This window comes from Apteryx mantelli, chromosome 33, assembly GCF_036417845.1.
Source record: "Apteryx mantelli isolate bAptMan1 chromosome 33, bAptMan1.hap1, whole genome shotgun sequence".
Lineage (NCBI taxonomy): Eukaryota > Metazoa > Chordata > Aves > Apterygiformes > Apterygidae > Apteryx > Apteryx mantelli.
Window position 1 is genome coordinate 1,421,767 of NC_090010.1, and position 69,381 is coordinate 1,491,147.

The 69,381-nt window shown below is 48.9% G+C and overlaps 4 protein-coding genes and 1 long non-coding RNA gene across 10 annotated transcripts in view; 1 reads left to right on the forward strand and 4 right to left on the reverse strand.

Moving 5' to 3' along the window:
* Positions 1-17,129: 17,129 nt before the first annotated feature.
* On the reverse strand, positions 17,130-18,537 carry HOXC4 (homeobox C4). Its single transcript, XM_013948202.2, has 2 exons — positions 18,093-18,537; positions 17,130-17,557 (listed from the first exon to the last, which is right to left on the reverse strand). Exons 1-2 carry the CDS (start codon positions 18,535-18,537, stop codon positions 17,214-17,216), a joined length of 789 nt encoding a protein of 262 aa, XP_013803656.2. The 3' UTR covers positions 17,130-17,213.
* A 1,420-nt stretch (positions 18,538-19,957) lies between these two features.
* On the reverse strand, positions 19,958-57,347 carry HOXC6 (homeobox C6). Of its 6 annotated transcripts, XR_010886684.1 has the most exons (3): positions 56,747-57,333; positions 36,848-36,946; positions 19,958-20,132 (listed from the first exon to the last, which is right to left on the reverse strand). XR_010886684.1 is itself a non-coding variant. In XM_067314117.1 (2 exons), the coding sequence occupies exons 1-2, from the start codon at positions 45,030-45,032 to the stop codon at positions 43,501-43,503; spliced, it is 753 nt and encodes a 250-aa protein (XP_067170218.1). In that variant the 5' UTR covers positions 45,033-45,450; the 3' UTR covers positions 43,308-43,500. The 6 variants fall into 6 exon arrangements, 2 of the variants coding, with proteins under 2 accessions (XP_067170218.1, XP_067170219.1); XR_010886683.1 differs by lacking the exon at positions 36,848-36,946 and having other exon boundaries at positions 56,747-57,347; XR_001293334.2 differs by lacking the exons at positions 36,848-36,946; positions 56,747-57,333 and adding an exon at positions 34,367-34,670.
* On the reverse strand, positions 38,635-40,551 carry HOXC5 (homeobox C5). The gene is made up of 2 exons (XM_013945350.2): positions 39,679-40,551; positions 38,635-38,898 (listed from the first exon to the last, which is right to left on the reverse strand). The coding sequence occupies exons 1-2, from the start codon at positions 40,145-40,147 to the stop codon at positions 38,684-38,686; spliced, it is 684 nt and encodes a 227-aa protein (XP_013800804.2). The 5' UTR covers positions 40,148-40,551; the 3' UTR covers positions 38,635-38,683.
* Positions 57,348-62,373: 5,026 nt separating the features above from the next.
* The window catches only part of HOXC8 (homeobox C8), a 10,605-nt gene continuing 3,597 nt past the window's right edge, over positions 62,374-69,381 (reverse strand). The window contains exons 2-3 of the mRNA XM_067314113.1: positions 66,005-66,444; positions 62,374-64,121 (exon numbers count right to left, since the gene is read on the reverse strand). Of these exons, the coding sequence (XP_067170214.1) occupies positions 63,829-64,121; positions 66,005-66,440 (729 nt within the window). The 5' untranslated portion in view covers positions 66,441-66,444 and the 3' untranslated portion in view covers positions 62,374-63,828. The remainder of the gene's footprint in view (positions 64,122-66,004; positions 66,445-69,381) is intronic.
* On the forward strand, positions 66,692-68,098 carry LOC106486710 (uncharacterized). Its single transcript, XR_001292942.2, has 3 exons — positions 66,692-66,724; positions 67,160-67,219; positions 67,739-68,098. It is a non-coding gene; the product is annotated as an uncharacterized lncRNA (long non-coding RNA).

A 69,381-nucleotide genomic window follows, 5' to 3' on the forward strand; every position in this document is an offset into this window, starting at 1 on the left:
CTGGTTCTAACGATGCATACAAATGTACTTGTCTCTGTAGGCTGCCCCAAGATTTATGGCTCTTTTGCCTTCTGTAGCTGTAAACAAGGAAGGGGGGAAAAAAAAAACAGTCTATGCACCACTTACTACCTGAAGGAGCCTTTCAAAAAAAAATAAAAGAAAAAGGACAGGTTGTAGGAGGGCGATCGCCGAGCAGGCAACTTTAATTTTTCTTGTTATTCTTTTAAGCTTAAAAATGCGTGGGGGGGTGGGGGGTTTTTTGTTTGTTTGGGGTTTTGTTTTTTTTGCTTTTGTTTTTGTTTTTGTTTTTGTTGTTGTTGTTGCATCCCCGGCGCCGAGCAGGGCTGGAGCCGCCGCGAACCTCCCGTGGGCAGAGCGGGGGGCTCAGCGCTGCTCGGCGGCCGGGGGAGGCCCAGAGAGGGGAGTTTCCTCCAGGGACGGGGGCGGGGGGGGGGCAGAGGCCTTGGGTCCCCCCCCACTCACCCACCCACCCACCCACCCTCCACCCCCCGGGATGGGGAGGGAGGGAGGGATTGGGGGGGGGGGATCGCGGCGGAGCGCAGCGCCCGCGGCCGCGGAGCCCGGCAGCTCCGCGGAGCCGAGCCGGCCCCGCTCCGGCCCCGCCGCGGCGGGGGGGGGGGGGGGGGGAAGAGGGGGGGGTCGGATCCTCCGGGGGAAACTCCCCCCCTCCTTGCACCGGGGGGGGTAATTTGGGGGTCGGGGCGGGGGGCAAATAAGAGGAGCCGCCCGGGGTGGCTGCGCGGCTGCGGGCGGGTGGGCGCCGGCGGGTTTAGCGCAGCTCGGTGCGGTGCTGTGATTTCTTTTTTTTTTTTTCCTGTCTTTTTTCTTTTTTTAATCTATATTTACGGAGCGAAAAGCAAAAGCTCTCCGCGCGGCTCTGTCACTCTTTTCGCTTCTGCAGGCGTTGCCCCCGGAAGAGATTACTGCTCAAAAAAAAAAAAGAAAAAAGAAAGAAAGAAAGAAGGAAAAAATAAATAAATAAAACCCCAAAACGCAGCGAAAAGGAGCGATTTCAGGGAAATATTCGCCTCTCGGCGCCTTTCACCCCGTCGCCGGCGGAGGAAGAGGAGCTCCGGGCAGCGACGCCGTGAAGATATTTGCAGCCGACGCCGGATTTGGGCGAAGACGCCGGAGTTTGGGTGCAAATCCGAAAGCTCGGGGAAGAGTTTGCTAGCTAGAATTGCGTTGCTTGCGCTCGGCGGGCCGGTAGGTGAACGCTGCTTTCGTGTCCTGAGGCTCGGGGCAATTTTACTAACGTGGCCGTTGGGTTCGTTCGTATCCTGGAAAAGGCAGCCCGGTTATAATTTCGGACTCCAGGAAGGCCCTAAATATGCATCGCAGTGGAAAGAGCCGGAGGATCGATGTAGGCGAAGCGGAATTTAAGCACCGTTTAAGTTTTCTACTTACTTTTATTGTGCTGGTTATTGGCTCTTTAGGAAATGAACTTAGCCGTTTTGGCAGAGTTATGATTCTCGGGGTATTTCTGCAAGCGCGTTTCATCAGCCGGGCTCTTCGCCATCACAGCGTACATTATATATATATATATATATATATACACACACGCCGTTTTATAGATATATATAAAATCAGATAGCTGCTCGCATTGCATGGAGGAAAAAAAAAAAAACAACTCACCAAAATACTCCGAGGAGAGGTGGTGACTTGCAATTTTTTAACTCGCTTTGGAAACAGCTTTCTGTTTGAGCCGGGATTTTAGAGCAAAGCGCAAGAAACCCTCTTCTCTCCTCCCTCTCTTCGTGGCCAATGTGTTTGGGGGGTTTTTTTGTTTGGTTTTTTTTTGTTTGTTTTTTTGGAGAAGCCACCTAAAAAGCCGAAATTACTCGGCGCTGCCCGGGCAGCGGCAGGAGGCAGGTCGCAGTTTTCCGACTTTTCCCTCCTCCTTCCCCGCACGCAGAGACACTCCAGTTATTTTAATATCCACTTAAGACCCAAATCGCTTATTTTGGGATGTGCCGAACACGCCTCCTTCCGCGCCCGCATGCTGCCAGTTTAATCTGGTGGCTCTTTTAAAGCCACTTTTCTTTTATTATTTTTTGGGGGGGGCGGGAAGCAAAAGAATTTAAAAAAAAAGAGAGAAAAACTTGGACGGGGGAAGAAAGTCGAGTCCGTGTGATGGGTCGGAGCCACATGGCGCTACTTAAAATGTTCGCTTCGAGATTCATAAAATATTTAAAGCCACGAGTCAAGCCTTTTCTATTTATTGCAGTGTATAATTCAAAATTATCGTGTATTAATAAGCCAATAATGATAATCTCTATAGGAAAAGCATGCTAGTTGCGCTGGTTTTATGGCTGCCCTTATCCTTTCTAATAACCTTTGGCTCGGCTCTGCAATAACTCACCGCCGAATGAGCAATTGTCTGGAGTGCCTTAAATATCTCCCAGCCTTTTCCACACTCCGGACCCCCCCCCCACTCCCCTCCCGATCCCAACCCCCATCCCTAACCCCCCCCCCCCGCCCCAGGGCTCCCACGTGATCCTCTGCTCGGTGCCCGGTTCGAGTCCCGGCTCCGCCGACTGCGGGCCCCGGGCGGGAGGCTCGGAGAGACGGCGGGGGCGCGGCGGGGGGGGCAGAGAGGGTAAAAAAGTGACGGTTTTAGCCCAAAACTCTCTTTTTTTTTTTTTTTGTCCTCACTTTCACCCTTTCTCTTTTATTAATTATTTTTTTCCCCTCCTCGGCGCTACGTTTTGGTGGAAAGCTGCTCCCGCGCTTGTTTTCTTTCTAAAAGCAAAAAGCTCAGGAATTTGGGAGCATCTTTTGAGGAGGGGGATGCAGGGGGGCTCCAGGGGCTGTGGAAGAGCCCACGGCCAGGCACTGCTGATTTTTCCTTTTGCTTCTAACTTATATTTTTTTCGGAGGGAAATTTCGGCTCGTGGGAACATCGTGGGGCTTCCAGGGGAAACCAGGTCATTGAGGTCCCCACGGGGGGGACACAGAGGAGCGTGGGGACAAGGGTGACGGGGGACCCGCAGCAAGGCCCTGAGTGATGGGGGAGAAAAGACAGGAAAGAACGAAGGAAAGTGCACAACACACCCCAAAACACCATGCACACACACCTCCAAGCACACAACACACCCAAACACACCGTGCACACACACCTCCAAGCACACAACACCCAAACACACCATGTACACACACACACCATGCACACACACCTCCAAGCACACAACACACCCAAACACACCATGCACACGCACCTCCAAGCATGCAACACACACAAACACACTGTGCACACACACCTCCAGGCACACAACACCCAAACACACCATGCACACACACCTCCAAGCATGCAACACACACAAACACACCATGCACACACACCTCCAAGTGCACAACACACAAACACACCGTGCACATGCACCTCCAAGCACGCAACACCCAAACACACCGTGCACACGCACTTCCAAGCATGCAACACCCAAACACACCGTGCACACACACCTCCAAGCACACAACACACACAAACACACCGTGCACATGCACCTACAAGCACACAACACACACACACACCATGCACACACACCTCCAAGCATGCAACACCCAGACACACCATGCACACGCACCTCCAAGCACACAACACACGCAACTACACCGTGCACACGCACCTCCAAGCACACAACACACGCAACTACACCGTGCACACGCACAATGCGCAGCACCCCAGCCCGGGGCTCCGCATCCATCGGCCTCCAGCAGCAGGGAGCGATTTGCAGAGCAGCTTTTCCACCCAAGTTACTTTTAATCAAGAGCCGCCAAGGCCTTTTCCGATGGCTCCCGGGAGGCGAATCCCGACTGCTGCTTGCTTCCGGGGCTTTTTTAAGAGTTATAGGTGAACAGTCGGCACGGCCTTAAAGGCGGCGACGGAACACGGAGCTGCACAATGTCACCTGCAGGTTGCACAGGGGGGGGAACCCCCCAAACCCCCCTAGGGTTGTGGCAGGCCCGGGGGGGGTCCACAGCACCCTGCCTGCTCCTTCTCTCCCGGGAACCCCCCAACACTCGGGGTGTTGGGAGGATCCACCCGGCACTTTGGGGGGAAAAGGTCAGAAATTGGGGGTTTTCTGGGTGCTTGCACGGTGCAGACCCCCCCCCAAAAAAAATGTAGTGCAGACCCCCCCCAAAGCACATGTGCGGTGCAGACCCCCCCCCAAAGGTGCACACACAGTGCAGACCCCCCCCCCAAAGCGCATGCACGGTGCACCCCCCCCCCATACACCCCCGAGGTGCCGACCCAGTGCAAGCCCCCCCCCCAGACCCCCCCCGACTCCCCCTTATATCGGGGCAACAGTGCAACAACCCCCCCCCCCCCAGGGCCGCTTCCCTTGGACAAACCCATCACCTTCATTGCCCCCCCCTGCACCCCCCCCCATGCCCAAGGGGACCCCCCCCCCCTTGCACCAATAAAGCCTGACCTCCGGCTGCCCTTCGTTAGCGCGCGCAGGCAGACAAAGCCCCGCGTGGTGCCCACGGCCCCTTCCCAAACCGGGGGGGGGGTCTCGGGGGGGGGCACCATCCCCAACCCCCCCCCCCCAGGGGCAGCAGCCGAAGGGGCCTCGGCGCACCCAGAGATCCGCCCGGGAAGCACGCCGGCGGCCCAGCTTGCAGCAGCAAGCGTGTGTCCCCCCGCCAAAACCGCGCCACCCCCCCCCTTTTGCACGCTCAGCTCCACGTGCACGCGCTTGCACGCCTACTTTTGCACACGCAGCATCGACGTGCATCAGCACCCCCCCCCCATTTAACGCGTGCAAGCATTTGCACCGGCAGAGTGTGCACAGGTCTTGCACACGCGCGCCGGCGGGTTTACAAACGCCCACGACGGCTTGCACAAGCGTCGTGTGCACGACCCTGCGCGCTGCCCCCCCCCCCAAAATTTGACGCTGCAATTGCACCCCCGGACCCCACCGACGCATCTGAAACGAAAAGACACCCCAAATGCATCCTTCGGGCCAGGAAAGTCTTCCTCGCTCGGCTCCGAGGAGAGCGTCGCCCGGAGGAGGCACGTTCTTGCCGAGCCCCGTGGTGCCGCGCGCGTGGATTAAATCCTTTTTCCGGGCCGGCAACAGTCCCTTCTGCTTTATTTCCCCCCACACACTTTGGAAATAAGGTGTTTTTATGAAATACTGAAATATAATAAATAAAATAAGGAAATACGGCATCTCCGCAATGCATCTCCCGAGATTTTTGCATCCGAGGACCATCTAGGCGCCGGCGGCCTTCAGGCTGGCCCGCGGGAAAAGGCAAAACACATCAAACCAGCTTATTTTAGGGGGGGAAAACCCATCCTTAATTAAGAGCATCCCCTCATTAGCGTCCCAGCGCTTTCCCGGCTGGGGGGGACCAGGACCCTGGGTGACACAAATGTCGCTCGGGGTTTTTTTCCCATGTCAGGGAGGGCGGGAATGGGGAAAAAGGGGAAAAAAGGGGGGGGCTGCTCTGCTTGAGCGGGAGCGCAATACGGTCGGTAACCGTGTTTGGCTAATCAAGATAAATATTGCATGCGCTAACGAGGGGAGGCGCGAGGCAGCCCCGGGTTTTCGAGGCTCCCGAGCCGCATCACCATGGTTACCCGGCGCTGGGAGTTTAATGGTTTTCCGAGCCGGAAAGCATCATTTTTCGGGCTGCCGGCGGGTCGGGGTTGGGGTGGGTCGGGTGGGGGGGAGAAGGGCTGAGACCCCCGCGCGGAGTCACTCGGGATGTCGGAGCCGGCGGCAGGGCGAGAACCGCGCTCCGGGCCGGGCATCCCGCAAAGCGGCCGGGAGAAAACACAGGGAAAAAAAATAATAATAAAATAAAATAAAATAAATCAGCGTGGTTTTTTTTGCTTTGGGATGTTTTCTAGGATATTCCAAGCAGAGCAGAAACAGCTTTTTCCCTTTTTTTTTTTTTTTCCCTTTTTTTTTGGCAGCTCTCATAGGAAACAATGGATTCCATTCGGCCTAATCGTCTCCAGCCTTCGGCTTTGCGAATGTGCTCGGCACATGCTGCTCCGTTAAAAAAAAAAGAGGGTTTTTAGGTGTCTGCCCCACGCGCGGTGCTTCCTGCCGGCCCCAGCGGAAAAGGCCACAACTTTCCTGGTTCTTTTTTCCCTTCCGTTCTTCGGCGGTTTTCTTCCCACGCGGCTTCTGTCTGTCCAGCCCCAGCCACCCTCCAGCAGAAGGCTGATCCACCAAAAAAAGGTTGATCCCTCAAAAAAGCTGATCCCACCAAAAAAGATGATTTCCCCCCAAAAAAGCTGATTCCCCCCCAAAAAAATGATCCCCAAGAAAGACTGATCCCCAAAACTGGTTGATTCACCAAAAAAGGTTGATTCCCAAGAAAGGTTGATCCCCCCCAAAAAAGCCAGTTGCCCCAAAAAGCATGGGGGGCATCGGAGAGGTGGGAATTTTTTCCCGGTTTCCTTGCAAAGCGGAGCGGGAAGGGGCAAGGCAGTTTTCGGTGGCATTCGAGCCGGCCCTGGGATGGAGCGGAGCTCTAAAGGGAGCTGTGGGCTGGGATGAATGCCAGATCCCCCCGGAGAGGGGAGAAAATTTGGGAAGGGGGGAGAGGACAAGGTGACCAAGCCGTAGGCCGAGGGCGGCAGAGCGGAGAGGGAGGCCCACAGGCTCCGTGACATCTGCCGCCGGGGTTGTAAAGCAGCTGGATTTACGGCTTGCCTCTGCCAGCCGCCCGGGCGCCGGCTTTGCCAGGAATCCCCTCTTCCCAAGCGGAGAAGGCCGGCAGCCGTCGCACGTCCGCCGCGGCGCCGGCACAGGCGGATGCACAGCCGCGCCTCGACGTGCACGTGGGGTCCCACCACCATGTCCCCCATGCCCTGGGTCCCACCATGGTGATGGGACACCCCATGTCCACAGCAGCTGGCGGTGGAGGTGCCCCCACATCTGGGCAGCATCCTAAGGGAGCGTGACACATCTGGGCAGTGCCCGCAGTGGTGGCCCCCACACCCGGGCAGACCCACCACAGGGGTGCCCCACATCTGTGCCACCCACCACGGTGGCGTTCCACATCTGGCCACCACCCCAGTTGGTGCCCCACTGCTGGGCACCTCCTGAGGTGGCACCTCTGGACGCCATCCTGCGTTGGCAACCCCACATCTGGATGTCACGGCATGTCGCCACCCCACATCTGGACATTTTCCCACATCAGCATCCCACAGCTGGGCACCCCAGCATGGTAGTGCCAACATCTGGACACCTCCCGAGGTGGCACCCTACTGCCAGACACCTCCCCACTGTGGTGCCCCACATCTGGCCACCCTCATGAATCGACACCCCACATCTGAACACCGCAGCATGGTGGCACCTCACGTCTGGACACCTTCCCACATTGGCACGCTACACCCGGCCACCCAGCATAGTAGTGTCCACATCTGGACGCTCCTGAGGTGGCACCCTACACCTGGCCACCTCCCCGCAGTGGCACCCCATATCTGGCCACCTCCCAACAGCGGCACCCCACATCCTGGCCACCCCATCATAGCAGCACGCACATCTGGGCCCCTTTCCCACAGCGGCACCCCACATCTGGCCACCCCAGCGTGGGAGCGCCCACATCTGGACACTCCCAAGGCAGCACCGCAGCCCCGGGCACCACAGCACCGTAGCTCCCCACATCTGGACACCCGCCCCAACATCAGCCACCCCACCCTGGGGCCACCCCAGCATGGCGCCACCCACATCTAGCCACCTGCGGAGGTGGCACCCACACCTTGCTGCCCACTCCCACCCCACGCGGGTGCCCAGCCCCACGCCGCGGACGGGTGTTTTTTTTTTTCCTCCAGCCGTGACCTTTCCAGGAGACCTTTCCACTCTTATCTACCCATATTAGGAGAAAAAATGTTTCTCCCCGCTCGGGAAGATGCTTTCCAGATAACGGAGGTGTTTAGATTAACCACCCGCGCCCCCCCCCAACCCCCCCCCACGCCAAAACTCGGGTCCCGCCGGCGCGAACCGCCCCGACGTGCGCTGCGGGCGCAGCTCGCCTTGGAAAACACCCGCAAAGCCCGAGAAACGCGGGGCGGGGGGGGGAAGGGGGGGGTCCAGGGCTCTGCCCAGCCCCCTTTCTGCCCCCCCCCCCGCCCAGATGGGGCTGCCAAGTCTCCCCCCCCCAAAAAAAAATGCGCAGAGGCGAGGTGAGAGACCTTCCCGGCGCCCTGCTTCTCTCCTCGCTTCCTCCCTGCATTTCCTTCGCGTTAAAACCTCCCCAGTTTGTTTTTCTTTTAAGGTAGGGAGGAGTTTTTTGGTTTTGTGGGTTTTTTTGGGGGGGTGAGAAGCAAAAAATGCAAGCAAAAAGATTCTGCAATAAACTACCCAATTTCTTGGGATGGGGGGGAAATGTGTTAGGAATTATCATTTTGCCTTCTCCTTCACAGCAGCCACGCGGGGATAGTTGGATGCGCGGTCGAGGACGCCAGAAAAAGTTTGCTCTGCGTGTATATATACATATATATATATAGAAACATATTTACATAGACCCATAGCTATCCAAATGCACGTATAAGTACAGCGCTGGGCAATTACGTCTCCGCAAACGCCGGTAGCCCTTAGTGATAAATGCCCCGCATATCGCTAATAAATATTTCTAATAATTAAAGATGCTCGTTGAAGTGCTGAAGTGTCTTTTAACCCCAAGCCGTAAAATATTTAAGCACGTGTCAGCCTCGAAGGTATCGCTGTCTGCACACACACCCGGGGCGAGGCTTTAAAGCGAACGTATAAATATTGTTATCAGGAGCAAACTTGCTAGATACAGCCCAGATAAAGGCCCGTCCCCAGCGTTTTTCCAGTCCAACCGGGGCTAAATAAAGCTTTTTTTTTTTTTTTTCCAGCTGAAATGTAGCATCTGTCCCTTAGGAAGATAAGTTTCAAGACGGCGGAGTGGGAAAAAAAAAGTTAAAAGAGGAGGGAAAAAAAAAAGGAGAAGAAAGAGGCCAGCGAGTCAAAGCCCCTTTCAGAGAGGGGGTAATAAACCCATTCCCCGGCTGCAATTAAAATTCCCCCAGACACCGGGAACATCCCTGCTCGTCTGCGGCAGCCTGGGCGAGCGCTGCTGCAAGCCCGAGCCCATTTTGGGGCCAGAAACGGGAAAGGCGAAGGGCTGAGCCGCTCCCTTTCCCCTGCCCCGCAGACCCCGGGGCTTGGCTGCGACTCGCACAGAAATTCCCACCTATTTACTTCCCTCCTTAAATTCATTTCCTGAAATATCCTGCGAGGCAAGACCTGGGTTCATCCTCCCAAATTTGCGTTGGAGGAGGAAGAAATCCATGTGTCCCTTCATTAAATCTCTCCGGACCAGGCTGCAACGTGCACAGAAGCTGTATTTTAAGGGTTTATTTATTTTGCGGCAGATTAAACCCATCCTTCCAACATTGCACATATTTAGATATCTAGTCCAGCTATAATAATAATAATAATAATAATAATAATAATAATAATAAAGCTCCGGGATTAAATCACGCTTCAAACCCCCCCCGGCATCACCCCCGGCTGAGCATCCCCCTCCTGCTCCCTGGCCCAGGACTCAGCCGGACAAACTTTTCCCCCCGGACTCGAGGGCTGGTGCCCAACCAGCAAATGAACCTGCCGGCAGCTTTTTTGGCCACCCCAAGCCCAGACTTGGAGTCCGGCCCTCCAAAAGCCCCTTTTGTCCTGCTGTCCAAAGCCGGGGTCATGACCCAGCTAATGCAGAGCCAACCTGGACGTAAACACTTTGCGGGCTCTTCTTTAAATATTTAGAGGCACTTGGAGGAACCTGCGATGGGGTTTGGGGGTGGGAGGGTTGCAGAGAGTCCAGACTTATTTTTTTTTCTTTTTTTTTTTTAATCTCGCATCCCCCTTTGCAAAAGGACACACCTTCCCCCCACCACCACCACCGCCTTTGCTCGCCCTCCTCCAAAAAATGAATCTGAGCACGGAAAATAAAATAGGGAGCGTTCAGGGATGGCTACAGATGGGGGGGTTATTTCCACGTTGGAGGTCTGGGGGGGGGGAGATGAACTAGCTTTGAGGCATTTGATAATAATAATTTTAAAAAAAGTGTTGCAGTTGTTAATCCCGCCTGGATACACGCGTGTGTACCTGCGCGACGCACACGGACACACGTGGACGCCCCTGCTTTTATTTCTCCCGGTGGGGAGCTCTACGCATTTGTGGCTGTGTGTGGCTGGAATTGTCCCCATGAAAATGGGGGATAATTGCAAATTATAATTAGAAACGCATCTCTCCGGATTTTTTGTGCGACCCCTCATTCGCTCAGGGGTCCCTATAAAAAAAGCCGGGCGGGCGGGCGTGTGGCCGGGCATAGTTAAACGTGCTCTCGCACACATATACTTAAGTTAAAAGTATCCACTTAGAGAGCAATATGTGTCTATTTGGGAAGGTGAGGCCATCTAAACCCGCAAGCAAACGCATCGGAGCATTTCCGACTCTCCCGCTGGTTTTCTTTCCAGGGAGGGGACAGTTGGGAGCACGCACATTTCATCTGCCAGTGTATTCATTAGAAATAAATAAATAACTAAATAAATAAATAAGAAGCGTCTTGAATTCCCGAATCGCAAACCACTTTCAGCTTGTTTAAGTTTCTGATTGCATAATCAGGGGATTAATTGGAACTAAATGCAGAGCAGCTCCTAAGGAGAGGACGGAGCAGGGCTGCAGCTGGCTTGGGGGTGAAGGTGGGTTGCAGCAGCAGCATCCTTGCTAAGGGAAAGGATCGCAGAAGGATCTGGTGGGGATGCCCTGCCATAAATTAGCTCTTGTTTCCCACGTTCGAGTATGTGCCTTTTCGGTGCTGAAATTGGTATTTTATGGTCGCAGGGGGTATTTGTTATGGGCTGCTTTTTTTATTATTATTATTTGAAACTCCGCTCGTTGCCTTTCGGGCTATTCTGCTCTGTTTCTCACCAAACCAAAAAATAATAATAATAAAAAAAAAAGACCGGCTTTGCCAAGCAAAAGGTTAATTTGCTTCCTTCTGCTGCATTTTGCCCTCTGTCTGCCCCTTGCAGGGAGGCAGCGCCCGGAATAGTCCGGCCCAGGAGGAGCCCCCGGAGAAATTGGGACTCTTTGCTGAGTGACAGCTGTCAGAAAAAGGAACCAGCCCCCAAATTTGGCGGGGGAAGAGACAAAACCAGCTGAAGTTTGGAGGGAACCCTTGGCCAAAAGCCTCCTGCCAGCCTCCGGCAGGGCTGGGGCAGGAGAAACAGCGTTTTGCGCCCCAGCAAAATGCTTTTCCCTGGCTGCTCCCGCGCTGGGGGAGCCGCTTCCTCTTCCTCGGAGGAAGGGCAAAATATCAAACGGTGTCATCGGGGCAGCGCGACGACAACCTCCTCGAAAAGAAGGCAAAAAAATATATATATAAAAACCTCAAGAGATCCGCGGGACGGGGGGAGGGGTGAAGCTACTGGAGTATTTTTAGTCCAACAGTTTCAGCATCTGCTAAAGGATCTGGACCAAAGGTTTAAGAGAGAGAGAGAGGAAAAAAAACCAACAACAACTTTCCTTTGGGGATATAAAGCTAAATATTCCTGCTGAAGCAGTCCCACCTCTCCCCTTCGCTGCATCCCAGCAAATCCATTACATGGCTCGGGAAATTATACGATACATATGTTGGATTGGAGAGCAAGGAAAATGTTAATTACGACATGGGAGGAAAAGTTAATCATTTACAGAGCAGTATTTAATTCCCTACACAGAAAAGGGATGATTTATTTATTTACCTCTTATTTATTTTTCTCACTCCAGAAGCCTGGAGCTTGTCCCATGCAAATCTATTTTCCAGAAGAAAAAAAAAACACTCAGGGAAAAAAAAAAAACACAACACCACTCTTTTCTTTTTTCTCGAAAAGAAAAGAATCCGGCTGCGCTGAAACAAACCCCACAAACAACCAGCAAGAGGTGATATCTGAAAATTGCTGACAGCATCAACATACCGGCTGCTGGCTGTTTCGAAAGGAAATACGAGTCTTTCCCTAAAAACCCAAAATGTTTAGTTTGGTACCTTGCCCATTAAATTAATCACAGCGACAGATTAGGAAGTGCATAAAACTATATCTCTGGATAATGATATACGAGACCACAATAAATAAAAGTTACACGTTGGAGGTGCTGTCAGGTCTGGGGCGAACCAGTAACTCACTCATTTAACCCCGAGTGCGTGTTTGCCTTTTAATTACAATTAACGCGGCCGATGATTTTTTTTTCCCCCCCCCAACTCCAAGGGGCTGGACGAAATTGCTGGAAAGCCCTGTAATGCTATTTTAACTGCAAGCTAAACCACGCCACTTATGCAGGAGAGCCCTGGGGCAAAAAGGGGTGAGAATAATGTATCCATACTGGGAAAAAAACAAAAGAAAAGGAAAAAAAAGTTCTCATAAAACTGGAAGCCACTTAGTTTAAGCTGTTGAGGGCCCTTGTCCGGCTGGAGTTATCTCGCCAAAGCATCTCTGGAGCTGTTGTTGGGTTGGTTTTTTTTTATTATTTTCTTTTTTTAACAGGCAATACAGGAAGCTCATTTTCTCAGCCTCCTGCTCTAAATTTAAGAGGGGTTACCCTCCCTCGCAGGCTCTGTATACAAAGACTTCCTCGCGCTTTTTTATTGCTCGTTAAACCCTTCGCAAAGCGACTCTGCAGCCCTCTTAAAGACCGAGTCCCTAGCGAAGCTGGTTTAAAAAAAATAAAAATAAAAATAAAAATCTAACTGCCAAAGCAACCGGGAAAACTTTATCAGGCAACTTCCAAACAAATCGGACTCGAAGAACAGAAAAGCAAAAAAAAAAAAAAAAGGAAGAAAAAAAAAAAGAAACACCACAAAAACTGACCTCAGCTGTTAATCTGAGCCTCGAGAAACATGTTGTTGCTGGGAGTTTTATAGCCCGATAATCAAAGTCGAGCGAATTATCCGAGCAGCGAACAATGCAGCACCCAGCGAGAGGGGGTGGGGAGGACGCCTGGCCCCGCGGCCGCAGCTATATGTGCCAGGGCTAGAGCTGGGGCATATAGCCCAGGGATGAGCAAGCCCTCAGCCCTCGGGGGGACTATTTGATCATTAAAACACTTATCTATCCATCCATCTATCCATCCATCCATCCATCCATCCACTCATCCACCCATCCATCCGCCTACCTACCTATTTATCTACCTACCTATCTACCTATAGATCTATCCACCTATGTATAGACCTACCTATCCGCTCACCCGCCCTACCTGCCTTCCTAGCTTTGGCTAGAGAAAATCTGGGCTCTTTTGCATCGTGGCCCCACAGTCAAATCTCTCCCCCCCCGCCCCGCCGCCCTTCCCTCGCCCCCGCCTCCGGGTTACTGCTCTCCTCGCTCCTGATTTTCTGCATCCCTCTCGTATTTGCATCCTGATTTTAATCCCTGGGCTGCAAACTTTTTTTTTTTTTTTGGGGGGGTGGGGAGTCTATCTTTGCTTTGATTTGGGGTTTGGGTGGGGGGGTTGGGGGCAGTGTGGGTTACTTACGTGGCTGGGAGAGCGATGCCGGGGCCAGCCGGGAGGCCAAGAAGCTCCGGAGGAAAAGAAGGAGAGAAGTTTGGCCGCCACTTCGCCCTTCTCTCCCCTTTTCATTTTATTTTTTTTTTTCCTCCCTCCGGGGGTTATTTTTGGTGGGCGAGCACAAGGCTGCAAGACGCGTTGCATCTGCCCCCATCTCTTCTTCCTTTCCCCCCCCCCAACCTCCAACCCTCCCCGCTTTTATGACTATGGTCAAAACCTACAAAGAGGCTAAACAGCGATGGTGCCTCTAAATCTATGTCGGCGGACACAGAAGGTACACGTTGGGAGAGCGAGGCGGGTCAGGAGGGCTCAGAGGTCAGCTTGCTCGCCTCGAATAGAGCTGCCGGGAGAGAAAAGTTGGCCTTTCCATGAACCCGGGGTTGCCGTTTACCCCAACTTCAATAAAGTTGCTTTCAGCCGCTCTGCACGGAGGCGTCAAGAGGCTGAAAAAAGACACCAAGGGTTCAGGCTGTTGGGAGCTAGGAACATCCCGATTTTTTTATTTTTTTTTAATTATTATTATTAATTTTTTTTTCTTCCAACCCACCTCCCTCCTCCTCCTCCTCCTTCTTTTTTTCCCTCTGCTGCCTCGGCTATATAACGCGTTCATAACCTGCCCGCCGTACCCGCAGTTGTGTCATGGCCAAGTCTAAAGGCTAAGCGAGAATAAGGCTCGGGAATCGTGGCAACGCAGTGGAGAGGTGGGAAAAAGTGAGGGGGGAAAAAAAGGAAAAAAAATCAAGGAAAAAGTTGCGCCGGGGGGAGCCCGCCCGGCCCCGGCTGCCCCTCTCCGCTCCACGACACCCAAAGGACCCGCCGCCAACACGGGTCCCATCCCCTGCCAACACCCCCCCCGGGGAAGGGGGGGGGTTTGCACCCAGCTTGGAGGGCTGCAGCACCCCCCAGCACCAAAAAAAAAAAACCAACAAAACAAACATTTCCACCCCCCCAAAAAAAAAACTTCAAGACGCCCTAAAAGAAGGGGGGGAAAAAATCAAACTTTAGGCGCTGTTACTTCCTCCCCATCCTCCTCCTCCTCCTCCTCCTGCAGCCTGCAGAAGTGCAAATGCCCAGCTCGTCCCCCGTTCCCCCCCGGAGGATATTTTGGATATGCAGGAGCTTGCGTGGCTCGGAGGCACCAGCTCAACTTTTTGGGGGCTGCTCTGGCCTCTGGGCTGGGGATTTTTTATTTATTTATTTATTTATTTCCTCTCCTCCTCGGCAGGTTTCCTGCTTTCTGCTGCTTTAAACCTCCCTCTCTCCCTTTCCCAGGCCATCCTGGTTTTCTGCTCCGCTTTCCTCTCTATAGGGGAGGATATTAAAAACAGCCCGAATGCCACGGGATGGGCCGAGCTTTGGGTGACGGTCACTGAACGGCTTTTAATTTTATTTGATCATTATTTTATTTATTTTTTTTTTTTGCTAGGGCTGCGTGTGATTTGGCTTCCCCTGCCCGAGACGTGCGAGATGGGAGGCCAGTGGAGAAGGCAAAAATCACAACTGGCTCCTAACACGTTGCCCTGCTCTGCGGAGGAAATGTTTAATGGTCCTAGGTCCCGTCGATACGTTTTATCTTGCCAGCCTCGCCCTTATATTAATATCACGAAGCAGGTTGTGGGGGGAAAAAAAATAAAATAAAATAAATAAAAAGCCCATGAGCTTTACATACAGACTCCCCGGGATAAATTATAACCCTCCGCTTCTCCCTTTAAAGATCTGTGTCCCCAGCTCTCACAAAGGGTTTGGAGCCCATGATTTGTTTAATGGCAGCTTAAATCGATTTTTGAGAGAGAGAAGGGGAAACAAATAAATAAAAACAAAGATGACTGAAAAGCCTCTTCCTTCCCTAACTCCTATTTTAATTTTTTTATTTATTTTTTTTCCTTCCAGAGGACTCTGCTCTCACCTAGCAAATGCACCAGGGCTTGGGCAAGGGATGCCTTGGAGCAGGCCTAGCTCTGCCTCTCCGCCTGCGCCAGGGTTTTGGAGCAAAGGACCTGCAGCAAAGTTCTCCCAAAACCAGGGCCTAAAATGAAAAAAAAAAAAAAAGGGGGGGGTGCACACACAAAAACACCCCCCTTCCAGGCACCCGGAGCTGCTCCCCTTCCCTGCGCTGCCAGGCAAAAACCACAACCCCCTGCACCGAGGTTGGGGTCGGGGGGGGGCACAGCTTTATTTCCAAAATCCCCCCAGCGCTGCCAATCCGCACGCTTCCTCCAAAGGCCAAGAGCGGTGAATTGCTGTTATTAGCATTATGGCTACCATTATTATCATTATTGCTATTATTATTCTTTAACAGCCTCTCCGTTGCCTCTCGAAAAAAAAAAATTCCGTACGCCCTCTTGGCTTTTAGGGGGGAAACGAGCCGACCTGAGCACGCCACGACAGCAAAATACAAATAATAATAAACACGAGGAAAGTTCAAGGAAGGGAGAGGGGGTTAAAACAGGCAATTTCACGTCGGATGGAAAGCAAAAAAAATAAAATAAAGAAAGAAAAGAGGCATGAATGGAAGCTAATCCCAATCCCCAGCACTGCTCTTGTTTGAAAACCAGATTTCTTCCCTTTTTTTTTTCCCCTCTCCCTCCCCCCCCCCCCCAGTATTTACAGGGTTGGGAGGGTCTGAAATTTAAAGTCACTGGCCACGTCGTGATGTCATAAAATCTGGAGTACAGAGTTATCTTTATGTTTGTTTAAACTTAACTTAAAGCAGTAACTCGTGCACATGGGATTCATTACACATCGTCCCAGGATTTTATTATTATTACTATTGCTATTATTTTGGGCGGGTTTGGAAGGGAATGCGAGGATAAAAATAAGTCACCAGACATAAAAGTAAAACTAATTCACACTGACTGGTTTATTGAACACTGGGACTTTCACATACACACTAAAACTCTTTATTGCAAGTTTACAATGATCATGTAAAATCAGTCCAAAAACACAAATAACCACGACAAAAAAACTAGCTACTGACTTTTTTTTAAACCTTCTGCTTTTTTTTTTAAATATGCCACTCTTTCTCTCTCTCGCTCTCTCTCTCTTTTTTCTTCTCAAATTTTTCAGCAAAGACTCGTCCACCCTTGTGTGCTGTCTCGTATCTGTTTTTGTTCTTTTCTTTTAAAATCGTGATTTTTTTAGCTTTTTTTTCACATTTCTACAAAAGAACTTCATAGCTCTTTCGACCATTGTGCATTTGTAATGCAGAGGGGGGGAAAAAAATACCTACATTCGCTTTTTTGTTTCTGCTGCCAATATTATCAGCATTTCTTCATTCAATTCATCGAACAGAACATTCACCTCTTCCACCCCCCCACCCTGCCCTCCCCCCCTCCTTCCTCCCCCCCCCTTTAAAAAATAAATAAAACCCTGAAATGGCGTAAAAAAACCTGCAGGTACAGACACCTGGCCTCATGCTATCTGACATGCATCTAAAGCCTGCGGTCTTACGGAGACCCATTGTTTTTTATACGCACGGGAAATAATAATAATAATAATAATAATAATATAATATTTTAAAAAAACTACGAGAGAAGGCGGGGTGGAAACACAAAAAAAAAAAACAAAACAACGAAAAAAAAAAAAGAACCAAAATATATATATATATATATATTAGATTCTATAAATAATCCAGAGTCATTTGTGTGCGGGTGTGCGGGTTGTTTATAACCTGGTGATATCCTCTGTGCGCGGGTCCTGCGCGGCGGCGGAGGGCAGCTCCTCGCCCGCGGCCGTGCTCGGCGGGGCGGCGGGGGCGGCCGCGCTGGCAGCCGCCGACCGCACTTTGGTGTTGGGCAGCCTGTGGTCTTTTTTCCATTTCATGCGCCTGTTCTGAAACCAGATTTTGATCTGCCTCTCCGAGAGACACAGCGAGTGGGCTATCTCGATGCGCCGTCGCCGGGTCAGGTACCTGTTATAATGAAACTCCTTCTCCAATTCCAAAACCTGCTGCCTCGTGTAAGCTGTCCGGGAGCGCTTGGGTTCGCCTCCATTGTAATTGGGATTCACTGGGAAAGGAAAAAAAAAAAAAAAAAAGGAAGGGGGGAAAAAAAACAACAAAAATTAGCATGAATAGAAGAGAGAGGGAGAGAGAGACAGCAGAGAGAGAGAGAGAACTGGAGCAGCTGAGAGGGAAAAGTAATAGGCTAAATAGGTAATAAAGAACTTTGGGCAGCTCAAGAGTTTCTATTCTAATAGGAAGGGGTTTCCCTGGCTCAAAAGACTGAATTATTTATGCACCCCTTACAAAGCTTTCGGAGTTTCACACATACATAACAGAACGAGCCACATGGCTAAGGCTGCCCACAGTAGCTCGGCTATAAAATTTATGGTGGGTGTAATTACCCATTCGGAGTCGTAAATCCAGTTCAATTGTGCTAACCCAAAGACTCTCATGGAAGGGAAGGAAATAAAAAAAAAAAAAAGGAGAGAGAGAGAGAGAGAGAGGAGAGAGAGAGAGAGGAGAGCATGGGGTGAAAAAAAAAAACTACAAAAAAAAAATCAGCGAGCAGCGCGACGGAGAGGAAAATAAAAGTTGCATACCAGTACTGACGTGGATTTTTTTCATCCAGGGATACACTATGGGTTGTTTGGAAGCTGTGCTGTTAGGATGCTCGGGGTTAGGCTGGCCGCAGGCTGGAGGGGCTGGGGAAGGAGTGGTGGAAGAGGTGGAAAGAGCAGCCTGCTCGCAGAGCTGCTGCGCTTTCTCTGAGAGGTGTTGGCCTCCTGGAGTTTGCCCGTGTCCCCTTTGGTGCGCGGCCGGGTTGCCGGGAGCTTGGATACTAGCACAGCTGTACTGGCGGTCGGGGAAGGAGGGTCGTGGCACTGGGTACAGCTCTTGATGGTGATGCTGATAGCTGGACTCCCTTGTCCGGCTATAATATTCCGGACTGTGGTCTGGGATGTAATTATTTTGCGAATATTCCTCGCATGGAGGAAATTTCGGATCGATGTAGTTAGAGTCCATCAAATAAGAGCTCATGATCATTAATTTCTGGAGTGGAAAATAATTTTTCTCGCTTTGTCGTTTTTCTGCTCCATAAAGCCCTCCTACTAGCTGGCGACCCCGTAAAGTTAGTTTCACCATGTGACTCCCCCGGCCAATCACACCCGGCAGCCCAGTCCCCGGATAAGGAACCAAAAGCTTTTGCAAAACGTACCCAAATTGTGCGGTTGTGAGTGTGAGTGCGAGTGCGGCTGGGAGCCGGGGCGCCGCGGCCCCGCAGCGGGCTCGGGGCATCCCCCCTTCTGCAGGGTTGTGGGGGGGGGGGGTCCGTCCCCCCCCTGTGCCTCCCTCCCCCGACGCCCCTCACCCCGGCTTTGGGCTCGGCCGGGAACAATGAGGGGCAACGCACACACCCCCCCGGTGTGAGTGTGAGTGTGAGTGTGAGTGGGCCCCATCCCGGGGACCCATCGCACCCCACCGCCCTGCGCAGCTCGGGAGCCTCCAGCTCCTTCACCTTCCCCACACACACACCCACCCAGCCCCCTTCTGCCCCTGCACCCCCCCCGGCGTGGGGAGGGGGGGGCACGGGGCTTTGGGGGAAGGAGGGGGGGACAAGGCAGGTCGGTGGCACTGCCAGGATATCTGGCTGCTTGTCCCCCCCCCACTCCAGCAGCCCAGACCCCCCCCCCCCAAAGCGGAGGGGAGAGGGTTAAGCGCTGTCAGCATCCCTCGGGTGCGGGGGGAGGAAATAAGTTACCTGGAAGGTTTGCGGGGGAGAGTGGCGGTATTTGCAGGGCTCCAAACCCTCGCAGAGACCCGGGGGGAGTTTTCCCCACACACACACACTCGCAAGCGACTCCCGTGGGGCTGCACGGCGAGGCCAGGCTCTCCCGACTTTCCCACGCTCTCGGGGGGCAGCGGGGACCCCCGCATCCCCTCTCCGGCACCCCCCAAACTGCTTATTTCTCCTTTTATGATCTAAGGGGGGGGGGATTTGCGCCTGCCTTTCCCCTCGGTGCTTTAGAGCTGCAGGTAACACACACACAACACACAACACACAACACACACGTGTGCGCACCGACGGGCAGCCCAGGCCGGCTTGTCCTTGGGCTGGGCGTTTAACCTGCTTTTTGCTGAGGCCGGTTTTATTTTTTTTCCCCCCTTTTTTTTTGGGGGGGGGGGGAAAGGGGTGGGATATTTCACCCGGCTGCAAATGGCTCCCCGTGCCCGCAGCGGATGCGCCCTGCGCAGGTTAGGAAGGCGCAAACGGATGGCAACATTTTGGGAGTTGCGCGGAGCTCCTTCAATTAGGGTTTTTTATCTATCGCTAGCACTAAAGAGAGGGGCCGAGGAGGGAGGTGGGGTATTCCCTTCTTGGGCTTGATAACAATTATAGTCGAAAATCATAGCTTGCAGGGCATTGCCATATTTTACTTGATAACAATAAAAGTGACACATAAAGTTAACTGTTTATGTTTTATTTATTAGACTAAATGTGCCAGCGGTGTCGAAGGCTTTTGGCTGGTTGTTACAGCTTTTTATGGGGTTGTAAAACGCCATAAATCAGTCACTGCGAAATGGTCGGGGCTCTTTGTGCTCTTGGCTGAGAGTTGTGTTTGCGGTAGCTGCTGTTTCTTCTGGAGATGAAAAGTAATAATGGGATTTTATTTTGATTATTATCACACACACACACCCCCTCCCCAATCATCACGGTTCTCTCGCTCTACCTATTTTAACAAGGCAGCTCCGGCGCTGCCCTGGCAAACGGCAACCGCCGCCTCGCACTTGAATAACTACCTTTTAAAATGACACAACCCGGCTTTGCGGATTTAATTAGGGCGGCTGCAATTAAGGGCATCAAAGGCAAGCGAGAACTTTACAAGGCTCTGGCATCGTCCATATATTCCCCTAGAGACGAATTTGTGACTTTGCGACGCTCACACAAATTCGAGTCTACAGGGTACATATAGGCGACGGGAGGGCTGGGGACAAGGGCTGCCGAGCAGGGCAAGGGGCTGCCAGAAAAATAAAAACCCACCCCCGCTGCCTGGCCGAAGGAGGATGCAGAGGCCACTGATTTACCCCGGTGCTTTAGCTGCCCGCAGGCTCGGGAAGCTTTGCATATTTACGGTGGAGTCCCCTCCGAAAGCAAAGAGCCAGCCCCACATATATATATATATATATATATATATATTTGCGTGTGTGTGTGTGTTGGCACTTGGACAGGGAATAACTCGCTCGCTCGCTTGGTTGTTACTTAGCAGTTCTTGTTTTTATTGGCATCCGATTCGCAGGGCTTGACTAATTGCTCCCCCCGTGCCCTGACAAAGCTGGTTCCTTCCTGAAGTTATACATCGAGCACTTAGGCATCTATATGTAGATACAGCTTCTCTGGGCGCTGGCAGGTAAAAATTCCTGCTCTCTCCAGAAGAGTTTCAGAGCTGGGGAGTGGAGGGGGGGATGGGAGCTCCAAGGTAGGGAAAAGACATGAATAGAAATGTATTCCGGAACCCAAAACATTGATTTAAATATATCCAATAAATTCCTTTTCCCCAGCTATACTTCATTCTGCCCAAACACCTCAGACTCATGCAGGGTTTTGACATTTATAGTTCAGACTGATGCAACAACTTTATTCCAAGGCTGAGGGAATATTGAATAAAGATGGAGAGTTAATAAAGTAATTTTTACCTACGCACACCCTTTCCCCCCCCCCTTTAGAATATATGGTTTTCAATAAGCACCAGCAGAATAAATAAATATCCACAGGTAGTTCTCTTAAGAATAGGCTGGGTAGAGGGGTTTAAAAAAAGCAAAATAAAACGCAAAACAAAACAGCAGCAATCAAAAGCTTTAAGGAAATGAATTAAAAAACAAATGCAAGGCGTGAAGGTCACCCAAAAACCTTCCTGCCCCTCACAGCCCCCAAACTGGAAGTCTCTAAACTCTTTGCTCTCCCTCCTCCGGATGAGCGCGGGGAAAAGGCAACTTGATTTGCACCGTTTGCCCTTCTTCCCACCACCCCCCCCCCCCCCGCTCCGGTCCCAACCCAAATATATATTTTCGAGGGCTCAGTGGCAGCCTCGCTTCTCCACGGCTCCCTTGTCAAGCCCCATTCAGCCCCTGTGTGTGTGGCTTGCCCCGAATTTCTTACAAGTGCACAAAAAAAAAAAAAAAAAAATCCCATTTTCCCCCTCTCCTTGGGCTGGGGAGTAGCGTTTCCCCCCCCCCCCCTCCTCCTCCTCTCTCTTCCTCTCCTTTTAACCCGGAGTGCAGAGCTGTGCGCCTTTTGCTGAAGTGTTCGGGCGATTTTGTATTTATTTTATTTTTTTCCTCTCTGCCCCCACCCCTCCTTTTTTTTTTTTTTTTTTTGCTTTCCGTAAAATAAGTCTGCGAGGACGTGTGAAGAATAGTTGTACAAGAATCTGGCTCTTTTGTCTATAAAGCAGCCCTCCCACCGCTCTCCATCCCTCGTCCCCCCACCAGCACCACGACGTCGATAAACAGTTTGGGAGTGACAATACCGAGAGAAACGCAGCACCTCGACATTAAAAAAAAAAAGAAGAAGAAGAAGAAGAAAAAGAAAAAAAAATCATTTCTGGGTTTTATTTCCTTTTGCTAGCCAGGAACCAGGCTGTAAAATATATATATCTGGTTCCCATTGCAGGATCATTTTGAAGTACAAAGCGCCTTTCTGACAGTACTGAAGAAAAATAAGTATGCATTGTCTCTCCGGATTCATTGTGTTAGCTATTACCATACTGACCGTTTGGTAACCTGTACCTCAGCCCATTAGCAATCTGTGCTTTCTAGAAAAAAATGAAGTACCTATCTACTGGGGTTTTGTTATTCAGGGTTTAATAATAATAGTAAAACAACGGGGAAAAGAAAAAAAACAAAAAACCACCTCGCGCTGTATGAACTCGAGGCTCGGAAGGTGGAAATAAATTTTGAAGTGGAGTTTTATTCCGAGCGTTTAAAGGCTTGTTTGGAGGTGATTATGGCACAATAAGTTACATGAGTGGTAGGGGGAGAAAAGACAGATATATATATATATATTTTTTTTTTTTCAGGAAAAAAATAGTTGGGTTCTATCTGACATATGCAATGACATGTAATTAATTAAATTTTAATTTTTTCTAACAACTCGAAAGCAGTAAGTGCGAAGAGACCTTTTCTTTTTGTTCCTTCATAATGCAAATAGACAGGTCTAATTTATGCAAAGAAATATGCAAATGTTTAATTGATTTTTTCTTAAATCTGTTGTCAGTAAAAGTAATGAATCGGCCTAAAACGATTTTAATAAGCAAAGCCTGTCACCCAAAGTCCTAGCCTTCACATTTTTCTTTTGCGCCTCTTTCGTCTCAAAGAAACTAATAATGTAAATATTTATCCCTTCGTTTTAAAATATTAAAGACGAATTCCTCTTGTTTGTTTGCCAAAAAGAAAAAGAGAGAGAGAGAGAGATGCAAACCAGTTTCTCAATCTCTCTCTCCCCTCCTTTCCCCCCCTCCCCTTCTCACCCCACCCAGGAATTCAATTTTCTTCAAATCTCGTTGAAAGTGGCTTTTTAAAAAGTGGGCGCATTTTAATATTGGTTAGACAGCGTGACCTGAATTTCACCTCAACTGTTTGACTTGATCCAATAGGTCACTGCCAAGGAGTTATTGATGGGGGAACTCCATTGAAATTTCTCTCCTCACAAATGGCCTTTAGATCTTCTAGCGAGTTCAATAACTAGTTATAATGTAGAAGGGGAAAAATGAAGCCCAGAGGCAAACTAATTTGATGTTTCATTTTTATGCTGGAGAAATTGTTGGTTTTTGTTCCCCTCACCTCCCGCTCTGCCCCTCTCTCCCTCGCCAAAAGAAAAAAAAAATATATATATATATATATGTATATATGGTTTGAGCGAGGACCCCTTTTAGCTGAGCCGAGATTTGTCTGTGTTAGAAATATCTTCTATTTTATTTAGATTTTAATGGGCGCTGGCGCTTCAGCCCGTGAACTCTTGGGGACTTGGCGGAGCCCAGCCAAAGAGTAACTCGCTTCTTGGCAGGAAACACACTTTTACCTTTTTTTGTTTCTTTCTTTCTTTCTTTCTTTTTTTCTTAAGGATTGTTTAAAACAAATCAAAGCAGCCCGTAATCAAGTTATAGCTCGAGTGGCTCCAACTTCTCGTGCGGTCTCGGCGCGGTCGGAGAGGCCCTTCTTTGTGCTGCGTCTCTGATCAGCAGCAAATCAAACCCTTCAAGAGCAGCTAGAAATTGGATTTAAGCAATAAAGCTCAACTCGGGGGGAATTTTATTCCTTGGGCTTTCATTTGTTTGCACTGTTTAATGCAACTACCTCTGGACTCTTCTCTTTTTTCCTTCTTTTTGTTGGTTGGGCTGGGAAAGGGGGGTGGGATGGGGTTGGTGCCTCCTTTGCTTTCTTCAGATCCATTTTTAGCCTGAAATATATTTATTTGCATTGCGGTCAGGGCTTTCTGCTGACAGGGATTTCCGAGCCTGGCGGCTCCAACCTCCCCAGGCCGGGCAGGAGAGGCAGAAACAGAGCACGACTCCGCCGGGGCAGCCTTTTAAGTGACATATATGCCGGAGCGAAGGTTTCTCCTTGACTTTTTTTTTGCGAGACAAAGCATACTTATAATGACCGATCGGATAACGGCTGAACCATAGGTTAAGTTGAAAAGAAAACATTGGTCTGGTATGGGTGGGGAGGGAGAAAGTTGCAGGGGAAAGTGGTCGGGGAAGGGGGGGGGTTAAAGGCAGCCCATTAGCAGCTCTATAGCTGTTATTGTATGGGGTGGGAATATATACAAACTTTCGGCTGCCCCTGATCTCTGCTGTTGTAGAGGGCTTCCACTTGAGCGGTGCTTACTGCTCGCCCCTTGGAAAGCTCCCTCCAGGGTGACGATATTAATAATTAACGTCGGCCCCCCGCCGCCCCCCGCCCCAGACCCCTCTCGTATTTACAAATGCACTTCGGAGCCTCGATAACGCCCGAGCCCTTCTTGCAAGCTTCCTTGGGACAGAGAAAGAAGGGAGAGGGGGAAAAAAAAGAAGTTTCTCCGGATTAAGCCACTCAAGGGACATAAGGATGAACAACTTTCACGCTGCCCGGAAAGTTAATCCAGTCCCAGCTGGGCGCTTATACCGGGGAATTTGAGAAAAATAAATAAATGACCCGCTCTTAGCTCCAGAGTAAATCTCTGCCAGGGATTTCTCTTTGCGGGGAGGCAGAATGCTCCAGCCCTGGCCAGCCTGGCACGGGAATGAGGGGTGGCGGAGGGGGGGGGGGGGAAACCCCGAATAAAATAAATTACCCTCCCCCGCCTTGCCCGGCCCAAACTCTGCCTTTTCCAGGCACCGGGAGCCCTCGCAGGCCAACGCGGCGCGCAGGCTTTAGCAGGCGGGGCTCGTCCCTTTTGACACCCTTTGCAATTAAAAATCAATCCTCGCTGTGGTCGTCTCGGGGGACACAGGCTCATCACGGAGCACTTCTTTTTTTTTTTCTTTCTTTCTTTTTTTTTTTTTTTAATTCCTTTTTTTTTTAAAGCAAAGGGCAGCCCCAACCCTCCCTTTTTCCGCCCGGCTGTTCGAATGGCCGCATTGCTCTTAGCAAATACATCCCCGCACGGTGTCTAATGAGATACACAGCCCGCGTCGATACACCTTATACGCTGCTGAGAGCTCAAATCAATAGGCGGCTGTTATTAAAACCTTTAGGTGTCCCTCGCTCTGGATGGGGGGGGGCGGTGTTTAAGGGAGGCATCTTCGGTATTCCAAACTCACGGGCGGCGTGAGGGATGGACAGTGCGGGGCGGGTTAAAGGCGAGGTGCGGGTGCCTATAGCTGCCCCCTATAGCAGCCCGCCCGGAGAGGCAGCACATGGAGGGCAGATACCCCCCAGGCTGCGCCGAGCTGCAGATGCGGAGGGAGGCTGCGGAACAAGGGCGGGATGATTGAAATGATGGCTTAAAGCCGTGTCCCGAGCTCCCGAGATGTGTAAACATGCTCTTAAATCCCATATTCCACATGCTGGCTCCGGCACACACATGCAGCGCCGCGCACGTGTGCGGCTCCCGGCCGGGGAGGAGGACGCCGGAGCCTTGACAGCTCGCAGCGAGCCAGGGAAACTTTCTTTTTTTGGAGGAGGGGGGGGAGGATTTTGCTAGTCCTGCACCCCGTTTGGGGGAAATAGAGGAGGATGAGGATGCAGGGGGGGGGCAACTCCAGCAGCGCCCGGAGCCGGCCGAGCCGCTTCGCCGAGCCATCAGCCTTAAGGGTAATAGCAATGATAATAATAACCGTGCCCCAGGCAGACAGCACGTAAACCTGAAGCGGTCCCCTGGACCACGGGGACCCGTTTTTAGGGCTGGAAGCAGCGGGTGCAGCGCCAGGGAAGGCGCTCAACGCTACTTCTGCTGCTTACTTCCTTATTTATTTATTTATTTCCACCAGGGTACTTTCAGTTTAATCTTTCGCAGCGCAATAAACTATTATCTTAGTTAATCCCCAAGGCGAATCCATCAAACCCTTTTAATAAAACGGTCCTGCGCTGCGCCTCCATCCGCAGGGTCTCCGGCAGGGCTCGGGCCCCGATTTGGGGCTTTTCCTCCCTACTTTGGCCCAGGGAGGGGAGCGGGTTCCCCCCCTCGGCGGGGCCATTAGGATTCCGGCGGCATGGGGAGCTGCAGGAGCCATCACTCAAAGCCCCGGGAGCAAAAGGAGCCGGGCCTGAACAAGAGGAGCCGCGGGGATGATAGAGAGAAGCAGGCCGCCAGCATCAATCCCGACCTGATAAGAAATCGGCTGCTTCCTTGGAGGGGGGGGGAATAAAAAATAAAAATAAAAAAAAAGCCCCCTCGCCTGGGCGGCGGATGCTTGGGGGGAAGAAAAAAAATCGCCTCCTCCCCCAAAGGTGATCCCGGCCAAGCCTTGGCTTAGCTGGGAAAGGTGAGCGGGTTTTGGGAGCGGGGAGGAGGAGGAGGAGGAGGAAGGGGAGAGCAGCCTCTTTGCCCAGAGGACACGCTCAGGGCTGGCTTGGGCTCTCTTTAGCCCTGCGAGGAGCTCTGCGAGCCGCCCATAAAATATCGGCTCGTTCATACTCCACTTCCTCCCTTCCGCATGACCCAGCGTCGCGGAGCCGAGCCTATCTTTTAAAGCTTCCTATTTCTCCACTGTATTACAGGGAATTAATTTCGACAGAGACAGGTACCGGCGAGGAGCAGACACAGATGTAAAGTGTCAGCTCGAGTCTGCAGGTAAATATTTCCCTACCTCCAACATGCAAAGGGCTTTATTCTTCTCGAAAGTGCCAGGAAAGGAGAGAGAGAGGAAAGAAAGAAAGAAAAAAAAGAGGGATTTTTTGTTTGCCTGCTTTTAAATTGCAGGATCACTAGTAGGCAATTTATTCACGGCGACACACCGCCTTCCAGCAAGAGGGTGGATTGCAGCGCGCTGCACAGGGCCGCACACACACGACTGCACGTGTCATTGCACACCATACATCCACCCGCCTACAAAGCGCACGTATAGAGGCGCCTATAGGCGAGGAGGCGCCCCGTGAAAAGTGACCTTTGCCCACGAAACAGCACCCGTTTTCTGCGGGCCCGTGGGCCTGGAGAGCCCAGGGGCTCTGCTAAAAGAAAGAAAAGACCTTTGGGCGCAGAGGAAGACCGAGGAGGAGGCTGGCTAAGGAGGGAGGAAGGCTAAGCCTCCTCCACGCGTGGATCCGCGCACCCAGGGGTTTTGCGTGGGGAGGAGGGGTGGAAATCCGGCTCTTTTGGACCACCTGTTTGGTTCCCCCTTTCAACGAGCCGTGGGGGCTCGGCGCTGGGGCAGCTTTTCTCTTTTTTGGCTCCAGCGAAGCCTCCTCAGATCCCAACTGCGGGTGGTTTGGGCAAAAGGCGCCTTTCTGCTGCTGGCGCCTGGGAGGTGCGAGGAGAGGAGGGCTGGGGAGGAAGGCAGATCGGGGGATATCTGGGTGGTGGCTAATTACAGAAAGCCATCAAGCCACCCCTGCCGTGCAACCCCGAACGAGAGCGGCGGCTCCTGCTCCCCGCAGCCCGGCGGAGGCGCGGATGTGACCTCTGCGGGAGCCCGGTCCCTGCCCGGGTCCCCCCCCCCCCGAGGACAAACCTGCTGCAGGGGGAACAGAGGTGGGGAGACCTTGCGGATAGGCGCAGGGGCGAGGGAATGGAAATAAAGAGGGGAAGAAAAACAAAGCGAAAATAATCCCAAGGCTCCTGGCTGAGCTGGGCTGCTTTGCCAGGGGGTTGCTCCTTGCTCCGGGTTACGGTGGGGAGCAGAAAGGAGCTTCGCGGGCTGCCAGCGAGGAGCCTTCGGTTTGGGCTGGAAATCCAGCTTTTGTGGGGCGGGAGAGCGGGGGGAAGGAAGGTGGGAAATAAGAAAGAGGGCAAAAGACAAGGCAGACGGAAAGGCAGACAGAAAGAGGGAGAAAGAAAGAGAGAAAAAAGAGAAAAAGAGAGGGAGAAAAAGGGGGGGAAGAGAGGGAGAAAGAGAGGGAGAAAGAGAGGGGAAGAAAAGAGAAAATAAAATAAAAGAAAAAAGAATCAAGAAGGAAAGGCAGAAAGAAGGAAATAAAGGGGGAAAGGAAGAAAGAGAAGGAAAGAAGGAAGGAAGGAAAGAAGGAAAGAGGTGTATTCGGCAATACCCAGGGCAGGGCAGAAGAGAACTCTTCGTGTCGTTTGTTGGGGTTTTTTTGTTGGTTGGTTGGTTTGGGGTTTGTTTATGTTTTTTTTTCCCCCCCTTCCTTTTTCGGAGACACTTTTGGGGCCGTGCGGACCCGGCCGACAGCGCGGGGACATTTACAGCCCCGCCGCCCCGGCCCCTGCCCACTTCCTGCGATCACAGCGGCCACCTCGCTGCGTTTACGACCCCTCCGCCCGGCCCTCCCTCATCCTGGCAGGGGGAAAAAAAAAAAAAAAAAAAGGAAAGGGGAAAAAAAAAACCCTCCTGCAATAAAAGTCTAGCCAGCCAGCCCCTTTTGTGGGAGATGAAACGGCCGCTGAGCCACCCCAGCCCCTGAAACGGCAGAGCGGAGGCGCTGATTTCGGGGGAGGGCAGGAGGAAGCGGGGAGTCGGTGGCTTGCAAATAAAACCCAAAGTGGCATGACTTACTGCTGACCCCCCCCCTCTAATTTTTCCCACGTCCAAACCTACAGGAAACAAAGTGTTTTTTTTCTGTTTTTTCTTTTCTTTTCTTTTTTGGTAATAAAGACGCACAGAAGCTCTTCCCTTAGGATCGCCCATAAATGCTAAGAGCACTTTGCGAGTTGGCTCCAGTTCCTCGCAGCCTCTGCTTGCGGATCCTGGGAGCTTACATTACAGTTCGTGTTACTCACACTCAAGCCGCCTCTAATCCTGCCGTGAACACGAATAAATACAAGAGGTCAACAGTAGCCGCTCTGCCTTCCCTTGTGATTATTTTACTGTTGAGCGTGAATCAGAGGAATCCGCTAAGTGCCGGGAAAACATTTAAATAGATCTGTGTCTGTTTACACAAGTGTGCGTGCATGCACGTGTCTCTGTGCACGCATTCACCTATATCCTATACACGTGCATAATCTCGGCGCATATGGTTATATATAATGTGAATATGTGCATAGACACATCTCAGGCAGGAAGAAAAGGACCACGAATTTCTGCGAAAACTCTGAGGGCGGAAATGAGATTTCGCCATTTCTGTCCAAACCTTGTTGCCTTTTCCCCCGGGTTGCCAAGAGGGAAACGAGCTTCGGAATAAAAAGATATAAAACATGTGTCCGAGCAGTAGAACAATGAAGTGAAAGTAACGTGTATTTGTTTATTTTCCTTCCTCCCCTCCTTCCCTCTTTCCTTCCTAAATGAAGAGAAAGTGAAGGGAAAGGATGGATATTTCCAGTCCCTGCCGGGGAAAGAAGGGTCACAGCATTCGTGTTTGCCAGGCGAGAGAAAAATCGCAAGTAAACCAAAAAAAGGGAGAAAAAAATCGATAACTCGGAATTCAACTCTTGACCGGGAAAACCCAGATCAAAACATCATTTGATAGAGATGCTCTTTGAGAACTGGATCATAAATCAATAAAATCAATCCATCAATACAATCTGCATAGACAGACGGGCACTGCAGCCTGTCTCCTCGAAAATGGAAAGTGGGAAAATGGAAGATGATGTTTAAAAACTCTCTTCTCCACCACGGGGAGAAAAAAAACGAGATTATCAAATAGAAACAAAGTGATCTCCCTGCTGGACTGCACCTATGTTAGCTGGATGTCCTCAGCCCTCCAATTCACTCTCCAATAACCCTTTTTTTCGAGCGCCAGCCACGCACCGAGCTAGAGGAGAGGAAATTATGTTCCCCAATGTCATTCTTTTGACTCCTTTTTTTTCCCCTGTCCAATTATGCAGAAAATTATTTTTGTTGTTACCGTAAAGGGAGGTTTCGTACGAACTGTACATATAATTTTTTTATCTCGTAATTCACAGACTAGACAAACAGACCTGGGAGAAGCTCTCCTAGTCGGATGCAAACGCGAGCAGCACTGAAAATAAAATCAAATCATATTCCAGCTAAAAACCCAAAACATCCAGAAAAAATGCCAATAGTCCGCCAGCTACAACCTTGCATTTATTTTTAATGACTCTTGCATCCATCACCACCAGAAAGAGTTAGGAAATGAAAGATCGCATGGAAAGAAACGGCCAAGTTTCACGCCGGACGCAAAAAGAAAAAAAAAGAAAAAAAAAAGAAAAACACCTTTGAACTCGCTCATTCCAGCAAAGGAAGGGAAAATCCTCCAGCCGTGCTCCTGGGGATCCCACCACCCCGATTTCCCCCGGGACAACTGGGCCAGAGCTGCCTAATTCGTGCACTAAAGTTGCTTTTTCACAACGCCTTCCCCAGCACGGGATACCCGGCATTAGCGACCGGGAGGGAACCGCCGGGAATAGCTGTTTTTTTTCCAGCCTTTTCCCCCTTTTTTTGCAAGCGTCGACCCCATTCAATCCCCGGAGTACCCAGCCCTGGGGGGCAGCGGCAGGGCCAGCGCCGAGCACAAGCGGGGCAGCACCCGGCCCGGCTTGGGGACAGCGGCCTTGGGGACACCACACTGCGGGGGGGGGGGGATGAAAACAGAAATATTTCTCCTTCCCCTTCCCTTTATTTTTCTTTTTCCTGCTAGTTTTGGACATATCCTCGGCGGTGGCCTGATGCGGAGGGCAGGAGCGCGTCTCGGGGGGGGGGGGGGTTCGCGCCCCGGCCGCGGAGCCCTGCAGCCCGCCGGCCTATATATAAACCTATAGACCGCCCTATAGACAGATTGCCCTATAGACGCCGATGTCGCACAAGGTGCAGGTAGAGCTGCCGGGCAGGTTTCCCACCAGCGAGGCGGCCCACGGGGAAACCTCGGGAAAATAACGGGCCGGCGCAGAATAAACCCCGAGCTTGCAGCCCAAACCTGCTATTTATGGCCAAACCTCGGAAATATTTAGCTCCGGAGGAAGCTAAATCAGACCTTGACGCTTTCACGAGTGGAGGGGGGGGGAAGGCTTTCCCCGCCGAGCGAAAATGATAGTAATGATGGTAATGAAGGAGATTTCCCGGACACCGGCGAGATCCGGCGGCGCCTGCGGATTTATTTGCGCTTCCTGGCGGCAGCGCCCGCCCGGCCCCCGCCGGCCCGGTTCTCCCCAGCGCCTCGCAAACCCGCGCACCGAGCGACGCCGAAACCGGGGCAAAACGGAGCAAAACGGGGGCGCGTTTCCCGGCCCCCCCCCCTTTCCCCAGCCCGCCCGCCTTTGAAAATCGCCAGCAAAATGGCCGCAAAGCGCCCCAAAACCACGTTTTGCTCTTGGCAGCGGTGCCCGTGGGGGCCCGGCGCAAAGTGCGCGTCCGCGGCGGGGGAGGGGCTGGGGGGGGGGAAGCTCGCAAGGCCTCTCGCGCTATATAAGCAAAGCAAAAGAGCAGCACCCCCCCAGCAAGCCCCCCCCCCAAATGGTCCCGCCGACCCCCTCCGGCAGGATCGCTCCACTCCCCCCCCCCCACGAGGTGCTCAGCCACCAGGATACGACCGCGACACCCCCAGATGGGGGGGGGGGTCCGGATAAAACACTTCCGAGAAGGTCTCAGAGTCCACCCGGGTGTCCCGAAAGGCTCCAAGAGGGCTGCTACTATATCTCCTGCTGGGCAATCCTCTGCTTTTATTTATTTTTTTTTTGGGGGGGGGGGACCTCACCCAAGGACATAAACCCCCAGAAGAGAGAGAAGAGGCAAAGTTGGGGGGGTCCCTGGCTGCCTCGCCATGTCCCTGCCTTGCTCACGCCACCCTCTCCCAAAGTTTTGTGCTTAAAAGTGGGCTCTGGCCTGACTGTCTGCCTGCTCCCGGAGCTTCCCGGGGCCCCCCCCCCATTTAGCCGAGGTGGGGGGGGGAGCAGGGGGGGGACCAACCCCATTCCCTCCTGCAAACACTTGCATGAAAGTGGAGGAAACATCCCAGGAAGGTGACGGGGGTCCCCAGGGTGGGGAGAGGGGGATCCGGACCTGGAGGACCTTCATCCTGCTGGGAACAGCTTGTGCACACGCGGGTGGGGGACCACGGGACACAGTGAGCACGCGGGGGAGTGTGTGTGTCTGTGTGTGTGTGTGTGAGGCCCTGTGTGCATGTGTCAGTGAGTGGGTGTGGGCATCCGCGTGTGCGTGCGTGTGCACGCAGGTGTGCTGGTGTGGGTGTGAATGCACAGGCGCATGCACTTGTGCGGCCGCATTTGTGCTTGCGTGGGTGTGCATGCACGTGTGTGTGCGCATTTGTGTTTGCACGGGTGTGCACAACTGTGTGCGTGCAGGTGTGCACGCCTGTGTGCGTGCATTTGTGTTTGCAGGGGCGTGCACGCCTGTATGCGTGCATTTGTGCATGCCCGGGTGTGTGTGTGTGCACGGGTGTGCGCGTCTGTACGGGTGTGTGTGTGCACCCACAGGCCCTGGTACTCCTGAGAGCTCCACAGGGTGGAAATCACTTCCCAACATCACCCCCAGCTCTGGAAACTTGGAATGACTCTTTCTCACTGCCATGCAAAGCAAAGGAGCCTTCCACACCGTAAGGATCCCACTGGGGTCAGCGAACCCCCCCCCCCCCCCCAGACACCCCAGGGGTCTTTTCCAAGCGCGGCCCAGACTCGGAGTCCTGGTGCCACACACCTGTCCCAGCCGGTGCCACCACGCTCGTGACAACTCCCGTCCAGGTGGGGACCTGGAGCTCCCTGCTCTGCCCGTGGCCCCCAGTCCCTCTGCCCACCCCCGGGCTATTTCCTCCCCCCCCAGAAAAGGTAATAAATGATGGACCCAAACTGCCCCCCCCCCCAGGAGAGCAATAACCCCCCCAAACAGGCCCAGGCCTTTAGGCCTGGAATAAACCAGACATAGGCCTGGAATAAACCAGATTTGGGCCTGGGGGCTGGGAAAGGGGGGGGGGGAACCCAAGGCTTAGCCACCCCCCCAGCACCCAAAGCTGTGAGCAAGCCCCCAGGGTGCCCATGGAGAACAATAGGGGCTTCTCCATTGTGCGAGAGGGGGCAGGGAGTGGGGGGGGGGTCCCGTTGTTCTCCGTGACATCCGCTCCTGGCCACAGGGGACCCCGGGGTGGGGGACACGGGGATCTGTCACCCCCCCGCCCCGAGGTCCCCTCGCAGGTTTAGCCCCATAGGGGACCCGCCTCGCTCGCTGTCGCTTTAGGGGACAGGCTGGGGGTGGGGGGGTGCTGCCCAGGACCCCCCCTCCTTGGACAGGCCCAGGAGGGGTGGCCCACCCCCAAATTTATGCGTCGCAGGGGATAAACCCTGTGTCCCCCTGGAAGGAGGGGGGACACATCCATGTCCCCCACCCCCTTGCCCGACCATTGGGGGGGAGAAGACTTTATTTCCCCGACCTGCCCCCCAAGGGGGGTGTGGGGGGGGGGTCTTTCCTACAGCTCTGCAGCGAGGCGCTTCCCCCGGGCACGACCTCCCCTTCGGAGCCGTTCCCAAACCCCCCCGGGAAGGGGGGCAGGTCCGGCGTGGGGGGGTGGGGGGGGGTCCCCGCCGCCCCGCCGCCTCCCTGCGCGCACCTGCACCGGCGCCGCTCCCGCCCCTCCGCCTCCGCGCATGCACATCCCACCGCGGCCGCTTCTTCTTCTTCCTCTTCTTCTTCTTCCTCTCCCCCCCCCACCTTCGCAAAGAAAAACTCTTTCCCCAAGTAAATAAATAAATAAATAAATAAATGCAATTAAAAACACCCCCCCCCCCGCCGCCTTTCGCGGCAGGCGTTGAAACTTTCTCACCGCCGTCTTAGGAAAAGCCGGGAGGTGGGGTGGGATTTGGGGGGGGGGGGGGACACCCCACCCAGCCGCCCACCTTGCAGCACAGGTTGGCATTGCCTGGGGGCGCGGGGTGGGGCGGGGGGGGGGACGGCTGGTGGAGGAGGGGGGGGTGCTTGCAAGGAGCGAGGGGGGGGGGGGGTGTCTGCTACACCGGTAATATATAGACCTCTTTTGGCCTTATCTGCTTCGCTCCGAGCCCTGGGGATGCGAGCACGGGGAGGGGGAGAGGAGCTGATAGTCCTGCCAGATAAGCCGCTTGCCTGCAGCTCCCCCCCGGCCCTGCAAAACTGCTCCCATGGCAGCCAAAAAAAAGCACCCTGGGCCAGCCCCCACCCCGTCCTCCGCACCCAGCCCACCCAGCAGCGCCTTATCGTCACCAACCTCCACGGTCGAGGCATGTATATATAGATATATATATCTTTATATATTTTTTAATTTATTTTTTTTTCCCCCGCATCCCAGATTAAAAATAAAAGGAGAAACCCGGAGAGAAGTGCGAGCCGGACCAACTTACGGAGGTCGCTGGGGATCCTGCGGGAAGACGCACCGCCTCCAGGAGCCCCGGAGCCGCCGCGCTCCGCACTAAGCGCCTTGTCCCACTGTCCCGCCGTTAAACAGCTCTAGCAGCTGCGATGGTGGACAGTTAAGATTATATATGATGTAAATATATTGTGGGTTTGTCAGCTCCCCCAAACCATAAAACTTAGTTTAATGACATCACGTGCTCCCGGAGAGCCATTCAGGGCTTTTGCTTAGGGCCATCCACATAAATAACCTTCAAAAGTTTTAAACTACTAAATTCACATAGAAGCCATGAGTATTTCTGCTAATGTTCTCATGTTCTCAGTGAAACTAAAAGACCTTTGCTTTTTTTTTTTTTTAAACAAAAAAAAAGGGGGCCTGGATTTATATAAAAAAAAATGGAACTTTGGTTTGTTTGTTGTTTTTGGGCCATTTTAAGTTCCCACTGGGTTGACACGGATGACGGGGCAAGGTAAGTCCTTTTATATTTCCTTCTTGTTCTGCAGAGGTCTTTGGGAAGGGATTGAGCGGCCGAGAGGGGAAATAAAAAAAAAAAAAAAAGCAAACCTCCCTCAAGACAGCACCAGCAACAACATCCACCAAACATAAACCAGTCCCGAGGAAAAAAAAAAAAGTATATATATCCTCTAAAGAAGGCAGGGATACGGGGTTCAAAGAGACCCACGACCCCCCTCTCCCCCCTCCCCAAGGCAGAATAAGCGAATAATTAATCATAAGTAAGTCCACTCCGCTCCGCATGATGGAAAGGCGAAAGTTTGAGATTTAAAGTGTTAGTTTTGCTGCTGGTCGCTCAGATAAAACACGAGTGTCTCTGAGTTGCTTAACCCTTGCCTTGACCGAAAAAGACAATACGCCTTGACAGCTTACCGGTTAAAAAGGAAGGCAAAGGTGCTGTTAAAGCTCATAACGGACTACGAGCGCGAATAATAATAATAATAATAATAAAGAGATGATGCAGTAACAACAGCGAGAGTGAGGGTAATACATTGTTTAAAGGAAAACAGAACGGAATAATGAGCATTTACCAGTACACGCCAAGAGGTTTTTGTGCCTGAACAACCAGTCAATAGATTTACACAGCATGGGTAAAAAATAAAACCCTTAAAAGAGAATGATTGGAATTGCTAGCGAGCCCTGCGAGCCTCGCTGAAATCACCCCAGGCCCCAATAGTCGTGGAGCCCCAGTGGTGAGCGAAAAAAAAAAGAAAAAAACGGTTCAGGCAGAAAATAAATGTACAACGCGAGCGTGGCTTTGCTTTGCAGTATTTCACTCCAACTGGATGTAAAACTGACAGTTGAGACAGAAAGGGGGAAAACAAAAACAACAACAAAAAAAGAAAGAAATGAGGGTTTTCGTCTGGCTGTTAAATGACAGCGGAATTAAAAGTCCCTGGGTTTGGGCAAAAGCATTCTTTGCGGCTCGCAACTCGCCGAATAATCATAACGCCACGTCCCCAAATTAAAAATAATAAATAAATAACAAACCAGCGTCCTCCAAGAGCAGGACGCCTCGGATAGCAGCGAGGGAGATGCCCCCGTTTGAGCACGCTGTGCTAATTGTGCCCGTAAAGACATCCAGAGCTGCTACTAGAAGAAACTTTTGTTCCCCCGTTCAGGAAATTGTTCCATTGTTTCCGATGTGTAAAGGAAATCCTATAAAGTTTTATGGAGCTTATTGGCTTTCGCCAAGCTTTTGTTTCTACAGTAAATAGCTCGCGAGGCGTATGAGGAACGACCCTCGGTGTGTGTGTCTGGTGTGCAGAGAGGCATGCGCCTGTAAAATATATATATATATATATATATATATGCATGCAAATATGCCAGCGCACGTCTATACGTGGGCACACACCTCTATAGGGAGTGCAAGTGGGGATATAACTGCGCCCAGCTGTGTGCAGCCAGCACGTGTATGTATATATATATATATATATATAAAATATATATATATATCCCATACACCCACATTTTCTCACACCCGCGCCTATGCCATATGCCTGCAGGCAGCGGAAAGTCCATATGTGCCTCAGCGTGAGCCTGTGGGACATAACGCACAGCTCCTATATGGCCCGGGCGGAGGCGGCGAGCGATGCACACGCGTATTTGCACGCCGGGCACAGAGCCCAGCCCCAGGGCGCCGTGTGGTCCGCATTAGGCCCTCCACGTTGGAGAGACAAGGGGAAAAAACAATAATAAATAAATAAATAAGAAGTAATAATAATAATAATAATAATAATAATAATAATGTGTTTCGGGGCATTGTTCCCCCAGAAAGGCGAGGAGGGAGTAGGTTACCAGTCCCAGGCCGGAGGGAAGACCTTGCCTTCCTCCCCCTCTTCTTCCTCCTCCTGCAGCGAGCCCCTCCGCCCCCCGGGGTGTTCCTGGCTCTCCGGGGGGTGCAACGGGGCTTGGCCCCCCCCAGTCCCCCCCCCCCAGCCCAGCCCAGCCCCGTCACCTCCACACCGGGAGCTCCTTGGCCGGGTCCAGGTGCTGCCCAACCTGCCGAAAGAGGCACCGGCTGCGAGACTTTGGGGCAGAAAACGTTTCCTGCCGGCTATACATTTGGGGAAGGGGGGGGGAAAGGGGGGGGAAGAGAGAGAGAGGGAGAGAGAGGGTAATTTTAAGCCGATATTGCTATGAAAATGCCATCTGCCAGGCGAGGACCCCCAGCCTCGAGTGAAAAGCCTAAGTGCTAGCTGAGATATTACCAGTCTATTGGAGGGAGCAGCTCACCGGAGCGCTTAAAAAAAAAAGGCCCAGACAGGAGTTAATAAATAAATTAGAAAAAAAAAAGCTTTCCCCCCCCTCCATGCATCTCTGAGAAACAGGACGAGCAGCACGTACCTTTTCGGGGAAGGGGGGGGGGAAAGAAGGGATGCTCTAAGCTAAAGGACCCCTCCACCCCCTCTTCTCTCCCGAGAGCTGCTTTAAAAAAAAAAAAATGAAAGAAAAAAAAAATCAATAGTTTGCCAAAGTAGCAGGAGGAGCCGAAAGCTGCCCCGAGACGGGAAACGAGCACAGAAAGCCATCTGCCCGGCACGCAAACTTTTGGATTATTCGCTGTTTATTCAATATGACAAAATAGAAGTTGCCTGGTCCTTTCGCACACGAAAAGGGCAACCAATAAATATACCAAGCACATTATTGCAAGGGGGAAAAAATAAAATAAAATAAAAGATGACTGCAATGGGCCGAATTTCAACAAAGATGTACAAATTGGGGGTCGTCTTGGCTTTTTCTTTTTTTTTTAATATATATTTTAGCATTTAGCGACTCTACATTAATGACGCAACAAATAAATACACAATAATATTAGGTCCAGAGGCTATTTCTCCCTCCCCCGCCTCCCATGCTGCCCTCCCCTGCACGGAGATTTCGGAGGATCCGCGCAAGCCGGGGGTCTCTCAGTCTATTCATCGCTTTTATATGCAAATAAAAAATAAAAATAATGCCCTCTAGGTCCCCCAAGGAAAGGAGCGGACAAACGACGGGAAACACCCCCCCCCCAAAAAAAAAAAAAGTCCTCTCGGAGGTTTTTGCTAGGTCTGAGGACAAGTGCATTTAGGAAATCAGCCGTGGGCTTTCCCAGCCCACAGCAAGGGTAAACATTTTCTTTCCGACTTCAGAGAGCAAAGTGGAGGTGTCAGAGCGTCTTTCCTGGACAATTCCAGCAGACAGATGTTGCCTTGCACACAGTAAAAGAGATCAGCAATTTCCTTCTCCCAACAAGGGCGAGCAGACAGTAAAAGTCTGTGACTTCAGGCAACTTACTTGGCATTTGTTTTTTTTTCTGTTTTTTTTTTTTTCCTCCCCCCACCCCCTTTCTTTTCCTTCTTCTCCGGCAGCTCATGTTTGCTAGGAATATTGCCATTTTAGAGCTGATAGGCTATGCCCCAGTCACCCTGCGGTGATATATATATAGATATATACGTATATTTTTGTGTTGTTTTTGAGCAACATCATGGTGATTCCCTCCCCCCCCCCCCAAGAACGCACAGGTTAGGACACTTAGTAACAATCTAAAGAGCGATACACTAAATTTTGCATGAAGCTAACAGCAGGAATTTTTTTTTCCTTTTGCATACTAATAAGAGAACTCCTTTGTCTGATGGATTTGTGAGGGTATGTAACGCAGTCCCTTCAGCAACCCCCGCCCTCCCCGCCCGAAAAAAAAAAAAAGAAAAATAATAAAAAAAATAATAATAAAAAGTTTTCGCAAGGTAGATTACAACAGAACCGGTGTAAATAATCCGACCCTCATCTAGAGGCAGCCTCACCCCCCTCCCTCCCCTTAAAGAGCCTCTTTGCTTTTCAATTTGGAATCTTTCTTCCACTTCATCCTCCGGTTTTGGAACCAGATTTTGATTTGTCTTTCATTTAAGCACAGGTTATTGGCTATCTCAATGCGCCTCCGCCGGGTGAGATATCTGTTAAAATGAAATTCTTTTTCGAGTTCCAGAGTTTGGTAGCGAGTGTAGCTGGTTCGGGAGCGTTTGCCATCTGTTTCTGGAAAATGAGAGACACCACATGAAAAGCCAAAGCAATGATGGGAGGGTGTTTTTTTTTTTTTCTTTTCGTTTGTTTGTTCGGTTTCCTTCCTTTTATTTTTTTAATTTTTTATGCTAAAATCGGGATGCAAGGAGAGAATAGGCAGAAGTTTGCTGGGCACTTCGGGCAGTTGCTTTTTTTTTTTTTTTTTTTTTTTGGCCACAGAGGAAGGTTGGGAGGGAGCTCGCCTGAAATCCTTCATTCTCCAACACCTTTAGATTAAAGTTCCCCCCCCCCCGCCCGCCTTTCCTTTTTAAAGAAAAGATCAAACGCATGTAGATTAGCCAGAAGTGAACCTGTTTCCTCTCAAACAATAAGGAAGTGTACAAAGGAGGGAAATATCTTTTCTGGGGGATCATTTATTTTTTTCCTCAGCCCTGGGAAGGTGGAGGGGGGGAAAAAAATATGCCCATGATTCTCTCCCTCCACCTTCTCTTTTGGTGTATAGATTTTTTAAAGCTCACCCTAAAAGAACATGTGTATTCCAAGTTATTTTTAACCCCCCCTTCCCCAAAAAAATGGAATATTGCCTTTTATACACGTTTTGTTTCTATGATCCAATTATGCTGTCATAAATTTGGGCGTATATAGCCTCTAAGCCTTTTAGTGGACAGTTTTACGAGCAATTGATGCCTTAGTCGTAAAATTTACGACCTCAGGTTTTTTATTATTTGCCCCGTATGGCCTATAAAACCAAGGCAAATCCTGTGAAACAAAATCAAGAAGTGAAAGTTTTACCATGGCTCATGTGTAGTTTGGTCATCCACGGATAAATTTGTGGAGGTTGTTGCTGCTGCAGTTGTGGTCCTCCTGGTTGTGGTGTTTGCACGGGCTCGGCTTTGATTTCGCCAGAGCTCTTAGATCGCTCCTCCAGCGCCGTGTTACCAGTCTTCTGACTGTAAATTCCTGGGTTTAAAGGTGCCTGGTCGTCTCTGGCTAAAGGATGCCCTGAAGAGCCCATGACTGTGCAAGAAGGTCGCTCGGGGTTAGCTCGGGGGGTTGAAGCCATGTCCAAAGCGTGCAGAGAGTTGGAAGCCCCCGAGGATGGGAATGTGATGCTTAGATCCAACCCACTGTAGCAATACCTGGAGGACTGAACCTCAGCCACACTTCCATAATTTCCATAACTTTGCATGGCATAGGCAGGAACATTTTGGCTTTGCTTATAAAACGAATTGGCTACGTAAGAACTCATGTCGGAAGGCATCAAAAAGAAAATTTTTCTCTCTCTCTCTTTCTCTCTCTCTTTTTTTTTTGGGGGGGGGCTCTTTTCTCTTCTCTCTCTCGCTTTTTTTCCCCCCTTTTTCTTTCTTTTTTTTTCTTTTTTTTTTTTTTGCACCTCTTTGATTAGCTTGATTTGTGGCCCTTTGAAGTTCGGAGTGGGGGGGGGGGAACGTTTTGTTCCTCTTAAAGTGCAGAATTTATAGGTGGGGATTCTTCTTGCTTTCCCCCAATTCGCGCTGCCCAAATATGGGCTGTTTTAAGGGGCGTCACGTGACGGCGCCGGCCAGTCATAAATTTGGGGCTTGATGACCCCGGGCGGGTTATTGATGGGCGCCCGCGAAGCGCCGCGCACAGGCGCGGGGGAGCGCGCAGCCGCGGCCCCGCCGCGCCGCGCCGCGGGACGGCAGCGGCACCTAGCGCCGCGCCGGGGCACCGCAGCGCCGCTGCGCGCCCCCCCGCGCAGCCCCCCGCGCACCGCCCTCCCCCCCCCCCGCCCCGGCCCTCCAAAAGGGGGTTTGGGGGCCGAGCGCGGCGCGCAGCCCCTTTCCTCCCCAGCAGCGCCTGTCCGCGCATCGCCGCGCAAGCTGCGCGGTGCTTCCCCCCCTACTTGCGCGCACGCAAGGCGGAGGGAGGGGGGAAAAGCGCGCAGTTTTGTTTTGTGCTTTTTTTCCCCCCCTCCGGCTTTCCCAATTTTCTTCAGTTTTCCCAGTTTTCTCCGGGGGGCGCAGGCTCGCTCCGCGCTGCGGGGAGGATCTGCGAAGCGCCCCGCACCCTGCGGAGCCGCCTTCCGCCAAAATATTGCCTGGCCGAGGGGGGAAACCTCATCGCCGCGTTGTCCCCCGTGGGTTTGGGGAGCGGTGGGGAAGCTCGGAGCATCGTGCGCGGGCTGTTTCCATCGTGTAGCTCCTCCAGTGCGCCCAAGTTTCCAATTTTCTTTTTTTTTTTTCTTTTTTTTACCTTTACCACCACAATTTATTGCTCGGAGAAGCCTGGAGATCCTCGCCTGCTGCTTTCGGAGAAATCAGCCCTCTCTCTTCAAAGGGCATTCCGGATTAAATAAATGCACCCCGAGCTGAGTTTGTACCCCTCCCTTTCGCCCTGGTGCTTTAGATCGGGGGTGGGGGGGGGGAGAGGGTGCAGCGGGAGAGCAGCAACCCCGAACCCCCCCTCCAGTCTGCTTCGCGTTTGGGCTTTAAATCGCAGATTTGAGCACATTTCTCTAGAGCCGATATTCCTTCAATAGCCAGGCAATATGTTGAACGCATTGCACATTGCAGCCTGCCTTCATTCTCTCTATACGTACACTAAATTATACATGTGTGGTGATGGGTATAGGCGTTTTTTTGCTGCTTCTTCTTCTTCTTTTTATTTTTATTTTTTTTAATTTAAACAGCGGTTTGGCCGGGAAGTCTCCTGCTTTCTCTCCAGGTCGCTACACTCCGTGCAAAAGGCTCCTGGGTTCTGGTTGTTGGTGGTGTTTGCTTGTTTTGTTTCGTTTTAAGGCAGATTTTTGCCGTCTTTCCTGCGCCTTTCAAAAAAAAAAAAAAAAAAAAATTCGCCTGCACATTCCAGGCTGGGAACGAGCAAAGGATGGTCTGAAAAAATTCTCCCTAGGCTTTTTTTTTTTTCTCCTTCCTTTTTTTTTTTTTCTTCCCCTGGTTATGGCCACTTACCACTGAATCCTGCTTGTTTCATAAAAAAAAACTTTAAGGGGACTAAGCTGCTTCCAGGGAAGCAGTAGCCCTGCTTAAGCGCTACCTACTGAACAGCCGAGCAAATATCAGAGCCCTGACAAAGAGGAGAGAAAATGCAGTTTCTTATCCAGCCTTCGTAAGAGATGATATAAGCCTAGCACACTTGCACATCAGCAGCGCTTATTTCACGGCGTTATATCGACAATTTCCGCTCTCCTGAGTATCAGTTTCTGTAGAGAAGAGGCTCCCCCCCCTCCCTGGAAAGGGTTTATGAGGTTGAAAGAAGTCTGGGGAGAAGTGTGTCCTTCCGTAGAGCTGGGCTGCTTAGCAGCTTTGGCTATCTCGAATTAAAGCAGAATTAACCAACAACAAAAAAAAAAAGCGAAACCTTTGACCTGGTATTTGACTGAGGAGGCTTGCAATAAGAAATATATACTGTTTTGAACTTTGGAAATCCATTTTAATCATGAAGCGAGAGGTATGGCATAGATTCCTGATGCCACCGAACAATACAGTAACAAGACTAATGCAAGGAGACAAAGCAAAATGTATTTTCCCTCTTTTTTTTTTTTTCCTGGAATACTCTTGAATGAGAGAGGTATGAAGCAGGGAGTAAAAGGCGAGAGGGAGCTGATGTTTTTTTCAGGAACAACACACAGAAGCTAAGTGAACTTTCTAACAGGCTGTTATCAACACGAAAGGTTTCGACTGAAGCTCAGAGGCCATTCTATAAACTTTAAAAATAATATTCAGTTTTTATTAAATACTCAACATAGTCCTCTGGACATGACCTTTATACATGAGAGGGTGTAACACAAGATTTTTTTTTTTTTTTGCTTTTTTTCTACTGCTATAGAACTCCATTCACTTTATACCGTGGAACATTACAGTGCTAAACATAAATATAAATACAGGTACCACGAACACAGTTAAAAATATCCACACAGAAACTGTCACAGTTTGTAGTATGCAGCGATAAGCCCAGGTTTAAATACGAGGAGGATGCTCTCGAGAAAAAATAAAATAAAATTATATATATATATATAAAAAAAAAAAAACAACCCAAAATGCTCTATTTACGTGGAAGGAGCTTTCTCGGGGAATGAGATTTGCACCACGGGGAGGAAAACTCGGCTCGTCTTGGAGGAAGAGAGAAACCCCGGGGTAGAGTCCATCTTACGGGGGGGGACCCGACACATCGAGGCAGCACTGCTGGGCGGGTGGGTGCGCCCCTTGCGAGCCCCCCCCTTTTTTTTTTTTTAATAATAGGAGGAGAAGCGTGCGGCTTTAAACACAGTCTTATTCCGAGTTAGATAAATAGGCAGGGGGGAAGGAGGAGGAGGGGGGAGCACAGCCCGCACGGGGAGAGCCCGTGGAGTTATGAACTGTGATTGCGGCGGGGAGGGGGGGGGGGGCGAAGGAAGAGGAGGGGGGGGGGAGTCCATTAGTTTTTTTTTTTTTTTTTGGATGTAGCCAAACATTTCAATTGTGCCGGTGATAAATACACGATTGGAGGGGGGGGGGAGGAGGGGGGGTGCCGAGATGTCACTTTTTTTTTATTTTTCCCCCTTTTTTTTTCTTTTTTTTTCCTTTTTTATTTGAACGTGTTTATCTTTATTCTTTTTTATTCTTTTTATTTTTTTCACTCCTTCTGCTTCTCCTCCTCTGTCTCTTCCCGTTTCTCCTCCTTGGCGGCCAAGCTGTCGGCGGCGGCGGCGGCGGCGGCGGCGGCGGCGCCGCTACCGGCTCCGGACAGGGTGGAGCTCAAGTTACTCTCTTTTTTCCACTTCATGCGCCGGTTCTGGAACCAGATCTTGATCTGGCGCTCGGTGAGGCAGAGAGCGTTGGCGATCTCGATGCGGCGCCGGCGCGTCAGGTAGCGGTTGAAATGAAATTCCTTCTCCAGCTCCAGCGTCTGGTAGCGGGAATAGATCTGGCGGCCCCGCCGGCGGTCGGCCCCATAGCCCACTCCTAGGGAAGCCGAGACAAAACAGACTAAAAATCGTGAGCAGAAGCGGCGAGGAAGAGGAGGGGAAGGGCGGCGGAGGAAGCGGCGGCGGGGGGGGGGTGGTGGGAAGGGGGTTAGGAAGGGGGGGGGGGATGGAGACGCGGCGAGCGCCCGCGCCCCCTCCGCCCCCGAGCAGCCCCGCGCCCGCCCCACTCCTCCCCCGGCTGCGGCCCCACCGCCACAACCCCCCCATTCTAAAAAAAATATAATAATAATAATAATAATTCCCCTCCATACACACACCACTCCTTTACACCCTTTCTCCGCAATTTTTTTCCCAAAATCCCCTTATTTTATTTTATTTTTATTTTTTTAGGCAAGCCAATCTCGCAATTGAAGCCCTCATGGAAGAGAAGGGGGGAGCCTCTTGCCTGCACCCCCCCCCTTTATTTATTTATATTTATTTATTTATTATCTTTTTTTTTTCTTTTGCGAGGAACCCAACCCCATACAATCGCACTTTCTCCCCTAGCATTCAAACTTATTTCACCCCCAGTAATATTTTGGTGCTTAACTCCCGAGCAGAGCTCGCTGCACTTTATTATCGATATTTTACACTCTCGAAGTCTTTTAATTAGAAAGAGCATAACAAGCCATATTTGCTTGCAACAACTTAACAAATAAAAGGCCTGTAGCTGCAACTGTGAAGGAGCTATATTATTGTTTTTATGGGGCCATAAAAAGTCGCTCAGCCTGTTCTGCTAGGGAGAAGGTCGTAAAGATGGTTCAGTTTATTTAATTTATATCTCCAAGCTGTAAAACTTACCACTGTGGGAGTTCATACGCTGCATCCATGGGTATATTTGAATGCTAGTTTTTTGTTCTTGCGAAGTGTTCCTGTTTTGGTCACTGGTAAAATCCTGTGCGATTGATGTCTGTGTATTATGTCCCATAGAATTTTGCCTGCAGCTAGAAAGCATGTCTTTTTCTTGGTAAAAAGCATTAGATCCATAGTCATAAGGTCCTCGGCTGGAGCTAAACACAACATTATCTTGCGGTGAATAAAAAGGAGAAGAATAAATCCGGTTTTGAGCAACGGCTGCTCCATAAGTAGAAAAATGCCTGACAGGGTCATAGGCAGTTGAATTGAGGGCTACGTTGGGAAGCACCTCTTGGCCACTGGTTAGATGGCAGGATAAAGAAGGGTTTGTAAAATAGGAATTCATATCGTCCTCTATACCTGGCCGTGTGATTTCTTTAATATTTATTTCTGTCTCCAGTTTGTAGTCTGAACTAGATTGTTATAGGGAAGGCTCTGCTCCAGGACAGACAAAATGACAAAGTCAGCTGACCCGGGGGGAGCCAATGGGGAGGCGGGTGTCAAAAAGGGAAAAAATTGCTTTTGCTTCTGTTGATTCCCCAGTTGAAACTAAGTGGGCATGCAAAGTAAGTCCTGCACCCCCAAAACCCCCTAAACCAACCCCAAAGGTTAAGGGAAGGGGTGGAAGGGAGGTGGGGGGGCCAGGCCGTGGGGAGGCAGAAGTGCTGGAGCGCCTGGCTGGCTTGATTTCTTTGGAGAAGCAGCTGGAGGGGAATTGGAAATTGCACAAATTTCGCAACCCAACCTTAACTTTTTTTCTCTTCTTTCCCCCCCCCCCCCCCCTTCTGCCGCCTCTCCCCACTCTGCTTATGGGCACTGAGGTTTGGAAGCACGGTGATTTTTGTTGTTGTTGTTGTAATTTTTTTATTTTTGAGAAATGTTTGCTTAATATCTTGTAATAAAATAGCTCAGAATTCACAGCCATAAATCTCAGATGTCCACAGAATATTAAGCCATAAATTATCCTGATTTTTTCCCCCCCCTTTTCTTGTTCTCATGTAGCATTGGTCAATATTATGGAATCAAATGGTTGGGCTCCTGATGAGAAAATATTACATAAAGAGAGGGGGGAAAACATGGCGACTTCTGAATTGATAACGTGTTTTAGAGCATTCCTAAAGTATGTCTTGGAGAAAGAGAGAGGGGGGAAAAATAAAAGAAAGAATTAAAAGAAACATAACATTGTGAACTCACGTTAGCTTAGAAGTTAGATTTCTCCTTTAGTGCAGTTTGACATTTCTCTCCTGAATGTTTCCCTTCTAATTTTTTGCAATGTGTGGCGATGCTAGAGGATATTTATATTTTCAACAGCAATTACAACAGCAAAAAAAGAGCACTCCTATGTGTAAATGAGAGCAATTGGGAGCCTGGACTGGGGACGCTCCCTCGTGCTTGTGTTTGCAGCAGTTTATAGTTTCAGATATTTGCAGCTGATTGGGAAACTTCCATGGCAAATATTTAGCTAGATGAAAGAGGGGATTATATTAGATCTTCTCTGGGTAGATTGCACCTAGACCTAATTGAAATGAAGACAGCTAATCTAATTTTAATTTCAATCTAGAGCCATAAATTGCCCCTTAAATGTAAAACATACCTGCTGATCTGTAAATATTGCGAGGTATCTTTATCATTCTGGTGGCTTGCTATTTAAAAATTCAATTATGGCAGGGAAACCCTGGCCTCCTTATTCTTCTTCTTTTTTTTTTTTTTTGCCCCCTCTCTTCCTTCGTGTCCACATTTTTATTTTAAATGCAAGGGTGTGTAAGGGCTGGTGAGAGGAAGGTTTGTAGGTGCACACTCAATTTCGAAACTGAAGGTATTTGTTTGTCTTGCTCTTAATCAATAGACTTAATCCCCCCCCTCTTTTTTTTTTAGCGATGTATCTCTAAGAGATTTTAGCTGACAAAGAAGGGTTGGGGGGGGGTCTATATTTTTTCCCCAGCTATAACAGGAACCCGGATGCCAACGGATTTTATGCTCTTTTTCCTCTGTGTAACAAAGCAAAGTAATCAATGGTAGCAATAAAACCATAAACGAGACTCCAACTGAAAAAAAAAAGCTCGTGTATTCATCTTCTATAACGTTAAGGCTTCCCTTGAGTGTCACTAGGGGAAAAAATAAAGTTTCTAACCCAAAAAGAGAAGATAGCTGGAAGTATGCACCATGTTATTTAGCATATGTACCTTGTTAGTGAACGCAGCCAGACTTCCACCTTAGGCTGCCCAACTTGTGACCAGCCCAGTACAGATATAAGACTAATGTACAGGGGGGAAGATTTACTGACTTTTTCCAAAAAAAAAAAACCCAGCGAACTTTGCTTTGGTTTCGTTTCTCTTTTCTTCATCTCCCCTTCCCCCCCCTCCATCGCCCCAACCATCTGACAGAGTCTAGCCGGGCATTCCGGGAACCAAACCAGCAGGAGAAAATAATAATACCCCCAAAAAATAAGCAAATCAATGCAATTCCAGAGCTGTTTTTTTTTTTCCGCCTTCTGCTGACACGTTAAACCCCCCGCCACAGGCTCCCTCAGCTGTCCCTAGCTGGAGATCCAGGGATGTGGGGCAAATATTATTAGCTGTGGATGCAGCTCCCATGCACCCAACTCCTTGCAGAGCCTGGTTACTTTGGAAACCAGCCCCAGCCAGGAAGGCTGCCTCCAGATATTAAATTGTTGCAACGTCCAACAAATGGGATGGATGGATGGATGGACGGATGGATGAATGAGGGCTTTTTAGTTATTGGCGTGTTGTCTTGCCTTATGTATTGCTCGCAGCCCAATGCAATTTGGCGAGTGAATTAAAAGTAGCTCCAGCTATATGGATTGGACCTTTCCCAGGACGGATTCACGTGGCGCGTTTCACCTAGGCAAGGGCATTTATGATCATGCCAACCTTGTCAAAGTTGGGGAGGAAAGTCTGGTGCTGGAAGGACTCCCTCTGTTTTTTGTTTGGTTTTGTTTCGCCTTTTATTATTTTTTTTTGCTTTTGCTTCCCTGCTTCCCCCCTTCCTTCTTTTTTTTTTTCCTTTTTTTTTTTTTTTGTATAGGTGCTCGGGGGCTGTTGTATCGGAGACCTGTGTGATAACCGTGTGACTAGGAGTCGAGAAAGTTAAGTGTTTTATTACTTCTCTAAACAGAGGGCAAGTCTTAAAAGTCTGGTCGATTTATAGTGAACAGAAACCAGCTGCCGTAAAGAAACTTAAAATAGAATGCTCTCCCCATCTTAAAAAATCAGGTTTCTGGGGAGAAAAGGAAGAAACAAAACCGCCCACCACAACCCCAAAAGCTCCTGCTAATACAAACGAGGCATCATTAAAGTACATTTTACTCATTGCACTGCCTCAGCCTAACATTGTGAACGCGCTGGATCTATATATTTTTTTCCGCCTTGATATTTTTTAACAGTTTGGGGATTTCTCGAAAGTATTTCATCAAGCTGTGTCACTGCCAAAAAGGTATTTATTTTTTTTTTCCCCCCCATGAAAACATGTACAGGGAATATGTGGGGCGCTTTCTGGTTAAATTGGTCTGCAAACAATTATGTAAACTCATCAGCAGAAGCAAGAACAGATGTTTTATTAAAAGTGCTACACAGCAGTAGAAATATGTACAAGTCTTCGAGTAGCTCTTTAATAGGAGTTGCTCTTTGTTCCCAGAAAAGAAAAGCGCCCATAGAAATCTGAAATAACATTCACCACTCATAAGCCATATTCCCCCTTTTTTTTTCTCCCCCCCTTTTCCCCCCACTCTGATGTTCACACAGAGACAGGGGAGAGAGAGAGTAAAAAAAAAAAAAAAAGGAAAAAAAATGTGTCGGGAGATTTCCTCCCCCCCTCCCAGCTATAATTAGCGAATTGATGAACTGATTTAGAAAAAAGGCTTCGAAAAAAATTAAAAAAGCAATCCCAGCACATGTGTTTTCTATCCCTCAGTAATTACTGAAAGGAAACAAATCCAAATCGGTGTGTGTGCGTGTCCCCCCCCCCCCCATCTTCCTTAAACAGCCTACAGCCTTAATAAACCGCTACTGTCAGGCTCGCATGCTGCTCAGCCCTCCAAGACAGTGTTTGTTTGTTTGCCAAGGGGCTGGATTTGGGGTTTTCCTCCACGGTGCCCACGGGGGTCCGGGACGAGCCCGGCGCGGAGGTGGCCGCGCCTGGGACCTGCTCGCTCACGGCCCGGGCCGCGCTCGGGGGATGCACCGGGCCCCGCTTCTCCTCCACCCCCCCCCAAAAATAATAATAATAATAATAATGTCTTCCTGGGGGCTCCTGCAGGATTTTTTCCCCAACGCCTCATTTTCGAGGGGCGCCGAGGGGGTAGCCGCGAGTGGGCAAGCTCCAAAGGCGAAATTCCCACACCCCTGTGCGTGTGGAAAACACGCGCGCACACCCCACTGACATATGGCCGTAAGGGCTGCATGCGCCCATCTGATTAAATCCTCGAAGCTGTTAGAGGTAAATACAGGCGAGGCTATTAAAAGCCTTTTTATTGAAACTGATTTCACCTTGTGTGTGTTATCTCTGCCTTTTTCTTGTCTTTTTTTTTTTCCCCCTCGCCTTTTTTTTTTTTTTAACTTGACATTTATGGCGCACGTGAGCCCTAATTATTTATTTGGGGCTTTGGCTGGGAATTTATCTCCGCTCTTTTTGCAACGAGGGCTTTCCTCGTCAAATATTGCTTTTGCTGTAAATAACGCTTAAAGGACAAAAAGGAGAAGAAAAAAAAAAAGGGGGGGGGGGGACGCGATAGCAACAACAAACTCTTGGAGGTTTATGTGGAACATATTCGCCACGGGCTACCTCTCTCGCAGCCTGAAATGGCTCGCGTTGTTTTGAAGCCGTGTCTATTCTCTGCTCCCTGTAATTACAACCTCGGAGTCAGAAGCTGGGCAGCTTTTGATTAAAAAAATAAAAAAAAAAAAAAGAAGGAAAAAGGAAGATGAAATCTCTCCTTCCTCTGAATACTTCCATTCAGCGCTCGATAGACTGTTTAAACTTTATTCCGGCGCTGGGAACGCCGCGCTTTGAATAGAGTGGCCTGTTTGCGAGGTTTATTTGTCAATTAAAGGCACCTTCTCGACGAAGATGCAGCGAGCCCTAATTAGCGAAATCATCCACTTTTTTTTTGTTTGTTTTTTTGCCCCCCCATCTCTTTCCAAGAAGACGGACTTAAAATAATAATAATAATAATAATAATAAAGCTCCATTTCTGCAATCTTTATGCAAACCCCCGCAACACCCCTTTTCGCCCTTAGGTAGCTAAGGCAGACAATATTTACCATACCGTGCATTGCACTCAGAGTTGCCCAGGCGAGCCATTTCTTTGCCCTAGCCCTTTTCTATTGATTTCTGCTGCGGGTCTGAGGGAAATGTCCTTAAACGCATTACTGTGGTCTTTATTTCATCCCTAGAGTTGTTTTGGCCAAGTGTGCCCTTCGGGCGCCCGGGGCGCACCAAAGTTCAGGGCGACTGCGCTCAAGTTGCAACACTCAAAGCGAGCAAATAAAAAATATAAATTAAAAAAAATAAAAAAATATGGTGTTAAAATAACCTGCAAACACGCTTTTTCTCCTCGCTTGCAAAGACTCGGGCGCTGCACATGTTTTCCAGGGAAGGGGTTAGGGGTGGAAAAAGAAGACAGAATTCTGGAAATTGTCAAAACACATGTCTGCTCAACAGGAAGCTGGGAGGTGTGTGGGGAAGAGAAATTAATCTGGTCCTAAATTGGAAATTTATTTCCCTCCCCCTTTTTTTTTCTGCCGAGGTATAAAGAGCTTTCTGACACTCTTAAGCGTTTATTTATATTTTCTCTGCGTTGGTATTGCAACTGGAGGAGGAGGCTCTTCTTTCTGAAATGCTCTAATATGTGGGATTGATTTATTTCATTATATATTTTTTTGTCTCCTTCCCAGATTTATTGGCGAATCTCAGCCCAACAAAAGGAGCCAGCGTTGAAATCTCTCCCCCCAAAAACGGGACTTCGCTGGGTCTTAAATTGCCAAGTAACCACGTTGCAAAAGTTAACCGCGATACAGCACTAGGGCACCGAAAAACGCAGGGGGGGAGAAGCCCCCAGTTCAGTGCAACTCCACGTTCAGCGTTTACTAATTAAATGCACTTATGAATAAACATCTTCAGCGCTAGGAAGCGGAGCCAAAACCAGCGAGAAAAGCCAATATTTTAGGAAATGTGAAATCGCTGAGTGTTGCATTGTTTACATGGGAAGTGTCTGGCCGCTGCGGAAACATTCCTCGCTTCTCCTTTGCTAAAAGTGTGGACGAGTGTTTTCTATTCGGTCAGAGGCAGGAAAATGTTATTTTTTTAACCCCCTCCCTGTCTGGGGTACAAAGGGGGAATGTGTCTGCGTGCGCCTCGGGTCGTGCCCACCTCCTGGAGAGCAGGTAGCAACTTCCAGGAGGGGGCTAGGGCAGAAGCAAAAAAAAAGTCTTAGGTTTGATTTTATTTTCAGGCTGGGTCTCCTTTCTGATCGAAATTATTCCCCAAAATCTGGCAAAAAAAAAAAAGCCAAAAAAGGACAGATACATTTATGACGTCACAGGCGTCACGGAGAAGGGCTACGGGCGTAAAATTAGAAAAAGCGATATTTTCATATATACATGTGCGTATCTATATGTATATATGTGTCTATATATATGTATAAATACCATTACTTATGGTCGGTGTGCAGATTAAAAATAAAAAGGAGGATTGTGTTATTACGTTCTGCAAGGATAACTCAGCAATGAAAAACTGTTGTCATTAACTATAGGCAGTTTTATACTTTATTATTTGCAGATATGAAGGCAGAAATTTAATCATAGGTCGCAAGAAAAAAAAATAATAATCCAGGAAACAATAATAGTTGCCTTAATGATGTTTTTTTTAGAGGCGAACACTTAGACAGAATTAAACTATATATTTGGAGACAACCTCTTGTGCACTTTGTTGAATTTATACATTTACATCGTCTTTAATCGAGCAACAATTTAATATTTCAGGATTTGCTTAAATACACTCATATTTTCAGGGGGAAAATACCGTTCCCGAGTTGACATGCCTTATCTATTTTTATGAGTTCACGTACATTGGAATGATTTAAAGCACGGTAACACGGAGCGAAAGGCGCTTAGGAAAAAAAAAAAGAGAGAGAGAGAGAGAGAGGAAAAAAAAACTTCTCCTGAATTAGTGTAAAGTGCAACTGAGGAGTTTCAAATGGCTTTGAAAAACTTTGGGAAGTTTTGTTCACTTGGCGCTTTAATAAGAGGGTTTAATGAAGAGCTGCCGGCGGGAGGGGGCTGCAGGAGACACACAAACACGTGTCAATGTTATCGGCGCAAAAACTTTGCAAACTGGGGCTTTCGCAGCAGGACAACTTTTTTTTTTTTCATTTTTTGCGAGCATTTGCCCCCTCTCCGAGTCGAGGAGGGTTATTTTTTTCCTCCTTCCTCCCCATGCTTCCCCCCAGTCGCCCACCCCCGGTCGTGTCCCCCCCCTCAAGACACACGGAACAGGGGGGAAAAAAAAAAAAAAGGCACCAAATTGCAAAACTGCTGGCTTGCAAGTTTCTGTCACTTGGTGGCAGTATACAAAACAAGTAAACAAAAACGTGCGGAAATTAAAAAAAAAAAAGGAGGGGGGGATGAGGGGGGGGCGCTACCTGTGGAACAATAGCGCGGTGCCCCCGCACCGCCGCGTCCCCGCCGTCTGCGCCGCCAAGGCACTGCGGTGGGGCTTATTTTATTAATTTTTTTTTCCCCCTTTTTTTTTTTTTTTTGCATTGCTTTTGGTCGGGTCCTCCCCCCTTTATTTTTTTCTTTTTTTTTTCGTTTTTTTTTCTTTTTTTTTCTTTTTATTTTTTTTGTGTGTGTGCTGGGTTTCCTCCCCGCCCCCCATTGAACTGTTGGGTCTTTTTTAAGTGCGGGGACAAAGACTTTTACAGCAAGGTGTGTCCCCATGCGACAAAGGCAGCGAGAGCAGCGTGTCCTCGGCAGACTGCGGCCAGACACCCGCAATTTCGGGGACTTCTGGCTTTTATTGTGTTTGTGTCTGGGGAGGGGGAGGGAAAGGCCGCGTTGATTTGCGCCGACTTTCGGCTGACAACTTATTTGTCCCTTTCCGCGATTTCCTTCTTTCACTCCCCCCCCCGCCGCCCCCCGCCCCTCCGCACTTAATTTCGCCTTAGACACAATTCAGGCTGGAGGTCACAACGCCCTTCTGCCAAAAATCCCCATTCCTGCGCAGCGATTTTTGGGGCGTCCTGCTCCGATTTCCTCCCTTTTCGCCCCAGCTCCGCGCCGGCACCTTAGCGATCCGGACCAGCCCGCTGCGGCCCACACTGCCAGCCCAAATCCGATCGGTAAAGGCCTTTTTTTGTGTTTTTGTTTTTTTTTTTTTAGCCCTGACCTCAAACATTAGGAACGGATTCAAATTTGCGACTGTTTTTTTTTCTCTCTCTCTCTCTTTTTTTTTTCCCGGAGACGGCGAGCTGCCGGGATTCCAACACGACTAACAATAGTAACAAGATCTCCAACTATCTTTCCCCGAAAAAGAAAATCCTTGATCCCCAATGTCACGCCTGATCTTTTCCCAAAGTCTCTTTGCCCCTCTATGACTAATTTTTTTATCTCCCCTCCCTGACCTGGCCTCGCTTTTATTTGTTTTTTATTCCTTTTTAAGAGAATTCAGCTGACGAGCTTCGCAAATTTCTCTCTCGCAAACCTCTGCTGCACAAAGCTTCGGGCAGAAAGACAGCCAAAAATAACATTTATTCATACAGTAGTGACCGGGAGACGGAGCCCATTGAAAATCGGTCTGAACATTACCACGTTCACCATTTACACCTACAGCCAACGTGGGTTTTGTAATATATCGTATAATATTTCTTTCATTCGTTGCCCAAAACCGAATTCCTTCACGCGGCAAATTTTGGAAATCGCCGTGTTATAATCGTCTCTTTGTAATTCCATATTGTCAAGCCTCTTACCACACAGCAGATTTGGCATAATAAAACATCCACTCGTTCATGCTCTTCATTTATATATTTGATCATAGCACTCTTTTATATAACCTTAGATAAACGCCCACGCGCTAGGGAGATTATATCAAATAGGTTTATGATCGCATGTGTGTTCAGAGAGTGCGAAATGTTGACTCTTTCAAATAAAACGTAAATTCCTGTTGTTATGTGTAATATATTTATGTACTCAACACGCGAAGAGGTCCGTACTCAATATATATATTTTTTTTTTTGATAAGATACCCCTATAAATAAATTAGGAAGCGTTCGGGACAACAGAATTTACATTTTCAAATTTCTGGAGGCGCCCTCATTTTCTCCGCCGCCTACATCTGTCGAAAACCTATTATTTTCCTGGAAGTCCATGTCAAAAACACGTGGCAATTTTACTAGAATCCCTCCTGAGCACTGATGTTATAGATACAAGAAGCAATTTATTTCCTCTGGTTTAGAGAGAAGGGCGGGGGGGGGGGGGGAGAGAAAAAAAAATCGGAGCGTATAAATCATCGCGTTATTCCAGCCCTACATCCTAAAATATTTCTCAGCATCGCAAGAGTATGAAGGATGACAATACGGCGGGGTAAGTTGAAAATCGATACATTAAAAAAATTGGTTTGTGGAGAGGCTGCCAGGCCTCGCGGAAGCGGCGATGATCATTTAAGTGCTACAGTAGGCGCAAGCCGCACGGTTAATGCGAGCCAGACCGAGGATGCAGGACGGGGGCAATCCCGAGTAGCCGGAGCTCCAGGAGAGCAGGCAGACGGGTTGTGCCCGAAAACAATAAAAGATCCCATTTCTGTAATCATTTGCTTCCAATAAACACTCATTGTTTGCTCATAAAATGTCTTTACGACTCGCCGGATTAGAGGCAGAGCCTTCCCGCAACGTTGTGTTCCCCCCCCCGCCCCCAGCGAACAAAACGAAGCCGAAATTTTCTCCCTGATTTTTTTTTAAGAGTCTCATCCCCAAACCGTTTATTTGTTTCCCCCTCCTTAAAAAAAAAAAAGCAAAAATAAAAGTCGGAGAAATGGAGGTTTTCTCAAAGGCGACGCGCTACAGAGACAAACTAGAGATCTCCCCTTCTGCACGGAGGAGGGGGAAAGAATTGCTGCAGTTTGGGGGGTTTTGTTTAGACCGACCTAGAGAAGCCAATAATTTCCAGCCCCAAAGGCAGGCGCAAGCAGAGAATTCCCCAGATTTCTCCAAAGAAAGGACAAGCAAACAGAAAGGCTGATGCGGAACTTTTGCAAGCTGTGCTTTTTTTTTCCTCTCTCCCCCCCACACACTTTTTTTTTAATATATATAAGTTCATCACACCACCACGAGAAACCACCCGAGAACTTCATAAAGGAGCAAAAACCACTTTCGCTCGTGAACCTCTGCGAGCGCTCGCTGGAAATTAAAACAGAGGAGACCTTTTTTTTTATTAAAAACCACCAGAAAGGAAAGGAAAAAAAAACGCACACACACACATACGCAACCACAGCAAGGCAGCAAGTGAGGAACTCCAGATTCCTCCAGTGTCACCACTTCCCCATTCCTCTCATCAGCTTCAGAAATCACCCTTTTTGCCTCGGGCCCGCTCGCCACACAGTTCATTAATAGCAGGGAAACCCCGAAATCGCTTATAATAAGGAAGGAAAATGCGATTCGCTTTGTCACCCTTCCCCCACGCCGGGGCCACAGCAATGTCTGGTTTATTTGATGTTCTTCCATATATATATGTGTGTGTGTGTGTGTCCATCTGTCTGTCTAGCCCTATATATCTGCACAGACAACGTTGAGTTCACCAGTAGCAATCTCTGCTAACACACATGCTCTTCCCTCCCCCCACGAAAAATTTATATGGAAAAAAAAAAAAAAGAGCTACAACCTTGAGAGGAAATGAAGTCACTACGTTATATATCTTCTTACTCGGAACCAATATATACACGCAGATAGATAAGATTAGATGATGGATAGGGAGGTGGGCAGATAGGTGGGTGGATAGAGAGGTAGATGGGAAGGTTGCCGGGGGAAGGCTCGCCCTTTAAATATCCCACGTTAAACCTGAGTTCAGATTGCTGGAGGGGGGGGTGAAAAAAAAAAACATAGGAAGAGGGCAGGGATTTGCATGCCAATCCGATCTAAAAGCCAGCAGCGTTTTTTAATGAATGACTATTGCTAGCACTTAAGAGCGCTCCTCGAAGTTGGCTCTTTTTGCACCAGGGCGAGGGCGAGGGCGTTCGCAGGGGGCCGAAATTCAATAAAATAAATCCTTCCGCGGCACTTTCTCCCCTGCAAGTCGCCAGCTTGGCAAAGTGCGGAGAAAAAGGAGGAGCCTCGGCCGGCAAAGATTTTATTCTTAATTATCTTTCCCCCCCCTGCCGAGCGCTGCGCGTTCATTATGGCAATTAGCAGCGCGGCCCCCTCGGAGGGGAGCAGGCCCCGGCGCCCCGGCTCCAGCCACGGGCCCGGGGAGGGGATGGAGGGGGGGGGCACCCAAGTGTGGGTGGTGGGGGGGGTGGAAATGGGCGTGCAAAGCCCGGGCCTTGCGCACGCAATTAGGAGCGCAGCTCATTAAATATGGCACGAAGAGCCCAGCCTTGGACTACCCACCCGGGATGCGCCAGGCCCGCCGCTCTGCGCATGCGCCCCCCCCTCTTTTTTTTTTTTTTTAAGGAAAAAAAGTTGGGAGGATTATTATTTTTTTTAATATACATAGAGACACCCCCCACCCACCCACACACACACCCTTCTTGCTGCACCGCTGCGCGCCGGCATCCGCGGGTACCCGCGCACACGACCCCCACCCCCACCCCCGCTCCCCGGCCGCCCCCAGCCCCGCAACCCCGACCTGCCTCCGCACCCCAGCGCGGCACCGATATGACATCAGCAGCAGCAAACCCTTTTTTGCCCGAATTAACTGCATTTCTGCCGACCCGCAGCATATTTCCCTCCATATCCAAGCTACACCCCTCTCTCGCACAACGATGCATCATTATCCTTAACACCCAGGCTATGGATCATTAGTTACACATTTTAACCAATAAGGGAACACTTACCAGAGGCTCCTGTCTCCCCCTCTCCCTCTCTCTCTCTCTCTCTCTCTTTCTCTGTCTCTCTCTCTTTCTGTTCCACTGACGCTGCAGCTCAGCTCCACAGAAACATTAAAAAAAAAAAAAGGAAAAAAAAAAAGATGGAAACAAAAGCAAAACAGTTCTTCTCTGGTTGGACAAGGGATGGGGGGAAGCTTAAGAAGGAATCCCTCTCTCTCTCTGTCTCTGTCTCTCTCTCTCTTTTTTTTTTTTGCCTAAAAAAAAAAAAAAAAAAGGTATTTACAACTCCTCGTGCCCCCTCATCATCGCATCCTGCAAAGGAAATGCATTGCGTTTTGCCCCTAGGGGTGGGGAATAGGAGGCGGCAACCAGACGCAGCAGTAAACTCATTAATGCCAAAATGCCCAAAGCAACCAAGAATTCCAACCCCAAGGAGAGAAGGGGGGAAAAAAAAAAATCTGGATGTTTGGCTTTTTTTTTTTAAAAATCATCATCATCATGCTAATAATTAAGGGGGGGAAAAATACCATCCTACCCCTGGCACTGCTTGGACTGTTAAAGGAAAGACTACTGCGAAAGAGTCATAAGAGAAACCACAATAAAAAGTTCACGTTCATGGATGGAGTCCACATGACTTCCTGTGGCCAATCCAACTTGTGATTCAGTCGTAAACTTTTATTGCTTAGCTGTAAATTTTCTGCAAACAACCAGGAATGCGTTGCATTTTTGTGACGAGTGCAAATGCTCTCGTCTGTCGCCATGTTTATACAATTCCTTCTTAATATTAGTATATTTTTGCTCTTCGGCCCCCTCCCTCGCTGTCCCCCCCCCTTTTTTTTCCCCTTTTAAGCGACCACATTAATATCGGGGAGGGTTTTATTTTATTTTATTTTAAAGGTAGACTGCATTTTATTTCCTGATTATTAGCTGCTCGGGTTAATTCTCAGGCTTTTTTAACTAAGGAGATTTGGCCTTCAACCTCGAGCAGTGTTAGCCTTATTTTTGGTAATTAATGGGGGTTCTTAATAGGAAAAAAAACGGGAAAGAAGAGCACTGACGATGGAAATGGAGCAGAGTGGATTAAAAAAAATTTAATTATAAGGGCATGTTAATTTAAAGGGCATAGATTCAATACTCAAGAGCAATATGTTTTAAAGGATCGAGAGGGAGAGAGAAAAAAAAAAAAGCTAATTCATATTCCTGGCATTCCCACGGCTTTTCCTGCAAAATCAGCCCTGCTCTTTTAGCAAAGGGTGTGTCCGCTGGAAATGGAAACCTTCCCAGGACAAAAAAAAAAAAAAGGCCTTCCTCTTCCTCACCTTTTTGCTTCTTCAACCTCCCCATTTTCCCTCTCTGCCCCACGCACCCCGCGGAGCCACGTCGGGGAACCTGAGAGCTGGGGGAAACCCTGGAGCTGCCCGAATTCGCCCCCAAAATTGAGCCTCGGGCGCGCTATGGACCCCAAAGCTCTTGCCTGCTCTTTTTCTAAATTTACTAAAGCCACCCATTTTTATGATTTTCTGAAGGGATGTATATATATATATATATATATGTGTGTGTAAATATGCGCCTGGAAATCTTTGCCCACGGTTTTCGCCCCAGGCAGCCCTGCAGCCTTTTGTTTTATCGCGCCACGATGCCCGGCGACGCGACGCTTGTATAAAAGGCGCAATTATTATTATTATTTGCCTTTGATTTTGAAGCGTAACGACTTGGAAATATCGATTTGGAAGGGCGAGCGACATTTTTTTGGTCGTGTCGAGGCCTGCTCCGGAGGCAGGACGCGAACCGCAAGTCGTGTAAAGCGGCAACCGCAAAGCTCAGATGTTCCCCCCCCCATCCCCGCCCCCGCCATGAAATCCTGCGAAGGCTTCGTGCTGCTCTTCCCCCCGTGCGGAAGGAAAAAAAAAAAAAAGGGACAAAAAAATTCCCAATCCCAAATCAGGGCCATGCACACACCGCACTCGCACGGAACTCCCATGACCAGAAACGTTATAAGAAGGTAAAACACATTTTGTCGCAATAACTCCGGCCTTTCCTCCCCACTTTCCCTCTGTGCTCGCATATTTCCTCCAATCCTCAGGTATTTCTCCTCTGCGCGCCTTAATTTAATTATTTTTAATTGCGAAAAAGGGTGTGTATATGCGTGTGTGTTTTTGGAAGGGGGGGGATGCTCCCTCTCCGTCTCTCTTTCCCCCTTTTATTTATTTTTTTCCTGGCTGGATGCGTGTCTGTCTGCCCAAACAGCACAAAGGTTGCAATACAACCGGATGGAAGGGAAATTACTTTATTCACTTTACAAACCACCAATAAATTTTATAACAGGTAGTTAAAAGTTACGAGGGGGGAAACTACTAGCACAACAGCTTCCAGAGCACAATGGAGATCCCATTTTCCAGCGGGTAGACAAGATAATAAGAATCCATAAAATGAGCAGGAAATTTTATCCTTGCAGGCAAAAAGTAACCTGTGCACACACATTTGCTAAGGAGCATTTCGGACCGTCGTGTCGCTATTTGCGTCCGGGCTGTCTATAAAACCGCCTCCTCTCGGGCTTTTCTTGAGTTCAATATTAGCGAGGCTATTTTCGGGGGAAGGAGGGGGCGGAGGATAAAAGAGCTACCGATTTGGGGTGGGGGGGGAGTGTGAGAGGGTTAAAAAAAAAATAGGACGGGCTCAAAATGGGCTAGAAACCCCTTTTCTTTGCAAGTCTGGCTCTCAAAGTTTCGCCCACCTCCGCCCCTGCTCCCCCCTCGCGTATCCCTCGCGATCCGCGCAAAAAAAAATTAATGCCCGAGAAATTCGTTGCCTCTAAAATATAATCTCTGCCCATTTTGGAGTATAAAACCTAAACGAATTTTTTCGCCTAATGGATGCATTATCACACAGCGGCGGCTGTGATTAGAATAATAAATTAAGGCAAAATAAGCAATATGCTCAAACTCAGCTTTTCAAGGAATTATATTTTTCACAAATCACAAATGGAGATCCGAAGGAAATTTGATTGGCTAATAAAAAGCGTGGAATAGGACGATATTTCTTACTTCAGGCGGGTAGATGAGTCTAATTTCAGTAATACCGAAGCTATGATCATTTCTGAATAAGCCACTTTGTGGAGAGCGAATCTTCTCTCAAATTACTTTACCCCATAAAATGGTCTCTTCTCTTTTTCTCTTGAAATGATGGAGTGATTACAAAAATAACTGGATGTCGTCTGAAGATGCGACTCTGTTGTGTTGACTACAGAACATAAACATTTACCCCAGAAGTAACTGCTGCGGTTGTAGTTTCAATAATTTAACTCCAGACCCTTTTGATAGATAAATGTCATTCTGTAGTATTCGTTCATGTAAAACTACTTAGATTTGCGGGTTTAAATATGATGGATAGAGTGCGAATACAGCTCCTTTTTTTATTATTATTCTTTTTAAACAGAACACTTTGATAAGTTCTCCCTTCTTTCCCCCCTCGTTGGGAACAATGTGGATATTTTCTATGCAAAGGCTTTATCAGGATTTTTTTTTTAAGTACCAGAGCAGAAAATATTTCCTAACTGATTTTATTTTTGCGCAGTTTAACCCGAGAATGAACGAGCACGCATCCCTCCTATGAGAGCAAGCGGAGGAAAAAAATCCCTTGTTGTAAAAGCTGGATAAATATCCCCCAAGAAGCAAGCTCCGCTAGAATAAGCCGCTCTGTTTGATGACTAATAAAACAGCTTACCTTCCGCGCCCACCCTCGTCATGGAAAAGTCTAGAATAAACCTTATTGGCGGTTTTTATGTATTTCTTGGGAGATTAACGCCCGTTAACGAGGACATTAGAGACACTGCCAGGGAGGAGAGATGGGGTTATATTGGGTTTTTGTGCGGTTCGGGCGTGGGTACCCACCGGCGAGGCAGTGCTGTGGCATTGCACACGCTCACACTCGCACTCGCACTCACACTCACGCTCACGCGCGCCCGCGGGGGCTGCGGCAGGATCCGGCCGCGCACCGGACGCTCCCGCGTTCCTCCGCGCACCGGTTCGCCGGAGGCGGCCGAGCCGGGGGCATTGGGGGCAGAGAGGGGGAAAAAAAATAAAAATAAAAATAAAATAAAAGGTGGCTGTGGGAACACCCACGAAAGTCGTGTTTTTCTCGGGTCCGAGCTGCACAACTGCGTTATTTCTCTCTCTCTCTCTCTCTTTCTTTTTTCCCCCAGCCCTCCTGGGCAGAGTCCAGCGATTTCAGCCACGGAGGCATTTAAATCCTTTAAGCTTGGTGGGGTTTGGCGTGAAGAATGTCTCAAGCCCGTAGACGATCCTCCAGACATAGCTCAGGGAATCAGTCTGTATCTGAGGAGCCTTGTGCTTTCTTATCTGCGATATCTGCGTAAACATCCCGTCTACTTCTGCATCCCTGGGCTCTATATGATGTAGTCCATTTATCAACAGGGGAAAAAAAAAAAAAGAAACAAGAAACAACAGATAGCCCCATGGTTTTCTTTTTTACAGATCAATAGACCCCGTTCAACGAAATGAGGCTGGTGGTAAGAGAAATATTTATAAAGTTCACCCCCTACCAGAGCACTATCAGAGAGACCTGAAGACCTCACCGACAGGTTTTGCTGCTAAAAAAAAAAAAAGAAAGGATGTGTTAAGTTAGTTGGTGGATAAGAAGATGTGACCTTGGGGGGCTTGGGGGGGGGGGGAAGGGACTCTGCTTTTGCATCTCCAAACAATACAAAAAATCATTATTCACCCATTACTTCCCTGCCTTTTTTTGTTTGTTTGTTTTTTTAACGTGCTTCGTGAGCTTTTCACGTAGGGAAATGCGTTGCCATCCCGTCCAAGCCTGCCTCGGGAACAGACCTCGACCACGGGGCTAAAGCACGTTTTAATGCACACCTAATCTCTTTGCAATCTCTCGATGGCTTTCTAACGACCGCCGGCAACCTCCGAATTGCACACAAGTATGGGAGCAAAAATGCGGCTCCTGGGTGCGTGTCATCCCAGCCTGAGAGAGGAGAGGAAGGAGAAAAGCTTATATATATAATATATATATCATATATATATATATATAATCCCTTATAGCCAGGGAAGACCAGGGTGTTACACTTTCGAGATGTTTCAAATAGCACTTTGCAGCTGGGGAAAGTAAAATGCAGCTGCATATGTTTTATGCACTTTTCCCCTTCTCGCCCTAGGAAGAAGAAGAGCCGGGAGCGTTTCCCAGGGCAAGAGAAGACTCTTAGCAGCGGTCGAGGCATTGCAACATTTTATTTTTATTTTTTTTGCAGACCTGCAGCTTCCACGAGTTTATCATCATTAGCGAAATTGCCATTTTTTTCTTTTCTTTAATGAAGGCAGCAGTGAAATATCCACGTTCAGACAAAACTACTTTGGCCAGGGTGGCAGGAGGTTGAATTCTCCTTCCCCCTCCGCCCCCCCCCCCCGCCTTATTCCCCTCCACTTCTTCTGGCAAAGCCAAGATTTTCCTGATTTCCTTGCAAATTAAAGATGAGTCTTGGTTTCGGAGCGTGCCAAGAGGATTTGAAGCATGAAATATTAGTCAGAGCCCACTCCTGGCCCGACAGCCAGGATGCGTACGTGCGGGTGCTTTTAAATAAAGACAGAGCACTTCAGGCAACGCAGTCCTTTTAAAACCTTTTTTTATTATTATTATTATTATTATTATTATTTACGTAATGTCTCACGTATACAATACAAATCCACGGTGTCCAGATTTTTTTTTTTATTTTTCTGGCGGAAATTGCTACATTCAGAGTTTGAACACGCAGAACTATGCTTTTACATAAAACAAATGACGATTTTTTTTTTTGTTTCGAGCATGTTGCATTAACAGATAAGTCAAGACAAATAGATAACTATACATTCAGTGCAATTTAGTTCTACACTACTTTATAAGCACAATAAAATAATACAATACTGTGCGTTCTCAACTAGGCAGTTTCAGTTGTTGGGTTTTTTTTTTTATTATTTTTCATTTTCCAAGAAAATAAGCAGCAACAAACGACAATAAAACCGCATTACAAATACTTTCAAAGCATGACTCCTTCTATAGGTAGTGATAAAGTACAATACAAGGTTGGTGGTTTATTTCACGTTTATTATTGGGTTTTTTTTTCCCCTGCTACTTAGTAGCTTGCATCAGGGCAACAACGCAGCTCGCTCTCGCTTAAATCAATGCCGACCAAGTAAAATTTAGGATACGTAAGCCCCTTGCTGATAATACACTGGATTATTATTGCAGGTTTTCCCTTTAGGTAGTACACGAAGAATTTCGAGTGCTCACACAGTCAAATGGTAAACAGCGCCTATGGAGAGGAGGAGGTTGCCAACCTCCCTATTTTTGGCCTATCAAGTCTTAGGCAAATAGGTATTTTCTACATACAGCCACAGTCCTATAGAAATGGGGGGGGGAGGTAAGAGAGGGAGGGGGTGTTTTTGCCGGCTCTACCAGGTATGTTCACCCTCCCAGCTCCTCTTCTTATCTCGCAGGGGCCGCAGGAGTGGCCCCTACCAGCGAATTGATAAATGGCTCGTAGCAATGGAGATGCGCAGAGATATTACACCAACTAGCTAAGGGAGCTGCAAGCAACACCACGCTTCCCCCCCAGCAGAGAAAAAAATCATCATAATAATTAAAACCCCCACCAAGCTAAGCAGCAAAGTCCAGCCTGCGAAAATAAAGATATATTCTGCAGCCATTCACATGTGCATGGGCACAGGCGGGCGCAGTGGAAGAGCAGTGGCATTTGCTTCCAGGCTTGGGTTTGTGCTGCTGGTGGTGGTGGTGGGGTTGCTTTTGCTGGATCATTTTTATTTTTTTTTTATTTATTTCCCCCCCCACCCGCTGTTGCAGCCAAGCCAGCTATGTATTTATGGAACTAAAAATGCAGCTATCAAAAAAAAAAAAGAAAAAGAAGTAGGGGAAGTTTCTATGACAATAAAAAAAGGCTACAACTGTTTGACAGGTAGTTACTGCTGTGTGAGCCTCTCCATTCTATACTCTATAAAAGCAAATGACCGTCGTAAACATCTCGATTTATCATCTGCCATAAAACGAGACTTCAAGGGGCTGAGAGCTCAGTCCTTGCTTTCTTCTTTTTCCTCCTCTTCTTTTTCCTCTTCTTCGTTCCCTTCTTCTTCCGTTTTCTCCTCGTCCCTGGCCCCCGGCAGCTTATCTTTGTTGTTTTCTTTTTTCCACTTCATTCGCCGGTTCTGGAACCAGATCTTCACTTGTCTCTCGGTCAGTCCCAGGGCGTGAGAGACCTCAATCCGCCGCTTCCGTGTCAAATACGGGTTGAAGAGGAACTCCTTTTCTAACTCCAGGGTCTGGTACCGGCTGTAAGTTTGCCTGCCACTGCGTCTTCCGGGAGCTGTAGGACACAAACAACCACAAAAAAAATATATATATATATAATAGCAATGCCTTCTTCGCTCTCCCTCCTTGCAGGCTCTTGCCTCCCCTTTGCCTCCTTTTCCTGGAGAAAGTGGTGCCTCCCCCTCCCCAAAAAAGCCCCCTTACACCTTATAATAAAAGCCTGGCTGGAAGGGGTGTTATTAATAATAATCATAGCCCTGATATGGTGGTTATTAGTAGTGGCGTGATGCCTTAACCTGGCTCTTTCTGGAAAAAAAGCCAGTTCTGAGTCCTTTTGTATAGGGGCATAGAGCTGCGTGGCAAAGCTCCTGCACCAAATAGAGGTGCCCACTCTCCTCAAAGGTGATTACATGTTAAGGAGTGGAGTGCAATTCAGAAAAATTTAAGTTATTTCTCCCTTCTTTTGACGAGGGGTGCATTATTCCTCATTAAATCCTCTCCAGCCTTTCTCCTTCCCCTCCCCAGTCTTTTATTTTTTTCCTTTGCTTGTTTGTTTGTTTTTGCAAAATGCCCAGCTCTGCTTCCCTTTTCCAAGCGTGGCTCCCAAAATATAGGCTCAGGGTATTCATAACTGATAATATTGAAACCCTGAGAAATTGAATTTGCCACGAAATTCTCTCTGCCCGTCTTTTCGGTTAGGGATGGAGGTGTGCAAAGCCCACACATCCAGCGAGATGCAGATGTGCCTATGCAAACACAGAGATAGTATTTGAGAGAAGCAGAGAGATGGACATTTGCAGCAATAGCCAAAAAAGAAAGAAAGAAAGAAAGAAAGAAAGAAAGAGGACATAGGTATGTGCAGCTGAGCCCTTCCTTCTGCACAGTACTTTCTCAACGAGAAAAAAACAATGTATTTGCTAAAATATCCTCCAGCTCGAAATGATTGCATCCTTGAGACTACCTCTAGGTCAAAGCTTAGATAAATAACGTGTTTTCCTTTGCGTCTGTCTTCCAGCCTCTCCGGGCCACATCCTCTCCACCTTAGCCACAGCTTCTTTCTATTATTTTATTTTCTTTCTAATTTTTGGTGGGGGTGGGTGGAGGGGGGGAACTTTATTGCTCGGATTGTCCTTAAAAATTAGCACTAACCTGCACATGTTTGGAAGTAACAAGGCTTCTAGACAACCTTGGAACTTCGGTGGGGGAAACTTGTACTTTGCAGCATTTCGCTTTCTGTGCAATTATCTGGACTTCACATGAGCAAAGTTCCATTCAGCCCAAATTATTTTGAATTTCCCTCCCCCCCCCCTTTTTTTTTTTTAACCCAGGACAGTATAATGTTGTCTGCCGCCCCACCCCATGGCTCTGAGCTAAGTTTCCCTTTCTGCTTAAACTTTTATCTCTAGGCTTTAAGAAACAGATGTAAAGTATTAGTAATACTTATACAAGTTCCCACCTTTCAGACTTCATCTCCCAGCGGTTATGAAAGGCTATATGACATTTTAAAGAGCAGTGTATTATCAACATGCAAATAACCTCGTGGGAGCTGTATCTTACTGCCTATCCTCAAGGCAAGCAATAAAAAACAAGTTTTACTTTATTGTGATTTAAGCCTTGTGCAGGGAATCACCTTGCTGGCTCTCTAGTAACTGCTGCCTTGTTTGCTTTCAAAGGTCTTCCTAAAAAGAAGAAACATTAACACAAAACTGCCCATTCCTTTCATATTTTACATCTACGCCTCTTATATTTATATATATCTATGTATGCATATATGTTTATGTGTGTGTATATACATATACATATGTGTGTGCCTGTATATGCATACATATATATATAGAGATAGACAGAGAGACAGAGAGAGCAGAGAGAGAGAGAGAGAGAAAGCGAGAAAAAAATTAAAGGAAAACATTTAAGGAGGAGGAAAAAAAAGGTCCTAACCGTGAGGTCTCATCCATGGGAACATGAGACTGGGAGACGAATTTTGATTTAAATGCCCTTGTCCCTCGCTAGAGTTACTGTTGGAAGACGATTTACAGTCAGGATATTGTACAACAGTCGTCTCTTGCTGAGCACCATAAAGCGATTGCCTCGGCAGAGCTTCATATCCATAGAATTTAGAAGCGTCTCCGTGACACGCCAAGGCGCATGGGTTTTGCTGGTATCCCGAGTTGGAGATGCTGGAGGTTCCGTGGTGGAAAAACTCTTGGACGTGGTGTGAAGGGTGCTGGAAGGTGGGAGCAGTAGTGCCCGGACCATACACGAGAGCATGGCTCCTGCTGACACTTTGTGGAAATCGGCAGTCGTAGTAAGTTGGTTCCAGCGATTCACCGCCTTTGTACTTGGAAAAGAGCGGATTTACAAAGTAGGAGCTCATGACCCTCGCATGCAAAAAAAAAAAAAAAAAAAAAAAAGGAAAAAAATGCAAAAAAAAAAAAAGAAGAGGCTTTAATTCTAGATTAGTGTCCCTGGACTGTCTCAAGTCCTGTTTTTTTTTGTTTTTGGAGTGGCTTTTTTTTTTTGTATTTTTTGTTGGTTTTGTTTTTTTGTTTTTTTGCTTTTTTTTTTTTTTTTAAAGGCGATCTCAAAGGCGTTTCATGGTGCCTCTATGTGCCCGCACGCTTGGTCCTCGGTGCTCTTGACTTCTCTTGTAATCTGTCGGTAGGTAGAGCTCTCTCTCTCAATTTCTCTGTAACTCTGCTCCTTCCCTTTAACACCACAGGCAAATTCCTCAAAATCCCGGTGGTGTGGCTCGCTTTTTTTTTTTTTTTTCCCTCCTTTCCTCCTTCCTCCTCTCTCTCTCTCCCTCTCCCTCTCCCTCTCTCACACGCGATATGTACACATCACTCCGCCACCCTGAGACAGGCTGCGAGGGAAATGACAGCGATTTGGGGGCGCTGGGGAAAGGGGGTGAAGGCAAGGTGGTGCGGGCAGGGGAAGAGGGGGCAGCACCCTCCGGGAGGGGGGGGGGGGGGACGACACCCACACCTACCGAGGGGAGGAGGGGGAGAAAGGTGCGCATTAATACCCAACAACTCCCCCCCACCACCACCACCCTCCGCCTTCCTCCTCCTCCTCCTCCTCCTCTTTTCCCAGCCTCTTCACTGCTGGCAGCGAATACATGCGCTGGGAGGTCAGCCTAGGTAACCTCAACAGGTAAAGGGAGCCCCTGTTCCCCCCCCCCCCCACAACCCGATTTGGGGGGCTTTTGACCCCCTTTTGCAGCCAGAGAGGGAAAATACCCCCCCCCCTCCTCCAGTGTTGTTGTTGTTGTTGTTGTTGTCCTTGTGTTGGGGTTTGGGGGGGGGGCAGGAGGGAGGGTTGGTGGGGGGGGGCTGGTCCCTCCTAGGAAAGCAGAGCGGGGGTGTTGTGGCTTTTTTTGGAGTGTCTGAGCCCAGATTTCTTCTGCTTTTATTTTTTTTCCTTTGGGGGGGGGGGTTGTAGCTGTGCGTGTTGTTGTTATTGTGGTGATGGTGGTTGGCATATTGGAATCAGACAAGCAAACAAAAGCAAAAAGCGAGCGAGCCGGGGGAAGCCACTCCGTATTGATTGGTCGCTCCTTGCTGTCCTTCTTTTAAGAAAATAAAGGAAAAAAATCACGGGGACTTTCATTATTATTATTATTATTATTATTATTTATTTCTCTTTTTTTTTTCTTGCTTCCTTTCGGAGCAGCCACTGGAAACCCACGGCTGAAAATCGCAGGGAAAGCGTCCTTCCAAGGGGAATAAAGTAGACCATGGCTTAAAGAGAGCTACTTTGGAAGAAAGAGAGGAAAAGTGAGGCAGAAAGTACGTACTCCCTTTTGTGCGGGTCTCGTGCGGCTTTGCCTGTAAAAATAGCCATCGACATTTTTTCGCCATTAAGCACAGTTATTCCCGATTTTTTTAATCTGATAAGCGATATTAGCGGGCCCCTTCCCTCCTGCATACTTTTTGTACCTTAAGTGACCACTCGCAGAAACCTTTCACTTCGGACACTTCATTTTACGACCGCGTTGAGGAGCTCAGCTCATTAAAACATAGCAGAAAATCACCATGATTCGTGTTAATTTTTTCAAGGGAGGGAGGGGAACTTGTCGAATTCATATTTCCTCTGCTGTTCTGTAGAGTTCTGAACCGAAAAAAAAGCTCCCAAAACCCCAACCCCTTGCTATAAATTACATAGTGTTATTAACAGTCAGCGTGTTTCCTTCAAAAGTCTACAGACCTTCAAATGTTTCCCTCATGTTCTTTCACACACACACACACACGCAAAAAAAAAAGCAGCCTAATTATTTTCAGAAGAGACCTAAGTAGCTCTGACTGATTTCCAGTGCGGAGGACGAAAATACAATCTCAGCTACATTCGCAAAGATGGTTTTTAGGTGTGTTTTTCTCCCCAGCAAAGGTCACATTCTTGATTTTTTGAGGCACGGAGCCGCGCAAACCTCTTGTGAGATTGCAGCTGTATTTTTTGCAGACACCTTCCCAATATAAGAGAGAGAGAGAGAGAGAAAAGAAAAAGACACAGTAGCCTTCCAGTCCATCTTTATTAGATTTTCACAAATAAAAGAGGAGGATGTGTTATTCCTTTCAGAAAGGCTACAGATGTGAGTGTCTCCCCCCTCCCCGTAAGCAGACAATGAACTCTGCAGAAGAATGGCAATTTTCCCACCGCCTATGGTGAAAATATTAAAAAATAAAGCCACATATGCTCTGGAGAAACAGCCTGCACGAATTACGCATAATTCCCAGCGCAGCACAGTGAACATATTCATTTTTGCAGCAGAAATTACCGCTCCGATCCCCCCCCCTCCCTTGCCCAGGTAACCCCATGCCTGAAGAAACCCAGCGAAAAAAATGAAGAAACAGCTAGGAAAGAGGCTCCTTAATTAACTGCTAATAGGCGAGGTGACCATTTTCCTGGTTTAATCAATAGCACTCCTATTTTTAAGATCCCAGCGCCTTAAATAGCTTGCCAATGCAATAAATGTTCCTGTGCAAATTAAAGGACGGGACTGCAAAAAAATAATAATAATAATAAAATAAAAAAGTTGTCAAATCTGGGCAGCTGGGTGAAGGTTGGGAATAGCTGCCGCATTTTTCGAATTATTGTCCCTGTACGCAATAGCCAAAGGTGCAGTGAGTGTTTCAGCAGAATAACCGGAATTGTACCTAGGCGGAAAAATCAATATTTGCCATCTGCGTCTATGGAAGAAAGAAAGCCCACTCGCCATTTTCATTAAATAGGATATATGCAATTCTCTACTTGTTTTTTTTTTTTTCTTTTTAGGGAAATATCTTGACATTTGCTGTCTGGGGAAAGTGCTGTCCTTT

What these genes read in the sequence shown, in the direction of transcription:
- HOXC6 (XM_067314117.1), bottom strand. Translation starts at nt 45,032, where the DNA reads ATGAATTCCTATTTTACAAACCCTTCTTTATCCTGCCATCTAACCAGT. An exon ending in GCGTATGAACTCCCACAGTG is followed by an intron (nt 43,854 to 44,632) that starts GTAAGTTTTACA and finishes CACGATTTTTAG; the next exon opens with TCTGTTTTGTCTCGGCTTCC.
- HOXC4 (XM_013948202.2), bottom strand. Translation starts at nt 18,537, where the DNA reads ATGATCATGAGCTCTTATTTGATGGACTCTAACTACATCGATCCGAAA. An exon ending in AAAAATCCACGTCAGTACTG is followed by an intron (nt 17,558 to 18,092) that starts GTATGCAACTTT and finishes TTCCTTTCCCAG; the next exon opens with TGAATCCCAATTACAATGGA.
- HOXC5 (XM_013945350.2), bottom strand. Translation starts at nt 40,147, where the DNA reads ATGCCTTCCGACATGAGTTCTTACGTAGCCAATTCGTTTTATAAGCAA. An exon ending in CAAACTACACATGAGCCATG is followed by an intron (nt 38,899 to 39,678) that starts GTAAAACTTTCA and finishes CTCATTTTCCAG; the next exon opens with AAACAGATGGCAAACGCTCC.